General features: G+C 31.4%; 1 protein-coding gene across 1 annotated transcript; it reads right to left on the bottom strand.

Moving 5' to 3' along the window:
* Positions 1-16152: 16152 nt before the first annotated feature.
* Positions 16153-58530, bottom strand: LOC145313303 (LIM/homeobox protein Lhx5-like). Its single transcript, XM_080152634.1, has 13 exons — positions 58194-58530; positions 55794-55840; positions 54951-55031; positions 40705-40818; positions 39079-39176; positions 27789-27896; positions 27160-27294; positions 26671-26824; positions 24244-24289; positions 19569-19767; positions 17323-17385; positions 17010-17168; positions 16153-16890 (listed from the first exon to the last, which is right to left on the bottom strand). The coding sequence occupies exons 1-13, from the start codon at positions 58236-58238 to the stop codon at positions 16838-16840; spliced, it is 1302 nt and encodes a 433-aa protein (XP_080008760.1). The 5' UTR covers positions 58239-58530; the 3' UTR covers positions 16153-16837.
* Positions 58531-72089: the final 13559 nt, after the last annotated feature.

Genomic DNA, 72089 nt, shown 5'->3' on the forward strand with positions numbered 1-72089 from the left:
AGACTGATTATGACGTAACAAAAAAAATTAGCCAATGAGAGGCCATTATTGACCAATGGTAAAATTTATAGCGGCCTCTCATTGGCTAATTTTTTTTGTTACGTCATAATCAGTCCGACACTTTTACTGTGTTCTGGTGAGACAGTTTTTTTGTACAAACCAATTAATATATTCCCTCCCGTAGATTTGTCCAGTTAACGAATGGCTGAACGAGTTTTTAATATACAATTCCTAGTCCCTTCCTTCCCTGGGTTTTAAGGCTTAACTGTCGTCTCTTCAATAACCCTCATGAATTGGAATTATAAAATAAATGAATAGAGAATAAAACTAAAACAAAAGTAAGCTTTATCGATAACTTTTCTTTTTAGATAGTGACTTTTTCCATACCAGTAAGATTTATGCCCTCATAAGAGTGTTTGGGGGGAAAAACCCTATCTCAATCAAAATAAGATTCTTTTTGGGTCATATTTTCTCAGGTTGGGTTGGGTTTTATTTAATTTGTATTTGATTCATTGAAACAATCTCTCCCTTTTTCTTTTATCCATTACAATACCACACACATTTAAAAACAAATAACTGATTTTACCCCCTCTAGCACGCCCCCCCCCCCACCACCCCAGCAAGTGTGTTAATCAAGGGTTAATTTCCACTTTTGGTTAATATGTTTTCCTGTGCTTAACCATACTTGTGTGACAAATTCTTAACCCGAGCTGGGTGGGGGGACAAAATCATAAGTGTTTCTTCAAAGCAGTCAAGATTAAATTTGTTACTTTTCTTATTTTTTCCATCAAATTTAAAAATATAGTGTCGACTTGCAATTGAATGGTTTTTGTTCACTCTGTTATTTTACATTTATCAACATTTCATTAAGATGTATCGTTCGCCAATATTTTTTTTTCAATTTAGGCGCCACAAGTATTTTTATTAGAATCATAGGTATATCTTTCACATAACGCAATTATAATAATGACATTATGTATGTAGTCAAATTTGGCTAAAGAAATTGACATAAATGGCGGCGAGACATAAAAACGAGGCAACTTTCATATTGGCTATTATTATTTTAGCTAGTTTGAATGAGAACTGCAGCAGTCTGGCGTGACAATACCTTAACCCTAGGTTGATTCCATGTGTATGAAACCATATGTGTGATACTTGTCGCCAATGGATTTAACCATAGAGGTTTCCTTCAAGAAACATTTTCCAAAGTCTTTCAAATCACGGAATTTGTTAAATCCTAATATAAAAGTAACAGGATGTCTATCTGTGGCTTAAGATCTTGATAACCACTGGACCGATATGGTTCTACTTTATAGTGTATAGGTATATCCCCCCCCCCCCCCCCAAAAAAAAAGGGACAAAAATTCTTTGAAACTAAATTGAAAATGGATAGTCGAGTTACCAGCTACTGATTTTATAGTCTTTGTGACTGGTTAAAAGCTTTATTTTATTAAAAATGGAAGGTTAAAACTGAAGTAAACAAACGACTGCCGAGCCCTGATTAAAACACTTTACTTAATACCACCCTAACAATTAAGATTTATAATGTTCCTTAAAAGAATATAATTTACTAATGACATTTTGAAAAAAGTAATTAATCTTGTTGGTACAATATTAATCTTGGTTTATGTGCACTATTTTAGTTTAAAAGGTTGAAATCGTAATTTTTTTTCTTAGAAAAAATCTATTAAAATATAAAAGAGAAGGTCAGCAAATGAGACAAAGGAACACACGAGCATGCCCATGATATTATGCCTCATTTTCGTGAAAATTTATATTTTGTCAAAGAAATTTTGATAAAAAGTATAAAATTAAATGGTACGATTTAACATTCCTAAACTTATAATCAGATAATCATACGAAAACATCAGGTATAGCATCGAAATACAGACAATTTTCTACAAATTTCAAAATAGAAATCATAAATTTAATACTAGTTTCATTTTCCTGGGCACCTCGGGGCTAACAAAACTGGTTTTCATCTTGTAATTTTTCATTTTAATGTCCAAGGAAGCTGTCTATAATACTTTGCGATAAATAAAGATTAACAAAAATGGAAGCTTTACAAAGTGTCTCAAAAATCAGCTATGTGACGTCATAAGAATGAGGGATGAGAGGAGAAGTGGGAAAGAAAAACCCTAAAACAGAGATAAACCATCATTTTTAAGACGTCACATGGCTGATTATTTTAGTCACATTGTAAAGCTGAAAACAGTAAAAGTGTCTGACTATGACGTCAGAAAAAATTAACAATTAACCAATGAGAGGCCGCTATATATTTTACCATTGTGAATACTGGCTTCTCATTGGTTAATTGTTAATTTTTTCTGACGTCATAGTCAGACACTTTTACTGTTTTCTGTAAAGCTTCACAAAAATGTGTTACAAATGCAAACAAAAAAATCATATTCGCTACTTTTAAAAATGTTCATTTACCTTTGTAAACGTTTTCTCATTATTTTTTATTAGCTTTGTAGCTTAATTTATCTTGGCTGTGGCAAAATTTTCATCTCCGCCTTCCTCACAATAAATCTGAAAATGCCACTTTCTGTGGGACCCCAACAAAACACCATAAAAGGCAAATTTTATACTATATTTTCTTGAAAATAAGTAATAAAACATTATAATTATTCTTTAATAACAAGTAGAAAGGTGTTTTCCGTATTTAAAGATCTCATATTCTAGGTACAAATTGGATGCATTTTTCAGGAAATCTTTTTTAATATCTTGGGATGTTTTTGACAATTTTGCAAATTTATTCCGACCTCCACTTAAGGCTAGGGGCAAATCAATTAGTAAGAGCAAAAAAGTTATGGGTTTATATCCAAGCATTTTCTAAAATGAAAGGTAGTAAACAAACATTATTTAAACTTTTGGTTTAAGAATTGCAATTATTAAAGCTCATTACAGTCCTTTATTGTAATATGACGTCATTCGGGACACTTCGGCCAAAGTTTTTAAAGTTATTCATTTTTTACAGGCACTTTAAATAGCTTAGCAATTATTTTTAATATTGTTCGGTGTATTAAATTTTTAAAAACCTATTAGAATATAAATTTTACTTTACATTGCTTTTTATGATCCTTGTAAACAAAATTGATATATTACATGGTATATTGTTATGTCGCTATTGAATAGTGCTGACCTTGTCACAACCTCTCTCACATTCAATTTACTTCAGGTAAAAGTGTTTCTACAAGTTAGCAAATTCTCTATTGAAGTAAAAGAATAGATAGGGCATGGGCTATATGTAGCTCTGTCCACAGTGCGGGGACCTTGTACCAATTTTGTATTGGGTCTTTAAAATCAGATAATATAGACACAGCTGAATCTGTACAAAAGAACAGAAACAATTTGTGAGCAGATCAAAAAGGTCTCCACCAATTAGGCCAGGTAGATGTCTAGATTATACATCTACTACATAAAATTATATAATTATACATTTATTGTTTAAAATTACATCTAAGTTAAAATTTCATCTTCATAAGCAAATCTACTAAATATATTGGTTTGTAATTGCCAGTCTTTCTATATTCTATAACATAATATCTAATGACATTATCGATCTTGTTACGCTGATAGAAAAAAAAATAATTTTTTTGTGACATTTTAATATATTTACTCCATTGAAGGAACACTAAAGGGTTACTGCTGTGTACTTGTTACTTCAAGTATATTAATAGGACACCCTATTTTCAAATGTAAAAAAAATAAAGAGAAAAAATATCAGATCATTTATATTTTTAATTTTTAAGAAGTAGCCTCGCGACTATTCAAGAAACCACATCAAATTGATAATGCTTCTTTTAAAATAAACATCTTATCAGATAAAAAATAATAGCCTAAAACCACCCAAAGATTAAAATCTAAAAACAAATTTCCCAAAACAGGAAAACTCAAACGTTTCAGAAGTCAAAAATCTTACTTTTTATCTGAAAGGATACCATATGTATAAAAAAATATCGGGACTGTCCTTTCCAAAGACATAATTGTGCATGGTTTCAAGGTAATTTTAAAGACATTTTTCTAAAAAACATGATCCCGACATAATATCTTTATTCTTGGTTTATACGTCTACATGATGTCATTTCTATTAAAATTAAGTCATTTAACAGCAGAGCAACTTTCAGTTTTGCACTATTTTATATGAAATACAAAATAAGTATTAAAAGAAGTTCATTAAATTGAAAAAAAATAAGGAATATTATGATTATATAAATTGAATTTAAAGTGGTTAATCGTATAAATGTATTCAGCAAAGACAGCTCTCTTGTCTTTGACTTGTAGTTTAATTTTGTAACATACCACGGTAAGTTCTAAGATAATTTTCCTCTAATCAAAAATCATTTTTGTTATGAAAAAAGGTTAAAATTATCCTAAATAAAGGAAATCTAGTCTAAACTTAACTTATAATATTTGTGTTTTTTTCTCTTTAAGTAAAATACTTTAAAATACATGTCATACATTTTGTATGACAAATATTCCAACTTCATTCAAGTGAGATTTTCTTGTTGATTTCAGATTTCTTGCAAGATTTGAATATTGTTGAGAAATGTGTGAGTGTCACGGGTTGACAGTTACCGCTGTTTCTATGCCTTTATTTAGTGTCCAAAAGTGTGACAAAGTCACCAAAAAGAGTAATATATTCACGGGCGCTGCATACTGCGACAGTGCCAGAAAAAAAAAACAGTACAAAAATGAACATTGTTTAATTTTGTGTTCTATTTTATTCTGTACAAGCGGCTATTGTACCACCATTTCCTCCCCACCATTTTCAATATGAGTTTTAAAATTCTTGAGGTGAATTTTCTTCGTGGGGTGGTAGCACCCTCCCCCAAAATAGTTATAAATCTTCCTAGGACCAATGACAAATTAAAATGCAGAGAAGAAGCATTTCTATCCAGCGGTTAGCAAGATCCTTTGGTACAGACAGGCACACAGAGAGATATCCTGTTGCTTTTATATAAGGATTCAACAAGTATGTTTATGTGGGCTATGCACTTGAAGTTCCCGATTTTGAAAATGATTTTTAAGAATCGGCTCAGCTGCGAAAAGGTTTAACAAATTTCAAGTATCTGCGTTTAAATTTTGTCTTTCAAATGTTTGGCATATGAAGCTGTCAAAAAAAAAGCGCAGCTTAGCTGTATCTACTGGTTGCATTGTTGATTATCCGAAATTAAATCGCATATGGCCGCGGCATGCTTAACGATGCATGCTGACGATGAGCCTTGGATGGAAAAACAAATAAAGACCTGTCCATTTACATGATAGGTCAAGACAATTTTCAAATGTCTGATAAGTAGTACAAAACTAAATTGTAATTGTATGTAATTTTAAAACAAATGACAATATATCGATTAGATGAGAAATGTCAAAGGGTTACTGTTGTCTCCTACTTTAAATTAGATTTATTCTAAAAAAGATCAGAAATTCTAAAAGGTAATAGATTCTCTTTTTAAATTTATTATAACAAAAAAATCACTCTTTTTTCTGTAAAATATATGTACAAGCCGATGTTTGATAAGCTTGTACTTACTCTAAGAAGATTTACATGCTAGATAAAGAAAAACTGTGTCCTCTCTATAATAGAGTTAACAGTAGATTTTACTCAAATTTTATTTCTTAGCAATTTTAGTAGCTGGGCGTTTGTGTGTTACCTTAACTCTAGGTCAAAAATCATCCATAGGCCTTTGCAACTGTATAGTAATAATTAAGCCCTCATCAACATTTATTTCCTAAATGAGTAGTTAATCTTATGCAACTAATTCAAAGTTTAGTTTAAATGATAGAGACGTTTAGAAATTTCTTATTAGTAAGATTTTGAGGCATTAAAGTAAATCATCAATAAATCTAAAAAATCAGGTTTTTGATGCTTCTAAAACTATTTTCCATAGCTCTAGTATCATACTAAATGTAATTTTAAAGAAAGAGTTGTCTAATGTTATTGTCCATGGATTTAACTTTATGTACCAAAAACAAATTTTACTTATACCAACTTTAAACATCTTTTTTATTGCTTTTAAATGTCAAAAATCAACAAATGCTAAAATATTCTTTTACCATTTTTCTTAAACTAGTATTTCTCAATTAAATTAAGTTATAGTTCACAGCTTTTATTTACAGATTTAGCCTTGCAAACCTTATCTAAATCTTAGCATTATTTAAAGAAGCATCAAAATGGCGTACAGGGCATTTCAAATTTTTTTTTACTTACTCTACTTATTGGTTCAAAATATGGGTAAAAAAATCCTGTAATTGCTGCACCGTTACTTTTCCAATTAATAAAACAAGAACGATTTAGTAATAATTAGCAACGCTTAACAAAACCAATCAACCAACTGACAAAAAAAACTTGCAGAACATGCAGCTTAGCTATTAAAAAACAAGACCGAAAATGGTCATAGATTCGTAGATTTATATATGACTTATATGATTTAACATAGCAAAAATACCATAACTAATTAGAAAGAAATATTGTCACTGCCATAATAGGAAATACTAAAAATTGGGACAATTAAAAAGATAAAGTTGTCATCTAAAATATACACTAGTATACTCTAATAGCTTTGACTCTAATGACACCTTAGTAGCATATACTCTAACTAGCGGCTTCGTCCTTATTCTCTAGGGGCTTGCCCCAAGAGGTGATAAAAAAAATTTTTGGCGAAATTCGTATAAGGACCAAGGAAATCTTCAGCAAAAAAATATAAAAAAAGGACCAAGGAAATCTTCTGCAAAAAAAAACAAAAATTGGGGGGATTTTTTTGTTTTTGGGAAGGTTGGGGGTGCCCCACTCTCCAAGAAAATAGCCTAAAATCACCACAAGACCAGTAGGTATATTCCCTGAAGAGTAGAATCCGATCGGTTCAGTGGTTACCGAGATCTTAAGGGACGGACAGACAGACGTACAGACAGACGGACGGACAGACATCATTCTACTTTGTATTATAGATAGTGGCATACATTCTGTTAGAATGAGTCAATGATGGAAATGGATACCTATAGAGATGCGACACATCTAAAAACACTTGACTCTTCTTTCATTAGAAAAGGATACCTAAATCCTGTTCCCATCCCATATCATTATGTTTTTACATACTGGCATAAAAATATTTTTCAATTGTAGCCATGGAATCTATCCTGAGTAAGAAGTATTGCCTTCACATAAAATGTAACTTTTTAAATCACGGTGATCTTATCCTTCAGTGGCATTGGCAATTTACAAAACCCGTATAGATAGAAATAAAGCTTACCTGGTGCTTTAGAGATCTAAATTAACAAACAAACAGACAATAACATGAGCATCAAGAAAACTACCATAGATATTAGCTTAAATTGTGAACATTGTCATAGCTAAAGACTTTAAAAATGTTTCAAAAAACAAGCGTTTCCATAACAATGCTCTGTTAAGACTTTAAAACAAAGGTCGTGAGTTGGTTGTCTGTTAAGCATATGAAATTTATTAATTCCAATAATATACATTAATTATGAATAAGATATAATAACATAGTTACATTTAGGTTGTCTGTAAAGTATGTTGATTAACTTACCAAGTCACCCTATTCTTACAGTATTGCATGGACATTTTATAATCTTTGTAAACAACACCTTTAGGAAGGAAGAATGATCGTGCTGAAATTTTCAAACAATGCCTTCAATTCACTCCCATACTGAAAATTCTTATTTTTGGCTTCAATTAGTTTAATCAAGGGTGTGATAAACTGGGGGGGGGGGGGTGGTTAAAGATACTCCCGGAATCAAGAAAAGGGGAGTATCAGCCTTTGCCGTTTCTACATCCCCCTAGAAAATATCTAAGCACGAATCTAATTTTGATTTAATTTGAAAGATTTCCTTGTAAAAAAAATTATGTCGTTATTATTTCATCTTAAGTATGTAGTAATAATGTCATTAGACGTTATTATGTCAGCCTTATAGCCGATATAAACCCTTGAAATTGCATATAACGATAGAATTTTTTAAAAATTGCAGAATTCTATTTATTTCCTTAGAATATTTATTTATAATGACTAAAATTTTAGTAAGTTTTGTATTTAGGAAAAATATAAAAAAGTGCTATTTTTATCTAGAGACTCTTTGCCTTAAAAAAATAGAATAAAAAGTGTTCTAAAAACTTTTTCCAATGATATTGTCGACATAAACCATGAAAAACTATGCCAACTCCATGCTTCTATGTCTAACAGGGACGTATGTGTGCATTTGACATTCAAACATTGAACAGCTAATCTTATTGTTTTATTTAATTGGTTGAAATTCCTTTTTACTTGGATAGCTTTCATTATTTTACATATAAATACACATCCTTATAGAACAAGGATGACAATATACATAAAAGCAAAGCTCTGAAATGGAGGGACAAACGAACATTAACACTTGTAGAATGTCAGAACTGAATAAATTGAATATTAATGCATATGTATATACAAAATTGTAAGTAAATATTTTTGTAAAACTAATTAAATACAATTTGCTGTTTAAGGACATACTGCACTTTTAAGGACTTAATTATAGAGATGCTTCGCTTATAACACTATACGTTGCTGTAATAGGAATCAGTATTCAAAAATCAGATGAAAAGGATAATTTTTAACATCAAAAAATTTGTTGTTAAAAAAGTAAAAAATCTGCTTGTTTTAAATGGATGTACGGACTTTCTGGTAATGATTATAGAGTTGCTGCGCTTTCTAAGTTTTACCTTTAACTGTTATAGGAATCAGCATGCAAAGTTTAAAATCATCGATAGGACAATTCAAACCTGTTAAAATTAACGAAAAGAGCTAACTGTAACGGACGGACGTACGGACCAACCCTAATTATAGAAAAGCTTCGCTTTTAAAGAAGGAGGATGTCTATCTGTATGTTTGTTTTTACTGAAAGAGCTATCTAACCACTACACTAAAATAGTTTTCATTCGTATAGGAATCTAATATGATGACAAAATGATAAAAGATTTACATACTGTCAAACACATAAAGAAAATTCAAAAATACATGTAATTATATTCAAATTCTTGATTAATTTTAAAGATTACATGAAATACCCAACATTAAAATTTCTTATATGGCAATGAAAGATAAAAAATGTTTATGAATAAAGGTTTTAGGTTATTAGGCTCTAATTTATATTTAACTTGTAATATTTTTGTTTATTACTTAATTTGTTTAAATTTTCACAAATGAAGAAAATTTCAAAGGAAGTATAGGTAGGTGTAGGGAATTTAAATCTTTTCAAATGTTTAAAAATATTTTCCCCCTCGTTTTATTCTTGATGAGCATGTGATATGAGTTTCAATGTGTGATGGTGTCCAAACATTTTAGCAAATTTGTGCATACTATTTCTTTTGCAAAATAAAACAATTATCATCATTTACAAACAAGAACAACTTTTTTTTCATATGAATGAAGGTCACCATTATTGAAAAATTAGAATTTTTAAAGATAACAAAGCCTTACTAAAACTTTTACTTTTGTGATAACCTTTTTACAGCTACAAAAAGAGAGTTATTGGCGGTAATGACTGGACACTCGTGTGATACAGCTCTGGATGTAAGGATGGATACCACTGATTTTAATTCAGATAATGTCATGTATCCTAGGTGAGCTAGGAGGGGATGCTTTTACATAATTGAGCTAGAAATAGAGTAATATAACAGACTATGAGAAAAAAAAAGAGTTAGAGTGCACAAGGACAGCACTTTGTAGGTTTTTTTGATTTACGACATTTCATTCCATCTTAAGTTTATTTACACGTCAAGCTAAAATCTCCTTTAAGACATTAGGGAAAAATACCCATTGAAAATAAAAAAAAATGTAAGAAAAAGATAAGGATAAATTAAGGACAAAAAAGAAAAAAAATGGTTTGGAATGATAAAAAATGAAAATTTCTTTACTGAATATAGGAAGTGTGCGATCAAGACTAGAGAGATGATTGTTGATCATATCAATACAGATCAAAATAGTTTCACACAATTTAAATTCTTTTACACCAATTCCATAAGCTTTAGCAGTTATATGTGTGTGTGTGTGTTTGTGGTGTGTAAGATCTTTTAAACGGTAGGAGCTATTATTGCAGGAAATCATAGTATTGGTCCAGAGCAGGTTTTAGCCTTTTAAAAATATTCCTGAGGAAAGGAAAGAAAATAAATTATGGGATTTAAAATATACTTGTGTATATGCCCCCAGCATCTAGGGGCCTTATTTTCGAATATTTTCAAAATAGCCTAAAACCACCCCAAGACTTAAATCATAAAATAAAAAATTGCCTAAGACCACTCTGGGGCCTATGTAAAGCTTCCTTAATATGGAGAACTCTATCGGTTTATTAGTGATGATCTTATCATCGTAAGCTTCAAACAAAATCCTTACAAAATGAAAATCAAATAGTATTCTTGAGATTTTTACAACAAATACGTTTTCTTTCTCCTCAAATAAAATAAGTGAAGGAAATTATAGAGAGGGGATACAAATAGACACATGCAAACATTCCATGTTTTAAATATAAATATTTTGAATCTTCAACCATGTTAATATATCTACCTTGACAAACCATTGAATAAATGTTTATGACATAGTGATACCCTTTTAGAACATGCTTTTATACGATCAATATTTTGACTAATAATACCTTTAAGTTATCAAATAGCTTGGTTTTTAAAATAATATACAGAACCTTTTCATTTCATGACAACCAGGGATCTAAAGGGATAAGACAATGACTATGCACAAAATTACCCCTTGGATTACAATTAGTGGTTGAAACGTTTGAATAGTCAACTTAATGAACCAACCAATTAGATTCAATAAAAGTCCAAAAAATGGTTGCCAACCAATAAAATAACGTTTTTATATTAAATTTTGGGGACTAGTGTAAAAAACAGCCCATTGTCTCCTTCCTTCCCGAGGAAATTACCCCTCTATTTCAAAACCTACAAGGTCCACACCCCTTCTACACGCCACTGTTGGGTATTGATAATATTTTGAACAAAAAAAAAAGTATATTTTGTTTAAAAACTGATAATAAAGCTGACAATATAATTATTCGTATTTATAGCTATTTTCCAGTTTTTAAATTTAATTTTTCCTTTTATTTTAAAAATAAAATATAAATATCATGTCAAATAACAGGATGCCTGTACGTCTGTGTGTTTGAACCTAAAGATCTCGCTAACCTCTGGACCGAAATGGCTACTCATTGGTTCTGAAAAGGTTTTTTACTTACTCTTGAAGAGGTTTACTTGGTTCCAGGACAAACGCAGGAGTCCCAAACGTCGGAGTGGACAAACGCAAGAGTGTTAAAATATTAAATTTATTAAGTATTTCTCTACAGATTAGGTTAGGTTAAAATATGAATGAGCAAATAAGCCCCTAGCAGTGGTCAGGCATTTAAAAACCTAAAAGATGGTCTAAAATTGGTTAGGTTAGGTTAAAAGTCCACTCCGACGTTTGGGACTCCTGCGTTTGTCGTGGGACCGTTTACTTCACCTTCTCAAGAGAAATAATTCTTTCCTTCACTTACCCCTACCCTCTGCGACCATATGACCATTTTCTTAACATGATTTTCTTGTTTGTTGATCTATATTAAAAAATTGAGTGCACAAATTAAAGAAGATGATTAAAGTCCCTCAACAGATTATGACGTCATACAATCAAATAACCAATGAGAGGCCAGCATAAATTTTACTATTTGTCAATTACAGTGTATACTGGCCTCTCATTGGCTATTCTATCGTATGACGTTATAATCTGTTGAGGGACTTTGATTATCTTCCAAATTAAACAAAAAAAACTTTGAAATATAACGAAAATTTCATGGATACTTAAAAAAATAGTTTCATTTGCATTTGAAAAAAGACAGTAATAAAAAAGATAAATATTTTAAAAGCTGATATTGCATCAATGCATAGTTTATGAAATAAGTATAAGCATAAAGTCCGGATATGTCAATCAAATCCATCAAACACCTTACTATCAAACAGTGTACGCGCTTATTTTGTACGTCTTTGTTAAAATTTGTGATGTTATTGTATAAACATAAGAATTAACCCTATCAATCATTAGAATAATCTTATCTAATTCGTTATCTTATTCGTTGGATCAAAACTTTTGTTACTTAAACTTTGTTCTGATTGGTTGGTCCAAAACTAGTGGGTCCAAACTTTTAAACCAATATCATGATCTACAGAAGGGATCTACTTTTGTTTATCATCATTGTTGATGTATGTTAATTTATCGTCCATTGTCTTATCCCTGGAAATCTCAATTTTTTATTTTATATAGTCAAAAATTTATATTACAAAGAAGAATAATGTCTGTCTGTCCATTAAGATCTCGGTAACCACTGAACCGATCGGATTCTACTCTTCTACAGAGAACATACCTACTGGTCCTGTGGTGTTTTAGGCTATTTTCTTGGGGGGTGGGACAATTCCAACCCCCCCAAAAAAATTTGAAAAATCAACCACCACCCCACATTTTAAAAAATTATTTGAAATTATTGGTGGCAGCTCCAGAGGTACTTAATTTTTTTTTTAAAATACTTCTTGGAGCAAAGCCCCTAGAAGCTAGGGGGCGAAGCCGCTAGTAATACATATATCATTATAATAACATCAAATTGAAATTATCTCATTCATGACCATTTCATTTGATGCCGTGAAGTATCATTGTCTTAGACCTATTAGGGTATAATTTTGCTTTAGTTTAAAAATATTAAAAGAAAGTTTAGGAACTTATACCATACATCAAAGATAGGAAGGGGAAGGGTAAAGAAAGGGAAATATATGCACTCCTGATAAAAGTAACATTACAGACATGCAGAAGGACAGACAGACACAATAACTTATGGAGTAGCTCCATTACTACAAAAAGGGTAGCATCTAAAAAGTTTATTGATTAACCTTTCTTTAAACGTGTTTAAGATATTGTTTCTCAGCATTCGTTTAGAATTACGAAAATTAATCTTTTACACCTTGTAACACAATATTTTATTAATGCATAAATTAAATATTTTTAACCTACTGGTTTGATTGTTTATTAAAAGGGCTTTAAGAAAGAGTTAAAATACGCATTCTATCAAAAAATATTTTAAAGTTCTCAACAGGGATAATAACATCCATAAGTATTGAAGTTTAAAAACAGATAAGTTTAGAATTTTTGACAGACGGTTAAAATTTGTTGTAGAGCTGATTCTCTATACTCATCTTAAGAGGCATAGCATATAAGCAAAGAATATCACTACACCCTCCGTTATTGGATGAACGGACGGACGGACATACATACAAAGTGAGTTACACAGCCAAGATAAAAATTGCATTTAATCCATTTAAGCCAGATAAACAGAAAGACAAACGTCCATAAGAGTGGAATCCTAAAAATATTTTGCCCTATATTTTTACAAATAAAAGTTTTTTACTAGTTAAGGATCTCTAATCTTTAACCCTTACAGCTCGGGCCCCTATTCCCACCCTAATAGATCGGGGGGGGGGCTCAAAGAGCCCCCCCCTCTATCTCGGCTCCTGGTACAGATAAAGACGTAAAATTTTTTTCTGGTGGTTCATGTGTATTTTTAGAGAAAATTCCTTTTACTAGTCATAGCAGTCAGACCGCTCCTTGGCCGCTTTTTAGCGGCCAGCCGCTAAATTTTAAAACAGCTGTAGAGCGGCCAATTTTGCAGCTAGGATGACCAAATTTTAGGACAAACTTTTATTTTTCATAACAAAAAAATTACTTTTTCTGATCATCGCCGAAAAACGGCAAATAACGGAAACCGCCATTTTCGGCGGTTACGGCGGTAAAACGGCGGTTGGCGGCGCAAATTAATATTTTTATCTGTTTATTATTGCTCAAGGATTTACCAAAAAAAATTATAGGTCTCTAGCTGTGATAGAAGCTACGCTATTAATGATTTATATCTGTAGTAAAAGCCGGACAAAAATCGGTCATAAAGTCGGTCAGGGAGCGGTCAAACGGTCATAACACCACTTTTCTCAGAAGGTCATTGATATCTAAGTATTCACCAAAAAAAATTTAGGTTTCTACCTTATACACAAAAGTCATAATGTAGAAATTAAGATTTATATAGAATTTTTTCTAATTTTTTTTGCTACCCAACCGACTTTGACCGGACACCACGACCGACACAGACCAGATATCCTAATAAAATCAACTCTTGCCGACGTATAATTACTAAACTTAAAAAGTCATGAAGTTACAGCTCTCCATCTTACCTACAAAAAAAATGAGATTGAAAAAACTAGAGGGGGGGGCTCTTTGAGCCCCCCCCCCCCGATCTGTAAGGGTTAAAACAATAACCCTAGTTAATAATCAAAACATGGAAAGTGCAGATTAAATTAGTTTTAGAATAGCTGCCTAATTCATAGTTTACTTTGTACTCCAGTCCAGTGCATATGCCGTTGCTTTAATCAAAACAATACACAGTTGAGTTTTTTTTTAGAAAGGCCAAATTTGACAATTTCGTGTCGTGATTTGGAAATTAGTTTGTTTGTAATATTGATTATTTACTTTTCAGCACTGCAGCTAATCTATAAGAAGTGTATGTTACTTTATCAGACTTTTGAATTCCTTCAATTAAATTCAAATTTCAAACACACGACGCGCTTAAAATAACACATATGCAGTCAGTTATTTAATCTAAAAGCTTTGCATATAAATAAGTATAGTTAAAACATAATATTTACTGAATACAGGATCAACGTTTATATACTTTTGCTGTATAATAGTTTACTGTTTTCGTTAAAATAAAATAATTATTACTTCCTATTACAGTGCTTCTTATGGACATAAATATCTTTATTTTTTTAATGCATACAGCTATCAAATCTTAAATTTTTTGGTCTATCAGTATGACAGTATGCCTCAGGACTCTATGAGACTATAGCTTTTATATAAACTACACTGGCGAAACTGATGGCATTCTCAAAATGTTAAATTTCAATGGTTTATGTCGACTACTTAATATTGATTAAAAGTGGTCTCGACTGATAACTTATCGATATATTTTTTAATTGAATCATTCATAGATTGTCTACATGTTATTAAAAAAGGTCAGGGCTGACATATTATTGACAAAACAATGTTCTGATGACACTATGACTACATAACGACATTTTGACAGAGTGTTTTGTTCTTAATCTGTTTTCTAGGGTATAAATCAACTGACCAAGCAACTTAAAGCAACAAAAGTAAATTGATATAAAAATTCAATTAATATTTTGCGCCATTTGTGCGGACAATACCCGGTACAATAATGGATTTTAATACACAGCGGAAATGAACTATTTTACTCTGGAACCTCTGCCCCCCCCCCCTGTTCCACCTTGGTGTTGATACAAATAAGCTAAAAAAAATTAATAACACTGATCTTAAAGCTTCCCTAAATTTAGAATTAACTACAGTTTAGCAAGTTCATAGTACAGACAGACAAACAGACAATTCAACTTTTTCTATTAGTATTGTAAGCGTAGTAACTGTTAAAAAGCATAAAATATTAAAGTAAAAGAATAGAGGGGGCAAGGTTTAAATAACTATAAGTTCAAGGTGTGGGGTCCATTTGCCGACTTCTAATTGGGTCTTTGAATATCAGCCAATAGCGTTCAAAATATTAACACAATCAAGTCGCTACAAAAAACAGCCAGTAATTTGCAAGCAGACAAAAAAGGTCACCACTAATGGAACCAGGTTCTTCTCTCAGTTATACATTATCATTAATAAAATATATAATGAAAATGTATTATTTATATAAATAAAAACCATTTACGCTTCATTGCAAGAACATATCAGGCTATCTCTCATTTACTGGCACCGTGTCCCAGACACAAAATTAATTATTGTTAAACTTATTGCTTTCAGCTTAGAGATTTGTCACAATCATGAAAAAATTAAAAGTAGATTTGTATTGTTTGTTTTTCATATATCTTTTTATGGCCAGCGGTTTCAACAAATTTTTAGGACGCTGTAGTTCATATTGTTTGCAAAAATATGTTTAAAAAATACTGAAGAAGACTTTTGCGCAAAAAGCAACAGACAGTTAAAAGTAGTATTTTATACTGCATGACAGAACAACCAAGTAGGAAAGGCAAAGCTTTGCAGAACACACTATGTATGTTAAAAACAACAAAAATGATACTAAAGGTTGTATATTTCCAGCTAAAAGTTACAAATAATTTTAATTCATTTCGTTGTGAGTATTTTTAATAATATAGCACATTGGATACAAATTTAATAGGACACTCTAAAACTTCATATTCTAATTTTAAAAGTTGCTTTTTAGAGTGTCTTTTTTATGTAAAACACTACTATAATAATAAATACAAAGGACCTTATTCTAATGTCTAAAAAAAAAATTTAATTTAATGAATAAGGCCGCTGTAAGTTGACTATTCAGGATAATGTGCACTAATATTTAAAAGTGTAAAAAGAGGAATAACGATCACAATGTTCGGACTAAGATCTATAACGTTGCTCAAAAATTAATAGTTACAAAAGAAAATGGCAAATTTCAAGCAACGTTGGCTAATTTCGATTTTAAGGTTTCAGAACTTTGAAAATGTCGACGGTGCCTTTAAAGCTGCTCTAAAATAAGTTTACATTAAGATTGTCATATAATAATTTTATTACAGTTTTAATTATAAAAGTTGTGCTTTTAAGCAATAAATAATTTATAGGTTAAGAGTTACTATTTCTCTTCTTGGTTATTACAGTCTTGGGTTAAACTATTAAGCACCGACGACATTTGTGTTGACAATATTTGGTTTGGAATGCCTTCTGTAGATTGAGATGAAAAACCGGTTTTGTCGGAGAGAATGTTACCAAACAGCTGATTCTTCAAGGTTTGGGCCTGAGACAGGCGGACAAGCTTCTAAAAAGGAAAATATGTTTATTCTAAAAGTTCTAAAGTTTTAAACAAATAAACTCAGAGACTTGCTCTTGTAAAATAAAAGAATTTTTAACAACTTATCAATTATTTCCTTCTATTACCTGTTATACTGGTGGAAGTTGAAGGTGACTCTGGTGTTGGTGGTCTTGGCGGGCCCCCTCCTGGCATATCCATGTCTCCACCTGGTCCTCCTCCAGGCGGGAAAGGAAGCAAAGGTCCAGGATAGATACTGCTGGCACCAGAGTGAGGTGGTATCATACCTGAATATAAAACAATTATCATATTTCTGTAAAGATTATTTGTAACTACATGTTGGTCAATTTTAGAGATTTAAAGATATTTTAGCATGGGTGGGGTAGGTTAGATTTTCATCTATTTTTTTTATTAAATTAGTTGTCATTTAACAAAAAATACCTTGAGGGAATTCGCCAACCATCGGTGGTAAACTCATGGGTACTGGCTGTTCAATGGGACCACCTTAAAAAAAACATTTTTTACTGTTGTATTATTTCTAAAGCTTATTTTCTCATTTTAATAAACAAATTTGAATTTGAAATTTAATAATTGTTAATATTCCCCTCCTGGTTGTGCAGCAGATCTGTTTGTCTAAGCAATCATGTCAGTCTTGTCACAATTCCAAGTAATGTTTTCTAGTTATCCAATAATCAAATTTCTGGAGGTTCTGCCCTGACCTGTCTTTATATCCCCTCGGAGTATTTTCTTTTTCCAACTATGTTTATGATTACTACTGTCATTAGTAGTTAATGTTATGCTAAGGTCAAACCGCTGGTTGTATTTAGTTTTTAGTTTGGTATCGCAGTAGAAATACAATTTGTGCCTGTCCTTGTTTATTGGCAAAATATAAAAGAATGGATTTTATTTTTATTTTCTACTCTTTTTTCATTGTTTTTTTTTGCTGCGCTACTTAAAGATTAAATTATACTTGTAAAGTTTCAAGAATATTGTCTTTAAATCTCAATTTTTTACTTATTTCTTTGTATTTTTATGACTTTTTTATACAGCCTAATTTTTGTGTACAAACATCCTGATATTAAAATACCAAGTTCAATTTTCAACAAGGACGGATTGTCAATTTGTAGCAAAGCTTTTAGAGAACTTTAAGGATTAACTTTTCAAAGAATTTAAGTTAATAAAATTTTATATGATAGGACCTTGCATGTTACCTTAAATTTTTTCCGAATATTCCATTTAAAGTATGTATGAGTATGTGTGGATAAATTTTGGATGACAGATCGACAGATTAAAGATTTTTAGAGTAGCTGTGTTACTAAAAACTCAAATTGAAGAGAAATTCACACACAAAACTATGGAGAGTGAAAAAAAATCCGTGAACCCGTAGTTTTGTTCTTTTTATCCTCAGGGATAAGGGACAGTCTACTTGCATTGAAAAATATTCTTAATTGGAAATTAAATAAACTAAGACAATTTTGTTAAAACATAGCCATATAAAGCATTCAAAGAAAAGTTTAAACATTGTAGTGTTGAAAAACAATGATATAAAAAATCTTCAGACAAATCTAGAAAATGTAATTTTGCTTTGTTAGCTTGTAAGTAAGTGAGCCATGATTTCTTGCTTGTAAAGGGCGAAATACCTTAGCAAAGAAAAAGCTGCTTAAAAAAATGGTAATCCATATGTTGTACAGAAACTCTCAAACGATTAGAATTGAGAAGGCTTGAATAAAGCAAAATATATGTTCTACTAAGAAGTGTGTTCTTATTGTGTAGTACAGCTCTAGCCGCGCGTTTTTGAGACATGTGTTTTAAGGTTATTGGTAATGCATCCCTTGCAGCCCTGCTTTCTAGTACACAAGCTTTCATTACAAAGAATTTTTACTATGTGATTACAACTTTATATTTAACATGCCACTTTATTAGATAATATCTCTATTATAATAAGAGGAGTAGAATAAATGAAACCAGGATGTCACATGCCTTGTTCAAAGGTCGCCAAGTAGAATTTGATTTCTCAGTAACAGGTATTATTCACTAAAGGTTAGGAAAATAACAAATAATAATAAAGATGATCAATTTGGTAATTGGATCAATAAGAACACAGTATGGAAGAATCTGACCACATCATTGGTTAGAAATCATACACATTTTGATTCGAAAGGGATTTTTAAATTCATTTATAAGTCAGCATTCATCAATAAAAAATTTATTTCTTTGGATAAAGCTTTGTTTGTTGACATTTTCAAATCCACCTATTATCAGTTATTTTTTAACTATTTAGACATTGTTCTTGAATCATAAAATTGTAAACACAACATTTTCAACATTTAAAAATGTTGCACCATTGTTATTCTAAAATTTATCTTTTTTTTGTCTGTTTAAGATTAACTTCTCTTTATATCATTACATGTAAATGTTCTTATGTTAAAATACTTAATAAAGGTTACTTAGCTTTTGTGCTTTAAATAAACTTACATGAAAATAGATAAAGCGATTGCTAATGGGCGGAAATACCATGCTTGGCATATTACACAGCTTTTATGCTCTTTAATATGACACAGCCAAGGAGATCATTAAAAACAACAAACAAAATGTATTTTAAAGACTAGGACAATTATTTCAATGTCAGCGTAGCTTTGGAGTAATTGAAAGTTTTAAGGTATATATCTTAGAACTGTTTTACTCACCAAAACCCATGGGCGGGCCTCCAGGAAAGAAGCCAGAAGGGGGCAGTCCCATCGGGCCGTCATAGAAGAAGCCATCATCCATCCCACTACCAGGCGGCCCGAACCCGCGCAACCGTTTCCCGCCAAAAAAGAAGCCAGCTGATCTGTTGCACATCTGTTTCATGCGTCGCTCTTTGCTTCGTTTGTTCTGGAACCATACCTTAATTTTTAATCAATTAAAAAAAATCATACCTAATCATTTTTTCTTACTTTTCGCCAAAAACTGCAGTTTTGAAATCTAAATAAAGTCATTTACAGTCAGTGGCGTGCGAACCGAAGGGGGCATTTGGGGCAATTGCCCCCCCCCCCTAGCGACCAAAACGCCCCCCCCCCCTGCCCCCCCCTAGCCACCGCTCCCCCTGCCCCCCCCTAAATGTTGAAAAATGCCCCATTTTGCCCCCCCCTGGTCAACAAAATTGCCCCTTTTTGCCCCCTACCCTACAAAAAGCAAAACTATCCCAGTTTCCAAAAAAAAAAGATCAAGAAATACTCAAAAAAAAAATTTTTTGCGCTTCGCGCCAATAAGACAGTTACTATTCATTTAACCTTACCAAATTTTTTAATTAGTGTAGAAATTAGGTTATAATCTTTTTAAAAGCGAAGCTTTTCTATAATTAGGGTCGGTCTGTCCGTACGTCCGTCCGTCCGTCACGGATAGCTTTTTTCGTTAATTTAGACATGTTAGAATTGTCCTATCGATTTCAAATTTTGCATGGTGATTCCTTTAGTAGTTATGTACGATTTAGAAAGCGTAGCAACTCTATAATCATTACCAAAATGTCCGTACGTCCATTTTAAACATGTTGATTTTTTTACTTTTTAAATAGCTTTTTTCGTTAATTTAGGCATGTTAGAATTGTCCTATCGATTTCAAATTTTGCATGGTGATTCCTGTAATAGTTAGGTACGAGTTAGAAAGCGTAGCAACTCTATAATCATTACCAGAATGTCCATACGTCCATTTTAAACATGTTGATTTTTTTTACATTTTTAACAACAAATTTGTATGTGAACTAATTATCCGATGGTCTGATTTTTGGTATACTGATTCCTGGGGACAACAAAGTACAATATTATAAGCGAAGCAACTCTATAATCAAGTCCTAAAAATGTAAGTATGTCCATAATCATTATTATTTTCAACAAATTTACTTACAATTTTGCTTTGACTCTTATACATTCGCATTCTGATTATTCAGTTCTTACATTATACAAGTGTTAATGTCCGCCGTTTGTCCTAGCGTTTCAGAGCTTCGCTTTTATGGATGTTGTCATCCTTGTTTCACTGAACATAACAAACCAGGTAATAGGAAGCATTTTATTTTGTATAATATAAACTTTTTACCAAAGAAATTTTGTTCATCCCCAATGATGATACACAAAATTACCCCTATATAGATAACAATTAGTGGATGAAATGTATGGAAACTCGACTTAATTAACTAACCAATCAAAATTCCATTAAAGTCCCCAAAGTTGTTGAGCCAACGAATAAGAAAATTTTATATGAAATATTGGGGACTAGTGTAATAAATAACCCAAAACCCCTCCCTCCCTGCATATTTGAAGAAAAAAATTTGCGCTTCGCACCCTTCCAAATGGTTTTTGCTTTTTATCACATTGTATATTTTGTTTTTATTTCTATAAAAACATGTGTAAACAACAAATATTTAATCAAAAAGTTATTTTATATAAAAAAGAAACAGCATTGATATTTATCTAAGCCTTTTTCTCAACACTGTATGTCTGTCTAAATGAATAACTATATATGATGTCATATTATTTTCAGGATAAGTTTATCATTTTTTTTGTGTTTATACCCTTACAAAAAGACATATTTTTTTATGGCAATTTTCATTAAAAACCCTTAAAACTAACTACACTCTATATTCCTAACTTGATAAAATACGCCACTCTTGTTGTCTTTAATTGATTTTAGTTCAAAGGGGGAGTAAATATTTTTAGGTGCGCTTCACGCACCGCCCTTATAAATCATTGGAAACACCACTTAATCAAAAATTAACAGAGTTTTAAAGTGCCATTTAAAGAGGGTAGGATATGTTGATATAACTTTTTAGCTTCTCTATAATTCTCTATGGCTGTCAGTACGTAATGCTAAGGAGGAAATGTGATTTTTTCAACTGCAATTAAAGATAGAAGGCTAAAACTTAATGTTAACATTCCCATCATTATGGAGTATAATAAACTATTAAAAATTCATGGAGGTCAGACTGCTTTTTAGGACGTTTTTGGCTATTTTTGTATCTTTTAAATTTCGGGTATAGTCCCTTTTGTGACATTGCATTTCGTCGTATTTTCACAGTAGCTTTTCACCTATTTATAGCTCCTGCGGGGCCAATTGCCTAACCCTGCGGGGAAATCACCTGACCTAACTTAACCTAGAATAACCTATTAAAAGCTACTATGAAAATACGACGAAATGCCCTTTAAGAGGCGTTGCCACAAAAGAGACTATACCCCAAAGTTTTCCATATTTCTAAGAGATTTTTATATCTGTAGATGTAAGGACAAGTAATTTTTTTTATTTTTTAAATAGTTCTTTATATCTTTGGTTTTTATGGTACGATAAATTTTTTTGTGGATTATAAGATTTAAAAAAATTAAATTTCTCGCTGTTTCGAGCATCCAGTATGTAATTTACTTTGACTGTCATCACACAACATACAGGAAAAAGGATTTGTGACTTTTTCTATCTAAAATATATATTTATTTCAACAGATGCTCTTTAAATCTACTTGTCTGTATTCTTATTAATGATTTTTTGTACTTTGCTACTTAAAGATGTTATCATCCTTGTTGTCATACAATAAAGAAATATTTAAAATCAGTTTTACATATAAGGTTAATTTTTGGTAAATTATTTCCAAAATGAGTGTTTTTATCTCCCCCCCCAAAAAATTTTTTTTAATGGGGTTATTCATCCTTCCTGCTGAGATTTTTTAACATCCCCTTCCACCCATAAAAATTTTTTGTGGTGGGGGGGGGGGAAGGTTAAATTATCTGCTGTACTTTTTTTTCGAAGGGTCATTGCTGGGTGGGGAGAAGGGATGGGGGAGAAGAGATGGGAGGGGGGAAGAGATGGGGGATATAAATGGGAAATAGGGATGTGGGAAGGGATGGGGAAGAAGGGATAAGGACTAGAAGGCCCATAATCAAATAATCCCACCCCTTAAAACGCCCTTATTTAAAATTAGTATATATAATCAAAATGCCCCCCCCTAAAGCAAAGTGCCCCCCCGGGGCACTTTGATTTAGGTGGGGGGCAAAATTTTACAAAATCTTCAAAATGCCCCCCCCTAGACAAAGTGCTTCGCACGCCACTGTTTACAGTCATAAGTTCATACAATATATTACATTTTTAATTGATTAAAACATATGGAAAAGGTCATGTTTTCTTAAATACAAGGTTTAAATTTTTAATGCATATAATGTAATATATAAAATACAATGAAAATGTTTTCTTCAAGTACGATTTAAAAGGCGTTTTCAACCAATTTCATTAGAATAAATCACTATTTTTGTTACAATAAATCTTGAATTAATCGTACAAAAATCCATATTTTGAATAGATACCATCTTCTGTATCTACTCTCAAAATTATGCAAAATAAGGATTTGAAGATTCATCTTTAGGTAGGATATTTAGATTTGTGTGGGTTTTACGGGATTACGTTCAAACCATTTTGGGGACAGGGCTAAATATTTCAATGAGATATATTCAAAAATACAAAAAATTTATTTTGGTAGATTTTTATTTTTTAGATTTCGAAGATTTTTTAACAATCAAATTGGAGGATTTTCTGTATTATTTTAATAATTGTTAATATTTTACCCTGAAGAAATGTAGAGTAACAGATGGTAATTCATTATATCGTAATTTTAGCACAAATAATAAGGATTTAACCAAATGATATGGATAAGTAAACTCTCATAATAGGTTATATTTATGGTTGGTTCATAAAACTACAGATATAAATTTATTTCTAAAAAGAAAATGTCTTAAGCTATATATTTATGTCCGTATGTCCGTCTGTCTTTCACATTACAAAAAGTCTAAACACTAGATTTTTTTTTGCTTTTATTCACCAATTTATTCTTGAATATTCCCTTGCCATTTTTTAAAAGGCTCTTTAAATAGGTTGATCCGACAGTGTTATTCTTAGCTTGAAATTTACGTTTGAATGAAAAAAATATATGAATAATATTTTTTGCATCTTTGTATAAACAAAAATAGGTTATGTATATTGTACAAAGGTCTTATAAGCTAATGGTATTCTTTTCTTAGAAAATTTGTAATTGCTTTTTTTCATAGGGAATATTATAACAAAATATTATACACAATAAATTTACATAGTTATGATCAACATAAAAAATTATTTATTTTGTACAGTAACAAGAACGATAACAACAAAAATTAATGAAGCTATGAAATTTAAATCAATAGTTTAAATAGAAAAGGATAATTAAAGGTTTTTTATCATGAAAAAAAAGGTATGGGCCCATTAAACATGACCTCGTATGCGTTTGCTTTAAAAACCTAGATTGTGCTTTACAAGTTTTTGTGCCTAAACTTATCCACTATTAATTTCAGAAGGGGTAGTACTTTTGTTTCTTACCTGGATAACTCTCATAGGAAGACCTGTATCTTTGGCAAGTTGTTCTCTGGAAAAAAAAAAGATTGAAATTATGAACCAGCTAAATAATTTACTTCAATATTTTTCAATTCATTTCTAGAATTCAACATTAGGTTGTTAAGGAAGATAAAAACTGTTTAAAAATGTACTTCAAATCAATATAATATCAATTTTTTTTCTTAACTATTTTGGTTTCAATGTTTGTTTTGGCAATGATGTTAAAAAAAAGGAATATTAAATGATCAAAGAAGAAAAATGAATTGTATTTAAATTTGGCAGCTAGCCAATTATTTTTCAAGATATTTAACCTTTACATTAGAGTTAACAAAGAATAATTGACTTAGTGATTCCAGAAAAAATGCAGATAGTTCTTATTTATATTTCCAAATGAATATTTTTAAACTGTTTCAAAGCCGATTTTTATTATTAGATATATTTACTTAATAAACTTTATAATTTATAATGGAGATTTCTATTAAAAGAAGGTGTATCAACTTTTTTTTTTATAGCTAGCCGGTTCTTTTAGTAAGTAGTAGATGTAAAATTTTTCATAGAATTCAGATATGCAATCGGTTTTTTTGTAGACCTCTTATTTTTTAAGTAATTTAAGTTTTTTTTTTTAAATTAAGTCGATTTTAAGGTACTAAAATGCAACAAAAAAAAGAAAGAAAATAGCCATTATGAACAAAAATAGTAAGATCTTTAATTTGACACCTTACTTTTTCAATTCTGTCAGGTAATTATTGAAAAAATCGATTTTTTTAAACCCACGAGAATAAAAACTTTGAACTTGATTTTATTATTTCACAGGTAAAAAAATATGGGTTCATATATACCTTTAGAATCAGAAAAATATTACGAATTCATTGTAAGCAAAATTGAAAAAAAAAGTTTACAATATAGTATATAAACTACAATAAAAGGAATTATATGAAAATATCATATTATATTGTACAGGCAATGTCTTAATTCTTGAATTGAGTATAAAAATGGGAAGGGGGTAAAGAGGGGGTAAAAAAGGGAAGACGATAGTGTTGCCTGAACAATAAATACAATTGGCCATTTGTTTAATTTTTTATTTTTTTACTTTTTTTCAATTTTGCTTACAATGGATTTGTAATATTTTTCTGATTCTAAAGGTATATATGAACCCATGTTTTTTATGTCTGTTTGAGAAAATATTTAGGTCTAAAGTTTTTATTAAACCGAGGTTAAAAAAATAGATTTTTTCAATAATTACTCAACAGAATTTTAAAAGTAAGGTGTCAAATTAAAGATCTTACTATTTTTGTTCTTACTGGCCATTTTCTTCTTTTATTTTGTTGCGTTTTAGTACCTTAAAACCGGCTTAATTATTTTTTTAAAAAACTTAAATTACTTAAAAAATAAGAGGTCTACAAAAAAAAAACCGATTGCATATCTGAATTCTATGAAAAATTTTACATCTACTACTTACTAAAAGAACCGGCTAGCTATAAAAAAAAAAGTTGATACACCTTCTTTTGAAACTATCTCTAAGATCTAGTCATAAAATAAAAGAACGTCTATAGCAATAAGGCAACTAATTTATATAAAAAATTGGTTTAGACCTTTCAAATTTTCGATTAATATTAACATTAAAAGTTCTGACATAACTATGTCTACTATTTTGCACTTTTTCCTATATTAACCATCCACCCCTCTAAAAAAGTGCACAAAAAACGCGCAATCATTCAATATAAGACAATCTATTTTCATTAAAATATGATAATAATATGTATGTGAGTAAGAAAATTGTAGGTTTTGGTAACCAATTGTAATAATGTATTTGCTATGGTTTTTCCCGCACCAATTAAATTGTGATCAATCATGGTTTTACAATGTTGTGAAAATAAGTTACCATACAATAACAACTAATAAATTTATTTAGCAAATTTTACACAGAAAAATTTTACTTTTATTTTACAAATTGTAAGGTTTTGTTGACAATGAAGATCTCCCTAACGTTTTAACAGTAAGCTTTTAGGAAAGCTTTATATTGGTCATGCAGGTAGGTTTTGATTATATGGTAATGAAAGGCAGCTTTGAATATGTCTTGAAGTGATGTGAATTTAGGCCATAAAAAACGAAATGAAATGTATTCTCACATTCAAATTGATTTTAATAGTCAAGTGTTGTCTGAAGAAGAGGAGGTAAATTAAAATTGTGGTAGAAAAAACACAACACACACACGCTCGACTCGTTATTTTTGCTGATTTGAAATTTCCGCTATAATAAATGAACACTGTTGATTTGTATGAGTGAAATAATAACACGTTTTTTATGCTTGACAAATTAGAATGGACTAAAGTCCAAAACCAACAAGAAATTTTACAGGTTTTTTTATTCAAATCAAAAATTAGAATGTGCAAAAAATTCAATTTATTATACCTTATGTGACGAGTTGGCTTTGGTGTGTTGTTAAAGGCTGTTTTCAGTACTTCCAGCTGTTTGGCTTTGATAGTTGTTCGTGGGCCCCGCCGCTTTGAACCACCGGACCCATCATCCTTGTATTTATCATCATCGCCATCTCCATTTAGGGAACCTAAGCAAAAATGTTTTGTTAAATATGAAATCTATTCCGTATTTTTGAAATATTTATCCAAACTATACCTATAGTCATTGGATATCGATGGATTTACTAAATCCTTAACTGAACTTCACAGTTATAATGAAAACATTTAATTGAGGAAATTAATTTTTCTTCTACTTAACCACTTGATAAACATAATTATTGATAAATAAACTTTATTTTCAATATCTTATAAAAACAATAGCATTGTTTAATTTAATTCATGGAAGAAATTATACAATATGAAGAAAATGAAGAATATGGGAAAAAATTCTTTGAGGCTTTCCTTTTTCAATATATACTTTTACCTTCTGAGTCATTCATGAGATCTCGTTCACTGCCCTCCGTTGATGGCATCGGAGACTTGTTGTTGTTGTAGAGGGAAGCCTCGGATGGGTCCAGCTTGCTGTACATACCAGAGTCAGAGGGATCCATGGTGAATCCTAAATCAAATACTAAGGGTCATTGATGAATTTTTTTATGACTCTACTTTCTTTTCAATTGAATCGTGCCAGCTGAATTAATCTTCAACTCTTAAACCCCTGGATTTACTTGCGGCCACACCCCTAGAGGCCTCAAGGTAAGGGGAGAGACGCCCTCCCTTTCTATTTCCAAATCCAATTGTAGTTTTAAAAAGAGAAAATTTGTTCCTGGACGATTTCTTCTTGGAGGGTGTTGGTGCCCTCCACACCTCCACAAAAATAGTTATGAACCTTCCCAGGACATATAAGCCGTTGTATTGTAAAAGAGAACGATATCTGATCAGCGATTAGCGAGATCCTTCAGTACAGACAGACACCCCACAAACACATCCTGTTACTTTAGGGATAATTTAGCCTTAATTTTTTTTGGGGGGGGGGCGGGGGAAGATAATTTTTTGATTCACAGGGCCTACATAAGCACATGAAATTACAATCAACAAATTGAATTAGTTTACCTGGAGAGCTGGAGCTGATAGAGGTTGTGGAAGGTTCCAGTTTAATGGATGGAGGTGGCTCAACATACCCTTCATCTGAGTCTTCAAGGTCATCATCCTCGTAAGAATCTAAACATAACATTGAATAAGATAATAACCTAAAATCAGGTTTAGAAGGCTAGTGGACAATAAAAGAAACTTCTCTTAGAGACTTTTTTGTGTAGATGGACTTTTTTGTTTTATCATTTTCTTTCAGAAACTAATTTTTGACCATCAGAATTAAACTCGTAAAGGAAAACCATGTATGCTGTGGTTATCAAATTGTCCAAAGAAACTATATGAATGAACTATCTTAATCACTTCATTAATAAGCAGGTTTAAGAATTTATTAAACACCTTACTTTTCATTTGAGTGAATGAGGATAATTTTCTTCAAAACTAATATACATATTTTGATTTAATAAATTTTAAAATATTCAAAGAAAATTCATAAAAATAAAATTGAGGTAACTGTAAATTTCTAAATAATTCAAAGAAAACAGTGAGTTTTGATTACTATAAATATTATTCTATCATAAAAATACACGGAAATTGATTCCTAAAATTTAACAAGGAAAATTTTGTTCATAAATAGTGCACCAACAAAGACCTAATTATATTTTGTATAATCAAAAAACGATTTTGAGCTAATTTATTTTATGATTTGAGTCTTAGGATGGTGTTATGCTATTTTTATCCGTTCCCTTCCCCTTCGACTTCAAACATATAGTCTCTATATGGTAAGGGTTCAGCCGCTAGCTTTGGAATTCCTAATTACAAAAGCATATATTGTTTTTTTAAGCTGCTATCGTGTTTGCGGTTGTATTTTTGCTTAATAATTGTGAAGTGAGTTGAAATAGAAAGCTCCACATAGAAGATGCAGAAATGCCCTAATTGTACAGTAGTTGCGCTGCTAAAAAGCCTATTCAAGTAATTTCCTCCGTTATATCCCACCTAAAGTATATTTAAACTCAGATTTAAGGTTAAAACAAGACAATTGCATCGTAAACCTTTGAACCCATCGATACAATATCGCCATTCCCAGTTAACCTAACGCTAATACACGTTACGGCGATGCTGGTTATTGGTGGCAGGATAAAAGAAAATTGCGCATAATTTGTTGAATTTATCTGGCGCGCAAATTTATGCTAAATGGATCCATAGTTTTAACATAGTTTTACCACCCCACCCTTCACATATGGATGGGGAACCATATCTAATAATTTAAAGATCTGTAATGTTTTTTTTTGTAAAAATCTTTAGAATATTAGATTTTTCAAGATTAAATAGTTTTTATTTTATTTAGATCAATATTAAGGTTGAATAATAGTTATTTATTGCATCATATTATAGACAGCTTTCCGCGGATGGCAAATTTATTAATTCCAGTTTTGTTAGACCCGAGAGGCAAAACCGGCTCTAATTCAGCGGATATTCGTCGGTTTCGAAGCCATACTGTAAAAACGGTTATCCTGCGAATTGTTGTAAAAACGCCAGCCAGCTGCAGTTAACAATCTTGAAAAGGGGGCGGCTTAGCTATGAATAGGAATTTTAAAATCACCAAAAATTAACGGCTGCGGTTGAATGAAAATCTTGAATTGTGTGAGTCTGTAATATAATTCAAATCAAGTAAAATAAGAGAAAATGTGTCCCCTATCCTTACCTTAACGTTAATCTATGGTCTTTACATTCAGTAAAAATAGTAAATTGTCTAAACGAGAGTAATTATACATTAGACAGTTCTATATCAGACTAATCATACCCATATCTAAATATATGTACTTAAGACCCATAAACTGTATTGAGTCATAAGGCTCTAGGCAAGTTTATGGGAGAATCAACAATTCTCCCATCAGGGCTAACAAAACTGGAAATAATCATAAGATTTTTATTTTAATATTTCTGTATACGATGATATAATTGATTTTTCAGCATGGACGAGAGCCGATTCTAATCCAGCGGTAATTAATCAGTTTCTTAGCCATACTGGAAATAAAAATTACAGACTTTCCCTGTGATTCTTAATCTGTGTTTAAGCTCAAGCAAGAAATGTACATTTGAATTAGATAAGAATTATTCTACATAGAAAATAGAAAGGGTTTGTGACTCTAGTTAACTCTGTATTAATTATCCAATATCGCTGGCCAGAACATAAAAAGGGGGAGGGCAAGTTATTTTCAATCCAATAAACGATATATCTTTTTTTCTCTCAATTTTACACTTTTTCTATATTTTTGGCCCTTTCTCTCTTTTATGCTTTTGCGAGTTAGTGTAAGTTTTGAAAGTAATATATTATACTTCTCAAAAGTTTTTCTCACCTTTTCGCTTTTTACCTTCTTTTAAGGTACAAGACTTAAAAAATAAGTTCATTTTGTTTTCCTCCCTTTTGAACTCTTAGTTTTTAGTCATGTCAAATTTTTCCATTTTGAAATTTGAATATGAAAAAGCAAAAAAGTATTGTGCATTAAAGAAAAAATTAAAATTTTGATTTGCTAATTAAATCTTTTTGATGAAATTTAAATTGAATAACAATCATTATACGTATACATACGAACATACCAGTCATAAGTGGTAAATAAATTTTGAAAATGCTTTGAATTTAAATGGAATTTAAACAAAGATTGCAGGGGCGTCCAAGCCTTTTTTTTGTGGGGCCCACAGTGAGCCCAGGAATCCAACTTTGTGGAAAAAATTATTTATGCCCAAAATCGAACTTTAGAAAATCAATTATTTTAAAAGTCCATTTTAAAATTCAACATATTAGAGGAGGTTTGCCATTTTAAATTAATGAAAAATTTAAAAAATTAAAGTTTTTATGGCCTTCTGAAGTTGTTACCCTGGAATTCACGAAATTTAGATACAAAAATCTCCCAAAAAAAATATTTTTAAATTTTTTTTTGTTTTACTTGCCATTTAATCAAATATTAACTTAGGACGTAATGTAATAACATTTTAGAAACGTCGTGCAATTATCTAATGCTGGATAACAAGAAACAAAATAGTTTTGTATAAAAAAACCTCTTGAATCCATATTAAAGAAAGTTGGTGAAAATGCAAAAAAAAGCACGTTGAATATTTTTTTAAGCTCTGATTCAAATACCTTGATCTTTTTAGCAACGAGGTGAAAATTTTTAGGATGAAGTTCTAGCATTAATTAGGCAATATATAAGAGGATCCCATTGGTCTTATCAACTTTCACTTAGTTGCTTAACCTCTATAGATATTTTTGTAAAGGTCGTTTTAAGCTATTTTTAGTGTATAATCCTTATATAATTTGTTGCCGAATTTCATTATAGAGAAAAATCCTTTTACAGGGTAAAAATCTGGCAAAATGCCTTTCCGAAAAATCATGGCATAAAATTTTCCCACCAGTGGTGGAAAAGTTAGAGCACCTCAAAATAAAATTTTACTATGCCCTTGTGTATTGGACCCTGAGGGCCTCCTGGAGTGGCTACCAGAAATCTAAAGGTATCTTTAGAACCACAATGGCCGGCTCAAATGCAACAGAAGAAGTCAGAGATAATTGCCGGCCGCCTTCCGTCCTTTAATTGGCGGCAAAGTTAGCACACCAAAAAAATGACAATTTTTTGTTGTGTTTTTTGCACACAGGGCGGCGTGTGTTTGTGGCGCAGCCACGTGTATTATTACTTTTTTGTAGGTCATTCCAAGCTGGATTGGCGGGTGTGCGGCTGGAGGTGGTCTGACCGGCCGTTTGGCCGACAGCCGCAGTTAAAGGTCGCAAAAATTGTCAAAAATTGAAGTTTTTGAGGATTTTTGGCATGCCAGTGCGGCCAGACTGCTTGGCTGACAGGCCTGGGACACATGTCACCTGACACACTGGGCCATTGCCCATCTTTGCTATTTTGCACAATTTTTTTCCCATCACTTCCCTGGCCGTGATGGCCATTCAAAGTGGCCTGGGTCAAAATCGACCAAATACCAATTTTTGGGGGTGATATTTTGACCCCCCAATCATCTAGAGAGGGAGGAAGGGGTAATCTTGTTAACTCTGTAAAAGGTACTATAAAAACCTTTTAATTAAAAAAAAAATTGGTTGATTTGGTTGAAAAATAAGGAAGTTATTAATTTTTTCCACAAAATTGGATTCCTGGGCTTACTGTGTGGGGGGGTAAAAATTTTGTAAGGGGGGGATAAAATGGCGCGCGAAGCGCGCCGCAATTTTTTTTTACCCCCCCCCCCCCCAAAATTTTTACCCCGGGGGTAAAATTTGATTGGGGGGGGGTTATTACCCCCCCTGAAATCTGTTGGCAGGGGTAAATTAAGTTTACCCCCCCCCAAAATTTACCCCCGGGGTAAAATTTTTGGGGGGGGGTAATTTAAATTTTATTAAATATATAGTATTAAAAATGCACGCGAAGCGCGCAAAAATTTTTTTTATTAGAGATTTTTAATTTTTTGGGGGGGGGGGTATTTACCCCCCCAAAATCGTTTGGGGGGGGGTAATCGCCACATTACCCCCCCCCCCTCCCCCCTTGGACGCCTATGAAAGATTACACCTTTAAAAGTATGCCAGCTACTTTTCTTGCACTAATTTGTAAAGGTGTTTTAGAATATTTGGATAAGTTAGATGGTTATCTATTAATGAGTCTTGGCATACTTGTACCAAATCGTTAAGTGTTTCTATAAACCAACGATATTTAGGACATAATAGCAATGCGCAATATTTCCTTTGATTGTCTGTCTATATAGTGTTAATATGATCATAACTAACCCCTCTCGGGCTTTTTTTCCACTTAAAAAAATAATTATCAATAATATTCGCTATAAATTTCGTTAGTGTTGTTTTGTAAGAACAATTAAAATTGAATAGTTAAGCACAAGCTATTCTTTTGCCACCCATCCTTTAGAAACTGCCAGCGATACAGGGATGGTTTATTGCAGGATAAAGTTTAATATTTTGTCTACCATTTAAAACACCCAATACAATGGTCTAACCCTGTCATTTCCTAAAATTGGGAACCAGTGAAATATTTTATAAAGTTATGTAAATACTAAATATGTATCGTATAAAGCTTAGCTTCTCTCAATCATTAGATGTATAAAACTGCATATACATAATTCTTCTTAAGTTTTTCGGTTTCAATTCTATTATACAAAATCGAATATGCCCTCAACAGATAATAAAAACTTTATGAACCAGAGATTCTTCAAAATCCATTGAGATTTATAAAGATTAGTATACCACCCTGACTTTATATATAACTCCGCCCCTAGTTATTCAGAATAGGTGTTCTCTATTGAATATTTCTTGCTACTGGCTATACACATTAGCTGAAGTTAAAAATCAAGTCGAAATTTTAACCTTAACTTTTAGCATTAATACTTTCAGAGATAATATTCAAAATTAGCTTTACTTTTTGAATTCTTATAAACAAAACTTTTTATAAATATTATGAAAACTCGATCAAAACCCATATTTACGAAATTTCTTCTGTATGTAAAACTTGCTGCTTCGCCCCTAGCCTCTAGGGGCTATGCCCCAAGAGGTAATTAAAAAAATATAGAGGTGCGCCCACTTCGATTTCGAAATTTTCGGGAAAAAAATTGGGGGGGTCTTTTTTGTTTTTTTGGGGTTGTGAGTTTCCCACCCCTCCAAGAAAATAGCCTAAAACCACCACAGGGCCAGTAGGTATTTTCCCTGAAAAGTAGAATCCAATCAGTTCAGTGGTTACCGAGATCTTAAAGGACAGACAGACGGGCTCCTTAATAAAAATCCCATCAAAAACCTCAGTCATTTAAATTTGACTTGTGCTATCTTATGCTGGTACTCAATACTTAGACATTGTATTATATATAGACCATCATTTTCTCTCTTATCTGATCTTATACAAGTAGGGTTAAAATAGACTACCTCATCTATTGTTAGGAACTCAAATTTTTTTCTCATTATAAAACAACTTAGAATGAGCAGAGAGTGTGTGGACAATGGAAAGAAAATATATTATAAACTCATTCTACCATTGGTTTGTTTAAAGGGAACGGGAGCAATTGATGCATAGTATTTTTTGTTAGTGAATAAACTATGTTTATGTTTGATATTTGGTTTATCAACTAAAACGTTGGGTTTTACCATTGTTATATATGTATAAAAAAAAATACTGTAAATTGCAAAAGTACTTTAATTAAACTGTTTACAATATTACAAGTTACCATTAAATAATATACTTTTGTGTCAAAGCTTTTAAAAAACAAGTTGAACTCATCAAAACATTTGATGATATTGCACCAAAAAATGCTCTACTTTTCAAAGTTTTTTTATATAAAACCATGGTGAAACCTAACTTTTTAGTCGATAAACCAAATATTAAAACTAAACCTAGTATATTCACTACAAAAATACTATGGATCAATGCTGGAAGGTGCTTAGCATCACTTACTCTCGTTCGTGGATAGTTTCCTTTGGTAGGAATGGTTGGATCAGAATCTAACATAATATTATTTTCATAATTCGGAGGGGGGTGATTTATTTATCGTTCATTTCATATCTATGAATCCATGAAAATAAGTTTTTTTTAAACGTAACTCTAGATGTTATATTTTAATGCAAATAAATGATTTATAAATACAAAATTAAGTAAAAGAAGTTGTTTTAGGAAAACTAATAGAGATAAGGAACCAATTGAAGAGATGCTTCACCCCAAAGCCTTCAGCCACCCAAAATTACTCCCATATGCAGATATTTGCATTTTTGGTGCTATTTTATTGTTTGAGTGCATGTTTGTGTATTTCTCTGCGTTTGGCGCATTTTTTGTGTGTGTATGTGTGTGAAAGACTAAAATAATGAGTTCTACTAAGTATATATTTATAGGAAGGCTAGACCCAAATGTTTAATAACCCATGTTGGGGGCGCCCCCGGCAAATTGTTAGAAACCAAAACACAAGCAAAAAGAAATTACATGAAGGGTGTCTCTGTAAGAAATTCTGCCTAATTTTTATCCCCCCACACACACACACACACATACAAACACACACACATTCACCCTTTACAGTTGGGTGGTGGAGAAAATATCTATTTTCTTTTTTTTAAAAGGGGTGTATATACAACGCTGGCAAAATTTAAGGGGTGTGCGTCAATTTACCAGTTAAAGGATGCCTTTTAGACTTTTTAGTGTGACGATGAAGTATAGGCTGGACTTTAGTGGGTTGTTTCCAATCCCCCCCCCCCCCCCCAACGTCAATAAAACAGTACCCCACTTAAGTGCATATAACAAAAGAGGCAATTGTTGAATATAAATACCAAAATCCATTAAAAACTTTGTAGTGAATATCTTTAGGTTATGAGAAATATTATGAACCATCCAACTGCTTTTCCTACTACCCCACTGTTCAACCTTTTCTCATAATTTCTTTTTCCATCATCCCTTTTACCGACAGAATCTATGCTGCTATGCTATGCATGGTGGTTTAAATGAGAAAGGCCACCAAGAAGCCTACAAAAACTTTATGAGATTGGATAGAAACCCCTAAAGAAAAATCCCTAAAGGACAAATTCTGAAATAAAAGTACAGCAAATGTTTAAATTTAAGTCAAAATCTCACAAACTAAAAACCGTTTTAAAATAATTAATTCTAAGGCAGTGAGGAAGGGGACTGCAAGTTAAGCAGATTTACAACCCTTATCTCCCCAAAAATTTGCCAAAGTAAGAATTTATGAAAAAATACTTTAGGGGAAAGATCCTTTATAGTCCAATGTCCTTACTTTTGAAACTTAATTAAATGTCTAATTTTAACAAAAAAAACTTTATAATATAATTCTATTGAGAAACTTTTTAGCGGGAATCTTTACCCCACAGCCGAAATTGTGTATCTAAGGTTGGTAGTGAAAAAGCGTGTTTTCAACACGGGATTTAATACGACAGTGTCCACACAAAAAAACACAGTAATTTTGAAATCATTTTTCTCCGAGGTCCATATATAAGGACATAAAAAAAATGTTGCTTTCTTTGTGGGTATATGAAATAGGATTCTGATTTATCAGTCTTTGGATTTCCTTGATTCAGAACAATCTACTAAATAAAAAAATCTTTCCGTGGATAATTTTTATGTGGTTTTTTTGTACTGTTTTGTACGACAACCTAATATGCTTCTTGCTGACACGAATTTTCAATGAAATTTCTGAGAGATTAATGGCTAGTTTATTAATCATAATCATTCTTATCAAACTATAAAACCTCCAAATCTAATACCTTTTGTTAAAGAGATCAAGGGTGAGCAATGTACACATCAAAAAATGGCGCAAATCTTTATCAGGGGAAAGGAAAAATATAATCTTCAAAAATAAGGAAATGATTTAGAATCAAAATTTAATTTCATAGTATAACTTCTTCTATTTTGAGAATAATATCTAAATTAAAGGATCATTGATTTTTATGCATAGTTTTTCTTTTTGGGGGCTATATCAAAAGGAAGGATGTTGCAACCTTTCCCTCCAAAAAATAGCTTGAAACCTGCCCTGAGTCAAAATTAAACTTCCTTGATAATTATTGAAAGTTGGGCAGCCGTTTGCGATGTCTTATACTCTTTAGAATTCATGAAACTTATTTGGAATTCAAGGCAAAAAAAAATTCATATCAGCCTACTGAACCCAGCCCCTATAATTATCCAAGAAGTGAAGGCTGCCTAAACATTTCTTTGTGCCTCAAATATCATAATATGCATACACACAGAATAAGTCATTTTATAGATATAATATACGTGGATATTATGACAAGGAAATTTTTCGTCAATTTTGGTTGCTAAAATAGTCATAAATTATTGGTCAGTACGTTCCTACAGTGGAAAGGAAGAAGTGGGCCTAAAAGGGGTAGATGGGGGGTATCGTTATATTAGTCAGCTGGAAGTACCAATTTATTAGAGCAGACGAAAATCTGATACAATGTCCAAGTAATTATATATCGTTTATTATATAAGTAATCATAATGTCGACTTTATTTCAGTTAAAAGGCCCTTGAAATAAGCCTCTAAGAATTTTTTGACATTTCATTTTTGAATTCAGAAACATTTGTTGAAATCTTTTTATGGTTTATTTCTCTAGGTAACAATTTAACAAAATTAAAATCACAATATGAATTTACAACCATTTTTCGATATTTTTCTTTTTTATTTTGTGTTTTTTTAGACAACATGATTTATTTTTTTAATATTGTATTTTCCTCTTTCTAAATGAGAAGGGAATGACCTAGAACAATTTGGTCCTAATGTCAAGAACAGCCACCAAAACTAAATAAATTCATTTTCCCTGTCCAACTTTTAGATGGTCGGGAAGATGAAAAAAATCTTGTTTACTTAAACCTTTTTATATCAGAGAGGTTAGAAAAATATTGATTTAGTTTGTTTATAAATTTTCCCCCTTAAAATATTATACCTATTCAAGGTAGAATTTCGTAGCTAAGATATTTCACTGTCATTTCCCAAAATTCATGTATTAAACTCTTTTAATGAAGTTTACCATGATCATATGAGAAAATGGTACTTTTTAAAGTCGAAGCTTTTCTATAATTAGGGTAGGTCCGTCCGTCCGATCGGAACGGATAGCTTTTTTCGTTAATTTGGGCATGTTAGAATTGTCCTATCGATTTCAAACTTTGCATGGTGATTCCTGTAGTAGTTAGTTAGAAAACGTAGAAACTCTATAATCGTTATCAGAATGTCCGTAGGTTCATTATAAACATGACGATTTTTAACTTCTTTTAACAAAAAGGTTTTACATGATATAATTATCCGATTGATCTGATTTTTGGAATAATGATTCCTAGGAAAACAAAGTACAATGTTATATGCGAAGCATCTCTATAATAAAGTCTTAAAAATGTAAGTATGTCCTTAAACATTATCCTGTATTTATTAAGTTTTTGAACAAATTTACTTACAATTTTGTTCGACTTTTATTTTTATGTTCTGATGATTTAGTTCTTACTTTCTTCAAGTGTTAATGTTCGTTGGTCCCACCGTTTCAGAGCATTGCTTTTATGGATGTTGTCATCCTTGCTCATTTTCAACCTCAAAAGAAATATTCAGACAAAAAAGATACACACACTCACAAACATACAAATCTAGTTTAACCTAAATCCCAAGTTTTACTCCGTGCAATGTTACTCTTATAGGGTAGGTCACACAGTTTTTACATAAAAGAGATTAAAGAAACTTTCTTAAAAATTTATTAAATGCATTCTAGGAAAGGTTAAAATAAATGGCCCTTAAAAAGGTTATTCTAGGTTAAAAATTTGCATTTATTTAGCTTTAGAAGAAAGATAATATGCGAAATATAAAACAATCAAAAGGAAATTTGATGAAATAATATTTGTACGTTGTGTTATTAGTGACACAGACAAACAGACGGACTTATAGACAGTTCTTTGCTATAATGCAGAAGTGCAAAAAATAAAAGACTATAAAAAATGTATCAAATTGTGGAATACTTGATTTATTTGCTTTATTTGTATGTATGAAGCATAATTCCCCTTACAACTATTGTCTTTAGACATGCACTGTTAAAAATTCAACATTTACTTCATAAAATTTTGGGAAAATTATGATTATAATTAAATTTTGAATAACCTTAATCAATCTTGATAACTTTTGACCCCTCATTCTAACACCCATATGCAGGGAAAAGGGAATGTGATTCTGACAAACAATTCTAAAGGAAAATTTCCGCACAACCCCCTTCTCTTTTTTCTCCGCCTTCTTACCCACTCCCCTTCAGTTACGTAGAAAAAAAAACAAGTTTTACTTCAACTTTACTCCAATAAAATATTAAATTTTGCGGCATTTTCAATTGGAATTAATTGGCTGAATAGCAGCCCCTGCCCATATGGTATTAAGATATGTTAAAATAAAACAATATCCATAAATGTGAAAGAACCTTTGTCTGGAAGTCATAACTCAACATTGTAATTGGTAGTTCCTTTTTTTATTAGGCGATACCTTTTTTCATGACGACATAAGTCCCCAAAAGTATTCATCACAATAAAATTTGGAAGATTTTTTATAGTGCTTGCTTGTTGAATTATTACAGTTACTATAGAAAACAATTACGCTGACTTGAGGCCGCCATATATTACATAGATATGAAATTTCATTAAGATACTTACAGTAGATAAAGAAGGCGGGTTCATTAAGCACAAACAAAATAAGGGGTTTCTACTTTATTTTTAGAATATCAATACTAGCTTTAGATTTAAAATGTCATAGAGTTTTGAAGACTACAAATTTGTGTAAAATTGTCCCAGGAATCGCCAAAATAGTTTTACCTGAATGTATATTTTTACATGTGTCCAGATAATCTCGTTTACAAACAAATTTATCTTCGTCCACGACGTAAAGCTCTTCGCCAGTCAGCAGTTGCTTCCTACAACAATTTTTGTTCTTGTTAGACATTTTAAATTACAGTATTTTATGTTTCTAATAGAAAATTAACAGTAAGGAAGGGGCTGTTTATTATGATAGTCCCCAAATTTTTATAATAAAGTTTTCTTATTCGTTAGCCTAATCTATAGTGGCAAAATTTTGTGTATCAATATTGGGGATGTACATCAACCTATCGGCCATTGTCTTATTCCTTTACATTCCTAGAAAATTAGTGTAAAACAGCTTTAAAAGCACAACTTCAAATAATGCAGCTTTTTTTAGATCAACATTAAAATATATAAAAGTGTAAATCTAACAAAATATAAAAAGGCATAAATTAGTGATAAAAATGTTAATCTTATTCCTAACAATTTATTCAGTTAAGTTATAGATGTTTAGTACTTTGTTTGATTGAGCCGTATTTTATATATTTCATTCCCAAGTCAAGTCACTCTTTGTTTAATTATCAATTAATACAGCCGTGGAAGCAAAACTTGACGGTTGCCGAGCCCTGCGTAAAACATCCTGTAAAGTAATGCAAGCATGCAAATGTGCTAATATTATTTGCTTAGTGCACATATCTTTCAATTGTGAGCAAAATTGTTGAAGTTTTGTTGATATGCTGCTGCCCCCCTCTCTAATTGATTATCTTGTTTCCCGAGTAAATTTGTTCATTTGCTAGGACAGGGACAGTTATACTGCAATTGTAGGGTAGCTACTCTTAAACAAATTTATGTCCTAACGTTTGTCTGTGAGTTACAGATACAAGATTATTGTGACTGAAACTGTCTTTGCTTTTTTTTCAAATCTAAAAACATAACAATTGCCTACTTTTATAAGTCATAATTAGTGATTAATTGGCAAAATTTGCATAAAAATAAGATAGTGGCAACAAAAGAAACGTCTATAAAAACTTAAACTATATGCAAACATTTTATGATTAAATTCATTGAAAATCTACCACTTTTATGTGGAGCTATGAAGAGAGTTTACTTGTCCTACTCTAGCTGGCACTTTAACAGGAAACAAAATATTTCAAAATAATTATTGCACTCGAATGTCAGATATTTTTCTTGTCAATTATAATCATGGATTTTTGTTGTTCAATAGTTTTTATTTCAAATTTTTATGTATTTTTACATTGACTTTTTACATATACAGTGACACGTTCTTGACGATAGCTAAGATTGAATAACAATGAAATACAAACCAATTTTAAAACGAAATATATCGTAAGAAAATAAACGGATTGGCATGAAACGACATAAAAAGAAGAGAAATTTAAGGAACAGAACTTCGAAATGAACACAGAGCTGAAAGAAAAGACTAAGAGAAAGGTAGAAACGACCTAAAAAGACAAATAGACAAAACGACGGACCGTAAAGAACCCAAAGTGACAAAACAAAATGGGTTTCCTGTTTTCAAAGGCCTTTCTACTTTTTTTTCCCTCCCGCTAAAACATATACCTCTCTGATAAAAGTCTGATTATTTTTCATTTTTCTCAAATATTAACTTTAAAGAATTATTACCTGCATATATGACAAGTGAAACATTTGAGATGAAAGACTCTTTCCTTGGCTTTTCTGATCATATCCTGGGGGCTCAAACCCTCCCCACATCCAGAACATTTGGGCCCAAACTTCCTGAATAACAATAAAATCATAAATTGGAAATTTCTTTATCCCCATAAAGATATGAAAACATATAAATTTCATAGCTTTGGATAAACTTAAAACATTTTTTTAGTAGAGAACATTCTTTTAACTTCTTTTGCATTAGTGATTCAAAAATTAATCTATATATATTTTCTAATTCTTTTAGACGAAAAGAATGAAAAGTATATGAAAATGGCCAAGATAAGCAAAATTTACACAGACAAACCATATCCTACTGTGCATACAAGAAGGACAGGTAATTATTTTCATTTACTTAAAGCCAAAAGAATAGAAAATCCAAAGATATTTGTTAAGATTTGTCCAATAAGCTGGGCACAAAACAGAAGCAGAGCAATTTAAGAAGAATGCGACACACACACAAACTTTTTGGAGACCACTGTTTTAGAGGTCCAAACAAATAACATTAAAAACTTTTTTTTTTAATTAGGGGATGAGTGAAAACTATATTATGCCTTTTTGAAAAAAAACCTTTAAACGATGGTTTACTTGTATTTAATGTGTCTTAAGACACGGCCATTAACAAGTATTTGTGGGGTGTATATACACTTTCGTATATTATCTCATTTGCATAGTGCTGCATATTCGCAAAAAAAAGACACCTTAGTTATTACATTAGTCCCAAAAGTTTTACAATAACAATTTTCTTTTTTGTTGGCTCAACCACTTTGGGGACAGTTTTTGAATTTTAATTAATTGGTTCATTGAGTTGAGTGTCCAAACGTTCGACTAATAATTGTAATCTACAGGAGGGATAATTTTGTGTTTTAATAAAGAGGATGTACATAAATTTATCGTCCAGTGTCTTAACCCTTTCCAAATAAATAAAAGGTTGTGCCAAAAGACTAAAGGCACCCCAAAGAGAAAGTGACAGTTTGTGCTATAGTAAAAATATTCGGTTCTGATTATTTGATTATGTGGAAACCTTTGGGGAAAGTGATGCACACCCATTAATGGTCATATTAAATTTTGCATTATTTATAGCCATGGTTTTATATTTGACCACATGTGTGTCTATTCATGTCGCGATGCATTGTGAGTGATTGATTGATAACTGCTTTAGGTTTGAACTATCTTGGGTATTTAAAATCAATTTTTATATTTTTTCCTAGTGGCTTTGCCCTAGACTCTAGGGACTTTATCATTGATATGACAGACGCATAAAATAGCATAAATCCACAAAAGCATAACAAAATCGACCTTCCCATTTACTAGAACTTTTGCTTGAAACAAAAATATTAATTTTTATTGTAATTATTATAGATATGATTATTTTGTGTTTAACATTTTATTTTATTAATTAAGCTAATATTTTAAAAAGTGAACAAAAAAGACGAACTATCTAAAGTTTTTTTTTTACTTTTGCAAATTTGAAAGTCATTAAGCTGAAAATATTTCTACTTTCTTTTACCTAACCTTGTCAGACGGACTGACATCACATAAAGAGACACTTTCGCTGTTCACACATTTCAACAAATAATTTAGGCTCTAAATACAGCAAAAAAATTAATACCATGGCTACTCTACAACTGGAGTATTATTGCTAGTCTTGCCGTTAGGAACGTCACTTAAAGATAGTTAATAATATAATACAGCATATTTAGACTCTACAGTATCCACACAGGTTATATCTTACAGTTTGTTGCTGCGCTATTTGTGAAAAAATGACCTACTAGACATCTCTTATATCACCAATATCAACAGCTTTCCGCGGATATAAAATGTAAAATTATAAGATTAAAACCAGTTTCTTTGCCCCTAGATGCAAAAGGAACGGCCTAAAAACTGGTTTTAATCTTACGACTGTACATTTTAAATTCGTAGAAAACTGGATATAATACGATGTTAGACATAATTTTTTCGTAAGGATGAGAACCGGTTCTAATTTTTTAGAATCGGTTTCGAATGAATACGAGAATAGTTATTTCTCGCATCGTATTATAAACATCTTTCCGCGGATATGGAATATTCGTAGAAAGCAGGATATAATACGATGCTAGACATAGTTTTTTTGTATGGATAAGAACCGGTTCCATCCACCGGATTCGAATGAATACGAGAAAAAGATTTACACTTTATGTTGTAATTTAAAAATCTACCTTTGACAAATTCCTTTTTTTAAGAAAAACTAGTATTTCATATTTTGGACATTTTGCGGCCTGACAAAGCCAAAATTACCCCTTTTATTTTCAACTTTGCAGAGATATAATACAAACAGAGATCTAAAGGGATAAGACAATGGCTGATAAATTGATGTACATAACCAATGATATTAAAAAAAAAAAAAATTTCGCATTTTTACCTGGACATATTGCAGCCTGACAAAGCCAAAATTACCCCACTTGATTAGGAAGCAATACTTTTCAACTTTGCAGAGATATAATATTAACAGGAATCTAAAGGGATAAGGCATTTGCTTGTAAATTGATGTACATCCACATTCCACAATGATGATACAAAAATTACCTCTTCCATAAATTACAATTAGAGGTTGAACCGTTTGGACACTTAAGTTAATGAACCAACCAATCAAAATTCAATTGGTTGAGTCAGCGAATAAGAAAAAGTTATTATAAAACTTATTATAAAAAAACAGCCCAATGTCCCCTGCCTCCCTGAATACTGAGGACTATTACAGTGTGGACGGGCAAACTTTTGCAAAGTATTTGAAACTATATTAACCATAATTATTCCTAATAGCTCCTCTCAATAGTTGACTCTGTACTTATATTAGTTATAGAATAATCATTATTATTTGTATTATTTTATATGGAAATTCTCTTTTAATGGACAAGTTTTAAGTTTTTTTTTGTTGTTTACGCAAATTTGCTTCTTTGTTGTTTTGGTATGCTAGTTTAACAAAACTCTAAAAGAGTTGTTTTTTGCACAGTTTTCCGTATTTCTTCAAATTTTGAATGAATATCAATACTTAAAGAATGAATGATCCTTCTATATTACCTCTAATGTTACTACTGGTTGAATGGTTGGTTGACTAAACTGTCAAAAGTAAAACTTTGCTGCTATATAATAGAGGTTTAAAGGGTTACTACAGAGCCTTACAAGGGAATATCTGTTTAAAAACTTTTAAACGTTGCTAAAGGATTCTACTGTAAAAAAACGAATTTGGGAATAAATATCGATGGTGTTGTATTACAGACAATTGTCCACGAATAGGAAAATCTTTAAGTAAAGGATAAATTATTGGGCCTGAAGACCTTTAGTTCCTCACGGCTAACAAGAAATGGATCAATCCTATGATTTATTTTCAATTGAGTAAAACTTTTACAAAACTATATGATACATGTGTTTTAAGCATGGTATAAATTCAGCAGAAACGATTCATATGAGAACCGTTTTGGAATTCTTTGTATTATCAGCCGCTTTTTAAAAATCTTTAGGCAAGATTCGTAGTTTGTTAGGAGATATCGTCACATATATCTTTTTACCCCCTCAAATACAGAGTCTCTAGGGGCAAGGGGAGAAGCTACTAGTAATACATCTCTTTCATGGCAAAATATTTATCTTGACGATGCAATATAAATACTAAAGGGCCAAATAAAGAATTAACTTCAACAATAACAAAAATATCTTTCTAAATTAAATCAAATTGTACAAAAAGTATAAAGTTTATGATTTAGGCTGTTCATGAAAAAAATAATTTATTAAGATTAACTTGATGTCAAAAAGTTTGAAAACTGTGAGTGAAAATTGCAAGCTGGAACATTTCATATTCTAAATTAGTTCAAAACAAAATTAAAATGCTAATTTAATAAAAACAAGGTTAGAAGTATTTTTAAATTTTATATTTTTTCCCATAGGGCTTCGTAACCGATTAATATCCACTGGATTAGAACCGGTCCTTAGCTATTCAGAAAAATTATGTATAGCATCGTATTACAGACAATTTTCCACGAATATTGAAATAAAAAATCATAAAATTAATACCCCTCGGTGCTACCAAAACTGGTTAAAAAAGTTTTTTTGTTTCTAATTTAAGATTTCGATAATTACTGAACCGATTGAGTTCTCTATTTTAGGGAAGCTTCATATAGACCTAGGGGAGGTTTCATGCTATTCTATTTTGGATTAAAATTTTGGGATGATTTTTAGCTATTTTTCCGCTGTTCCCTAACCCTTTGAATACAGAGCCCCTAGATCTTAGGGATTCAAGGGCAAGTGTAAATTTTAAAAGACATCGGACAAAAAATAACAAGAAAAAAAAGAATCAAGGATTAATTTAAACAGCTGCACCTTTCATAACAAAGTTTTAATTTCCTAATCAAATGCACAAATAGAGACATTCTTGCATAAATAAAATAAAATAATAATAATCTTATTATGAAATAGAATAAGAATGCAGGGAACTAAAGGGATAAGACAATGACCGATAAATAAATGTACATCCCCAATGATGATACACAAATTTACCCATTCTTTAGATTATGATTAGTGTTTGAAACGTTTGGATACTCAGTTTAATGAACCAACAAAAATCCAAAAAAGTACCCAAGATTAATAATTCAACGAATAAGATAATTTTATATAAAACTTTGAGGACATAAACATACAGATATCCCCTCCCTCCCTGATAAGAATGCATATGAAAACATTCCCCTACTCCGTCTATAGTGGTAAATATTTTGAGAAATATTCTTAACACTATCATTTTATAATCCTTTGTTAATCCAACCTCACAGCGAATAGAGAGAAGGAATACACAGAGTTCACAAAATTCTTACTTTCTTAACCTTTTATTTTGAGATTTAATTTAACAATAGGAATATTCGGGTATAGTCCCATTCGTGGCAACGCCTCTTAAGGAGCGTTTCGTCTTATTTTCACAGTAGCTTTTCCCCTATTTCTAGCACCTGCGTGGAGCTCTATCCCTGCGGGGGCAATTGCCTAACCCTGAGGGTCAATCTCCTAACCCAACTAACCTAACCTATCCTAAAATAACCTATCAAAAGCTTCTTTGAAAATACGATGAAACGCCTCTTAAGAGGCGTTGCCATGAAAATGACTATACCCGAATGCATAGCACCCAGAAAAAAACCGCAATATTTTTTAGAGGTTAATCAGGAAGCTACTAGCAAATGTAATATAGCAGTTCTTTAAACTCTAATTGTCTCATGTCAATAAATCTCTCATTGGCATAAAACTAGTTTATATATTATTTTTAGTGTATTATACTTTTAAAGAAACATGTCTTCCTTGTTTTCTATCCAAATGCGATATTTTCTAACCAAAATATTTGCCCTCTGCTACTGACCCTACACTTGTATATCATGATTACCAATTTTTTCTTTGTATTTTTTATAAAAAAAATGTTATCATGCACTATAGCATGACCAAGGGACAAACTTGGCTTAGCTCAGGGGAGCTCTGGTTCTAGTAGATCTAAATTAGAGTGATATACGATGGCCTTAGAATAATTCAAACGATAGACAATTAGACTATTAAACAATTTATATTTTGAGTTATATTTGAAAGGCTTATATGAATTTTATCTTTTTACATTTTTAAAGAATTCTATTAACAAATTGGTGTCATTGAAAAAGCAATTAAGACATCTTTAGCAGCACACAAAAACTATAACATATGAATTTATTAATTTTAAAAGCTTAGATAAATAAAATATCATATAGGGTCTAATCTTCCTCTAATGTAATAATCAATACTTGCAAGGGCAGTGAAGGGAAGTGTAAAGAGGGGTGACACAGAGACGCAAGGGTAACTGGAATTTTGGTTTCCGCTTTGGTTTACACAATATTGATCAAATGGTTCAATCTGTCAATTTGTAAAATATTCATAATATTTTACAAAAAATTTAGGATATTTTATTGATTTTTTTATATTTTTGACCACTACATTTTTTAACATTTTTTAAGCGCAGCTACTATACAACTAGAGAATGTCTGTATATACGAATATTCTTCTGGCTATTACGAAAAATTAAATGGTTGCATTTATGACAAAGCAAACTAACATAAAAGTCAAATCATATTTTTTACTTATACGATATTTACCTTTTATTTTTCGATAGTATTAAAGAAAACATTTATAAACGCCTTTTTCAATGTCTCTTAAAAATACGTTATTTCAATCATTATGCTTTTAACTTTTACTTGTTATTGCTGCGCTAAGTATTTGTATAATACTCTTGTTTTCATGATAATTGCACTGCCAGCCTTAACCACTTTCAACAAAAATATATATTTTACTTGAATTCTATTAATTCTAACAACTGCATATAAGTAACATGATCCAAAAAGTTTTGTAAATTAACCAAACTCAAAATATGAAACAAAAAGCATGTCTACAAATATTAGGAAAAAAACAAGTACGACAACATCCTAAAAGAGAAAAAGAAAAAACAGCAACAATCTAAAATAATGAAGGGTAGAAAAGTGGATATAGTAAAGGGGAGGGTGAAGAAATAATAGACTAATCAGACCGACCTACCAGAACAATCAGACTGTCATGTAGAGTAGATTTGCTACCTGCTTGTCTGCTGTGTTCAATGTTTTTGTTGAAAACTTTGAAGTTTTCGTCGATTTTTTACAGGAAGAAAGAGTTTTGTTTGTGACTCATTACAAAACAGCTAATTAAAACATTTTAAAATGGCATATTAATCAAAATATTGTCCTGACAAATGAGAGCTCACAAACCCGCACTTACTGGTCTAGCTATACCCTTCCGATTAAAAAATGTCATTTTTGCCGCAGAGCAGAAACTTATTAATCTGCTAAAGCAGCCGTAGGTTATCTACAGCTATAGACAAGTGACACTATTTTAGAATTCTTAATATTTCAGATTTTCACAGACAAACAGCCGCATATGTTTCAACAATCCATAGCAAATATTCTTAATTCTAAATTTGCAGCAATGCAAGAACACTGTTTGTATGTTGACTAGTAGGAATTTGCATGTTTAGGGGTTCACATTTTTTGCATTTTTTTACTTTCAAAGATCACATCATCGATATTACAATTTTTTTTTGGCTAATTTTATTTTTCCACAAAAATACGTTTTAGATAACATGTTTTTTAATTTGAACCTTTTCTGTAATATGTGGTCTAAAAATCGTTAAAAAAATCTTTAAGACACAAAACTTGATAATTGTTTAAAACCCAACCCTAAATTTCTCAGGCCCTCTGACCCTAATTTTGACCTTTTTTACTTTAATAAATGTATACTTTTTACATTAGAACAGTAAAAGTAAATCATTAATTTATCATTTAAATGATATTGAAGTCTTAAAACATATTAGATAGATATTAAAATTTGCATTTACTTTTTGCAAACAAGTTGATGATGTATAATTAAAAGGCACTAAATGCCATTTATGAAAAAAGGGTTAAGACATTTGTAACTTATGAACATTGAGACTTCCTTTTTAACATCCAACACCACGATTATTAAGTCGTAAAAAATGTCTAAATTACCCTGAGAAGGGATGTAAAGGGCCCTTAAGGGCCTAATCCTTAAAAAGTTATAAAAAAAAATATTTTTGATAAACATAGATTTTTTATTTGTTTGCTTTACATTTGAGAACTTTTTTTTGTTGAGAATAAAGCCTTTTTTATTTGATAATATTGTTATTAATAAAGCACAACAATATTTAAATGTTTCCTTTTTTTAATGATCGAACTCAGAGGTCAAATGTTTAGATGTGAAGGTGAAAATTATATTTATGTGTCAATAAGAGGTTACACATATATACAACAATATACATCCTTACTTCCTGTCAGGGAAAATGATCTAACATTATACTTTTTGACTTTTTTGTTGATTTTTTTTACAGAAATAGTGTACATTATGTTATATGAGCGGCTTTGTATTTAAAGGGGTAAGTAATCAGAGGGAAGAAAAGTATCCTAAAACCATCCCAATTTATAAATGAAATGGCCTAAAACCATCCAACGACCTATGTAAACCTTTCATAATAAGGAAAACTAAATTCTGCTTAGAAACCTTACCATACTATAGAATGAATCTGTTAAATCCTTTTTAACTTTTTAAAAAGTTTTAGTTTGTCCCTCATCCATGAGTTGACGTCAAACGTGGTTAAGCAATGAGTATTATGTTATTTGAGCTTCCTTACAAAAAGGGCTTTTTTAACCTTTTCCCAAAATAATACAAAACTGTAAATATTTACTTTTAAAAAATAAATTCTGTTTTTTTTTCTTTTAAATAAATAAGTTTTAAAGAAATCTAATATACACCAGATTTTTAAAAATTAATTTTTCATATCTAACACTTTGGGTTCCCTTTGAGAATCAATTGCCATTAATGTAGTAATGCCAATATTTTAAGGTTTATTTAAAGCAAATTAACTGCCATTAGACTTATTAGTTTAGACGAATCAAACTAAAAAAAGGATTTGCTTAAATTTTATCTCCCCAAAAAATATATTTTTTGTCAAATAAAAAATTCAGAAAAAATGAGTTATCTAAAAAAGTGGCTACGTTATAAAAAGAGAACTCTACAAAATTGTGTGAAAAATGCTTGGCAGTATAAAATTTCATAATATTAACATCTGTTGTTCATAATAATAACATGGAAAATATTTTAAGGTGTTTTTTAATTGGTTCACGTACACTTTTGGCCACCTCTTTTTATTTGAAACTGAAAGTTTGGTTACCAAAACTACTTGTATGTAGTTTTTGCTCAGGCCAAGTTCAAACCATCCCTTTCCTTTTAAAAATAAACAAGGATAATAAGTGGCAATAACAAACAAGCAACATTTTGGCCAAGAAGTAATAGTGAATTTATATATGTAGTGTAGATATTGGCAATAAAAATTGAATCCATCTTCTTTTCTGGCATATTAAGGGGTTTCCTTTCCCACTTCTCCTCTTATCCCTCATTTTTAGACGTATTTCTATGACGTCACACATGACACTTTCCAGTGCAGCGCTTTCAAAAAAAATAAGTCAAAGTCATTTTAAAAAATAAATCGGTTATTTGATTTTAGAAAGAACTTTTTATTATTGAAGTTTTAAAGAATTAGGATAAAGCAATAATTTTATTGTTAATTATCATATGCTTTATTTCTTAGGATAAAATGACCAAAGCGTGCCCATGAAATCTTAATTACAGAATATTTTTTATGTAAAAAATATAAAATTCTCAACATGTATAGAATTTTTTTGAATGAAAGCTTGAGAAGGAAAGTGTAGAAATTATGAGAACTAGGCATAGAGATGTGGTTTATTAACATGGAATATATTTTTATAGAATAACACTCTGGTAGAGATGTGGTTTATTAACATGGAATATATTTTTATAGAATAACACTCTGGTAGAGATGTGGTTTATTAACATGGAATATATTTTTATAGAATAACACTCTGGTAGAGATGTGGTTTATTAACATGGAATATATTTTTATAGAATAACAATCTGGTAGATTTCTGTCTGTAGTAACATGGAGTAAATAAAAGTACAAATGTGTTGATTTACAAAGAAAATTTACAAAATAAGGATGACAACATCCATAAAAGCGAAGCACTAAAACGGTAGGACAAACGGACATTAACACTTGTATCGTGTCTAAACTGAATAATTAGAATATAAAAGTATAAGAGTCGAAGCAAAATTGTAAGTAAATTTGTTGAAAAACTGCTTGATACAGGATTGTGTTTATGGACATACTTACATTTTTAGGACTTGATTATAGAGTTGCTTTGCTTATAATATTGTTCTTTGTTATTCCAGGAATCAATATACCAAAAATCAGATCAAACGTATAATTAGATCACATAAAAATTCGTTGTTAAAAAAGTAGAAAAATCAATATGTTTCAAATGGACATACGGACATTCTGGTAATGATTATAGAGTTGCTACGCTTTCTAAATCGTACCTAACTACTACAGGAATCATCATGCAAAGTTTGAAATCGATAGGACAATTCTAACATGCCTAAATTAACGAATAAAAGCTATCTATCTCGGACGGACGGACGGACGGACCGACCCTAATTATAGAAAAGCTTCGCTTTTAAAAAGAAACTCTTTATTTCTTTCGAAATGCCTCATATTATCTTTCCTTAATAAGTATCCTATAACTCTAAAAATTGTAAAGCCTTAAAATATTAAAAATCCATGGTTTGTATGTTCTAACTAAATTATTCTAAGATGCTTACCAATATAATTTTATGTATAAGTGCAGCCGTGTCTTAGTATGTCAATAGGAGGCAATTATAAACTCATCACGTGATTAAACAGCTTATTCATGCATAAACACAGATATAATATTGCAGGGCTCGGCAGCCGCGGCTGACCGCTTATTAATTTTTTTTTTTTTGATAATCCGCAGCCAGAATCTCTGATAAACGGAAATTTTGTTGGCTGCAGTGACTATTAACAATTTGCTGCAGCCGAAAAATGAAATGTATCAACCATTTCCATTTACTTGTCGTTTGATATTCGTTAGTTTTATATTTATAAGCCAAAGCAGTTTTAATTTTTTTAGACAGTAAGTCAATATAGAATTATAATAGATCTAATTTATTCAATCTGTACCCATCCGCATTAAAAATCTGCGGCTGATAAACCCTGTAAAATTGTCTAACACTATAGAGCTTAACGCCGTGCCAATCAACTTTATTGCAAAGTCAATCATGGATCACTTTACATGCTGAGCAATTATGGATAAAAAGCTTCTCAAAAACCTATTTTTGTCCATCTGAATGCCATATGCTTTTTTAGAACCAAACGGAACCTAAACATTTACCCACACTAAAAAGAGAAACTAATATTTTTTTGAGGAGGGGTTGAATAACTTTTCTCGTATTCATTCGAATCCGGTGGATAGGAACCGGTTCTCATCCATACGAAAAAACTATGTCTAGCATCGTATTATACCCAGTTTTCTACGAATATAGAAATGTACAATCATAAGATTAAAAACAGTTTTTTTAGCCCGTGACTTCGGCATCTCGGGGCTAAAAAAACTAGTTTTAATCTTATAATTGTACATTCTATATCCGCGGAAAGCCGTTTATAATACGATGCGAGAAATAACTATTCCATCTACTCGGAAGGGGAGGTTCCCCCTGTTAAATAACCTATAACTAGAAATACAGACAAACATCTTATTGCTTTAGTTTATAGAAAAACTCCACTGCTTTGAATATTTATCTATTCTCGCTCTCCAGTAATCCTCATTATTTTTACATTAGGATAATATGTAATTTTAATACAAAATTATTCAAAATAATTTATGCTTATTTTAGATAATTTCATGCTTAGATTACTAGTATTATATCAAACACTAGCGGCTTCGCCCCTAGCCTCTAGGGGCTTTGCTTTATATAGTTATGGGAAGTCAACCCTCCTTAATAGAAATATTCAAAAAAATATTCTTTGTTTAATTACTCTGTGGTAATATTAAACCCAGGTTGTGCGCTTTATGCACAAAAATTTTAATTTGTACAAATTAAACCCAGATTGTTTGCCGTATACACAAAAATTTCAATTCGTAAAAATTAAACCTAGGTTGTTTGCATACACAAAAAATAAAATTGAAAAAAAAATATTTTTTTTTTTTTTTGTCGGGGGGGGGGTGGATTCATGGGGGCTTCACCCCATGTTGCAGTGGGGTTCCCCCATCCCAATTACTGGTTTTTGTTTACAAAACTTTTAAAAAATAAAAAATTTTGGAGGTGGGGATTTTTCCTATTTTTGGGGGGGTTGGGGTGTCCCACCCCCCAAGAAAATAGCTTGAAACCACCAAAGGACCAGTAGGTATATTCCCAGAAGGGTAGAGCCCAATTTGATCAGCAGTTACTGAGATTTTACAAAAAATGTAAAAAAAAAATTTTGGGGGGTTGGATTTTTTTTATTTTTTGGGGGGTTAGGGGTGTCCCACCCCCCAAGAAAATAGCCTAAAACCACCACAGGACCAGTAGGTATATTCCCTGAAGAGTAGAATCCAATCGGTTCAGTGGTTACCGAGATCTTAAGGGACAGACAGACAGACGGACAGACAGACGGACAGACGGTCAGACGGACAGACATCAAGCTACTTTGTATTATAGATTGTGTTATAATTATAAAAATAATATTTTGTCTTAAATAAGATACGAATATATAATGCCAAACAAGTATATTAAAATGACAATCATCCAACTCTTTATTTTCTTATCCACTTTATAATTAGAGTAAGTCCGTCCGTCTGCCACTTCGTTACTCTGTCTCTTACTTCGTTGAAATTGTAAAGTTTTTAACATCGTCACTGTATTATATTTTACTATTCTTTTAAATCTCAAATAAAATAAGCTTGTACATTGTAGTTTACATAGTCATTCCTGTAAACCATAGAAATATTTGTATTATGCAATATTTTATCAACATATAAACAAAAGGCCAGGAATTGAAATACAAGTAAGCTAAAGAGTAGCTTTGCCGCTGAAATATAATCTTGGATGTTTGGAAGGACAAAGGGAGTTGTCTGCTCAAGTAAATTGGTTCACAGCACATACTCAAACATAAAAACATTTTAAATTTGAAACAACAATGCATTCTACCCCCAACATGTATCTATCTTTTTTTGTATTTAAAATGACAAAAAATGTGTTTCTAGATTGAAAAATAAAGTAAAAAGAATTAAATCTTTGTATTCTAAAATATGTAATTCCAAAAGATTATATTAAAAAAAGTCAAACCATAAATTTTTTCAATTCTAGTTACTATGAATTAATTTCAAAAAAAATTTCTATGTTTGTTTTATATGTGATGTACCATTTTGATTTTTAAGCTAGGCTATTGTTTACTAAATTAATCTTAATAAAATATAAAACATGGAAATTACACAATTTCTTAGTTACGGAAGGACAAACTTGCGTTCAAGTCATTATTATACAGTAGCTCTGCAACTGAAAATATTTTTATGTATAAAAGTTAAAAATAGTTTTCCCCCTGTGGTAGTCATAAATTGTGTGATAACAGAAATATTTTTCTTATCAGTTACTGCATGTTATAGCATATTACAGTTTTTATGTTCATACAAAACAATTAGATTTGGATAGATTTGGATAGATTTGACTAAATTATATGTCTCTATTCATGCAATGTAAGGAACCAGTTTGAATCCATTAGAAAAAAAACTGGATTAGGAGAAATAACACCAAGTCCCTTGCCTTTTCAGTGAAGATGATTAAGGTCCCTCAACAGATTATGACGTCATACGATAAAATAACCAATAAGAAGCCAAATAATTTTTACTATTGGTCAATTACAGTGTATAATGGCCTCTCATTGGCTATTCTATCGCATGACGTCATAATCTGTTGAGGGACTTTAATCATCTTCCTTATCAGTGATCTCAATAAAATATTTTGTTCTTTCGAATACAATTATTGACCAGTTTAAGGAAACACCAGTATATACTATCCATCTTGTATTGGACATATTGATGATATTTGAAAAATTCTCAAGATTAAGGTTATCCGTATTAATTATTTAACAAATTTTATTTTGAAAGCAAAGTATTTCAGAAATTGTTACCAAAATATTTGACAAGTTTGATTTAAGATTATTATTGGAAAAGTCTGTAATGTTTTGGCTGTTTGATTTATGCTTTTCAAGAAGCTTTGTCATTGAAATGGTGTGGTTTTATGTACCTAGCCCTTAGAGGTTGTGGACGCTGCCACTAGCATAATAAAAACTGCCCATGAACTACATATTTTTATATTTGTCGAATTGTCCGACGAAGACCAAACTGCATAACTTTTGCACCACTTTTGACGTTATATTCTCCATCTCTTTTTTAAGGGGTTTTATTTCACACTTCTCCTCACATCTTCCTCATTATATGACGTCACATTAATCAAAAATGACACAAAAGTTAAGCAGTTTGGTCTTGGTCGAATTGTCCGAAATATTCTAGTGACATTTTGTTCTTTGCATGGATATTTAAATGTACATTTATATCATGTACGTACAATTCATTTAATATTAATGGGATATATTCAGTAAATTTTGTTTATATTTTTACTTGTTATTTTAACCAGGATACATAAAATTTTATATAAAATCAACTTGTTTACATCCACGTATCTTCGACCGTCTGCGATTTTGTAAAGAAACAGCCTACCTGTAAAAATCGTCTCTACAGTAAAGTTTGCCTTCCCTGGAGAAACATTTCTCGTTTAGATCACAGCCACAGTTGACACATCTGAAAATATTCATCTATAGAGTAGCTGCACTACTTAAAATAAACAATATATTCCCGGACTTGATAACAGGGACGTCCAAGCTTTTTTATTGGGGTAAAATGAGGGGTTTCATAGGTTAAGGGGGTAATGTATATTTTTTTAAAATTTTGACGGGGGTAAAATGAAGGGATTCAAAGTTTAAGGGTAGCAACGCCCCTCTACCACACCCCCCCCCCCTCTTTGGACGTATTTCCCAAAAAGAATTGACATTTATGAATAAAATAAAGTAAGATATATGTATATATTTGGTATTGCAAATATAACATTAATATTTTATTGACTTAGTAATATGTATTGATATCTTTTTATTGTCTTTTATCAACTAGATATTTGTATCATACACAAGTCTAATATACCTTGATAATTTTTAATAGATAAGCTACTCTATAACTAAATTATTCGGTCCGTTTGTCTATCCCAAAGGGGAAATGTAGACAATTATGGTACAATTGAGCATCTACTTTATAACTTGAGATAATTGTCAAACATTTCTCGGATTTATTTCTATTTCAAATTTGCATGATTTCTACACCTCACTCCGTCTAATAATATGGCATGATTAAAATATGTACATATAATTATATCAACTTAAAAAAACCTCTGATATACCGGTCAGTTGAACATCTAATCAGTGATTTTTTTTGGCTATCAAAACAATAACGAGCTTCCTTACTTATGGATTTTGCCATCCTTGTTGATATTTTAAGCAAAAAAAACTATACCTTAAACAACTTCGATGCCAAGGTTTCTCCAATACTGTCAGGACATACTGAAATAAAAATCATATTTACAAGTGCTGCTACTTTAGATCTAGGGAATGTCTGAAGGCCCTGAAACCAGGGATCTAAAGGGTTAAGACAATTGGCGATAAATTGATGTACATCCCCAATAACGTAAATCAAAATCTGTGGATGAAAATTATTAATGTTTAAACACTGATAGATATATGAACCAAGCAATTAAAATTCAATAAAAGTACCCAAACTTTTTTATCCAACAAATAAGATAAAGTGATTTAAAAACTTTGGGTACTAGTGTAATTTATCGTCCAATGTCCCCTTCTTCCTTGAAAAAAACACCAAATACCATGAACTAGTCATATACAGTGATTTTTTGACATTATATATATCAATGTTCAATGTGGACTGATCCATTATATAAATAAGATGAAAATAATTGTCATAATATAAAATACTTTATTTTTGTGATAAAAAAAATTCTTTCTGTTTCTGCATGAAATGATTTATCAAGGCACTTTTTGTGAGCCCTGGACTATTTTTCAATTTCATCCCGTGTTATAGTCTCCATTTAAAGTTAACTAACCGCTATCATGTAATCACGTATTACACTGGCTGTCCTACAACCAACAAAAAATGCCATAAGAAATTCCTTAGAAGCCATAAGGTGCACATAATAAATCTGTGCCCTGCCTAGTACCCTACCCCCCTCCCACAAACCTTTTTTTATATGTCGTACATGTATTAATATTAGACCCATGATTTTTTTTTAAGTTTGGGAAATTCTCTAAGAAAATTTACCCAAGTAGTTATGGTTTAAACACCCCCTGATTCTACTATCTAAAGTCTCACTCCCCCCTGTCAATTTCTGTGCACATTTCAATTCTGGTTAAAGCTATATTTTTAAGTAAACAAAACCAGTTCTTTACAAATTGTAGAGTAGTTTAAGTTTGACACAAGATCTCATTTATATAAAAAAAAAGGCTTATTTGAACATTCTATATTTCTTCTATTATTTCCATAATAATAAAATGTGCTCAGAAAATTTATTTATGATGGGTAGTCCTAAAGCCTACGTGCCATGTTATATACTCTCTAATACTTTATAAATCATATTTTATGCTACATTTATTTTACTGCATTTTAAGCAATTTTTGTCTAGTAAAAAGAATAGTATTTTTTTCTTATATTGAATAATATGTCTTTTTCTTTAAAATGTCTGAATCACAGATTTTTACAAAAAAAAAAGAAGAAAAATTTTCCAACCTTCAATCCTATATTCTAAAGTAACACAATGTGGGTCTTTCTGTCTGTATTCCCATAAAGATCACAACTTATATAGACTTGAAATGTTTTATGCTATTTATAGGGGACACTGGTATGGCCCCAAAAATTAAATCAACCTCCCCTCCTTGAAAATTTGCATCTATTAAGCCACTAGTGATAAAAAATATTTTCCTTTTTTGTGAACAAAAATTAAAATTTCACTTAAAACCAAAAATTAATTTTTGCACCTAAATTGTAATGTATAAAAATGAAGAACAAGTAATTAAGAAACAATTAGAAGATAATAATAAATATAATAAATGCATGTCTATAATTGTTAAGTGTTTATTACACCTCGAGAATTTTCCATTCAAATTTATTTTGGCTCATTTTTCACCCTACTAAAATAAGGCTTACGAAACAAAACATTTTTTGGAAGCGCAGCTATTAAATAACTAAGGTATTATATGGCCGTTCGTCCGCAAGAACAATAATTGTATCTTTCTATTCTATTTCAAATTGCTTTAATTTAAATTAACTATCTAAATGTAATAAGATTTTTTTCATTTTAAAGTTTTTTTTAATTAAAAAAGGTGGTTCAATTGAATTAATAAGTATACTGCCATCCATCATTATTTGAGTTACTTTAGCATTATGATTGCTATAATTTTCATTAAAAAAATGCTCCAAAACAAATTATTAGAGCGCAATTCCAATTCAAGTTGCAATTGCCAAGGATATTTATAAAAAAAACATGATTTTAAATTTATAAAAAAAATTTATGTATTCTATTAAAATACTAATTGATTCACCCCTAACCTAAAGGGGAGGGCGTTTGAAGTAAGGAAAATATCCTAAAACCACACAAAAACATTTATAAATCTTCCTTGAAAAGAATAAAATTTTTAGCTTCAGAAAAAAAACTTCTTTTTAGGGGGATTTTTGTTTAAAGTAAATCTTGATATTAAGTTTCTAATTGTATAAAGATATCTCACAAATCATTTATTTCATAGGTATAGAATTAGATAGGTATAAATAATTTTATTGCAACTATTTTATTGGCAAACGTTTTGAAAACGTCACATTTTTATACTTTTGGATATAATAAAAGTTTGTTACCTTGTCCAGTATTGGTTTATTACAGTGTGTACACACCAGCAACATTGGTGCGCGCCTTTGTAACAGCCCCACCTTGATTCAATAACCTTGCAGCCTATATTAAATAACTTTACAGCCCTTTTTCATAAAAAAAACTTAAGTCTTTTTGTTTACTGTTTAAACATTTAATTGAGAGTATATAAAATGTGTACAAAAATCAGCTGATTTTGGTTAATTTCACTGTGTATAAGTACGCGTATGAGCAATCATGTTGTCACATATAATATAATGAGTACTCTGGTAATTGGTTAGCCCACCTAGACACCACTAGACCAAACTGAAATTACCCTCCTCTCTCACACAGCTGTGCGTGCGTGTGTGTGTGTGTGTTTGACTGTGGGTGCCGCCAGAAAGCCCTGGTCACGTGACACAACGTCAAATATTTGGCGGCAAAATCTTGTACTAGAAGAATGTAAAAGTAAGAGAGAGAGTGAGAGGAGACAAAAAGCGAAGGGAGAGAGAGACAAAGTGAAGTTTTAGAGCTATGTTCTAAACACACACACACACACACACAAACGAATACACAATCTAAAATACATTCACATATATGTAATGTGAAGTCACCAAAAAAGACGTAGATTGGGTTTTTGTTGGATGTATAAAATGCACTTTTTTATACTTTTAATTCAAAACTTGTTTTTCGTTAGGTTTCAGGTAAATAATCCTATCGTATTATCTGACAAAATAAAATAATTTTTAGAATGACATTTCTTTATAAAATACAAAGTTGTCAGTTAGTTTGTCTGCTATTCAGAATTGGACTTGCTTTTCAAGGATTGTTACCTCTGGTCATTCTTAGGATATGCTATTTTCTAGGCGGATTTTACATACCTCTGTTGTAAAAATTAACACACAGATCATCCACCCCCCACAAAAAAAGCTTTCAGATAATAAATAAGCCAAATATAATATCTTTTAAATGTAAAAAAGTTTTGTCTTTACAAGAGTATAACTTTTATTGGCAAATGATTGCTGCGCTCTTAGCTTCAGCAAATTTGGGATTTAGGGGTTAAAAAATTACAAAATAATGAAGCCTTGTTGAAAAAATAAACATCTTGTTTGAAGTCAGGTTATCAAGATCTTATTAGACACTAGCGCCTGCGCCCCTAGCATCTATGGGCTCTACATTCGAAGGTATTTGGAAGTGCAAAAAACTCTATTAAGAATTATTTATGACTAAAAAAGTCTAAAACCATCTCAGGACCTATAAGAAGCTACACTGTACAGGAGAACCATTTCGGTTAAGTGGTTAGCGAGATCCTTCGCTACAGACAAAAAAAGCTTATTTAATAGGATAGACAACACATGTAACTACTTCTACATATAGAATTAGAATGAATAATTAATATTAAAAGTGTACCAAAAAAATTTTAACCATATATTAAAAAGTTTTTGATTTTGAATAAAAAATGCACCTTCAGTTAAAACTCAGCCCAGACAACTTTTAAGTCACACAATCTTACACAAACAAACACACACACACAAACACACCCACACACACACACACACACACATTCACTCATACACATAAACACATGCATAATCTTTTACACATACACAAAAACTTTTAAAAACGCACAAATACACATTTTTAAAGCGAAGCTTGTATACAATTAGGGCTTGTCCGGCCATCTATACGTCTGTAACAAATAGTCAGAGTTTTCAAACCTTGCATGAAGATTCTTGTAACGAAAAAGTATAACCTTGAAAGCTCTGCGACTCCATAAACATTACAGAAAGTCCTTGTGTTCATTTTTTAAAAAATTTTATCAGATATTTTCGTAAAGAAATTTTACAGTTTTAATCATTCTTTTAATTTTATTTTTAAATAGGGTTATTCCTTTGAGGATGAGGCATTGCTTAGATTATGTTTAAAGTAAAAAGTTGTTGATCTTCGCTATCATAGATGTTTCATCCTTGTTATAGGGGGAAACTAAAGAAAGTTTAAAATCTGCTATAATATCATTTTTGTGGGGAAATTAACCGGAGAAGTGGGGGAAAATCCCCCCACTCAATTTCCCCTTGTGGTCAATCAAGGTGTTGGGGGAGGGGGAATATTGATGGGGAAATTGTGGAGTTGGTTTTCTTTGTTAAAGGGGGAGGGGTCAATGTATTAAATGGTATTTCTATAATTAAGTTAAACAAATCTGTAAAAAAAAACACTTTATTTATAATTTTCGAATAATGTCTCAATGCTCTATTGGATCTTAAACTTTTCTTATCCTAACCTTAAAAGAATCACCAAAAAATATTAAATTAAAATTTTAGTATGTGACACACTTTTTAGTAAATTGAAATCTCCTTTTTATCATTGATTTTAAGGGATAAGACAATGGATGATAAATTAGTGAATATAAACATTGATTGAAAAGTTTAGACACTGCTAGTTTGAACCAACCAATTATGATTTGATTAAGGATGCCAAAGTTTTTATACCAACTAATAAGAGAATGTGGTTAAGAATCTTTGGGTATCAATATAATATAAGGTACAATTTTCCCATCCTCTTTTATGGAAAATACTTAATCCTAAGGGCATCATCCACTTGTAATTGTAAGCAATAATTTTAGGATATTAAGTTAAGTAGCATCCAGACATTGCAGCAGTAGGCACCATTTTACCCGTCCTTTTGGTGTAGTTCAGATTCGAACCCGACACTCCCCTACAGCAGACATGCAATCATTTAGGCTAATGCTGCCAGTTGATGGCTATTACTTACTTCTGCTGTAATGAAGGATAACCCAAATAATTTTGTTGTCCAGAAGATTAAACTTGACCTAACAGCTAAGTAAAGATATCACAAACAGACAATCTCATACACTCTAAAATTTACTCTATTGGACTTTTGACTTTTAAAAATTTTTAAGTTTTGATAAGTAATGGACATTAATATTCTTCTTAGTATGGAAGAAATAACAAAGCAAAACACATTTTTTTTAAAAGTGAAATTAATATGTTTTTAGCTAATTTAATTATAACAAATTTAAGACTTTTAGTTTTAATTTCAATTTTACCAAAAAAATCTAGCCTATTTTAAATTGTTGTCGGACAGTCGTACGGCATAAAATATGGTCATTCACTACTTAGTCTTACATAGTAGCTGCGCTCTCCTGAATTTTTTTTGAAGTGATTTTATTTGTCGAGAAATATTATTATTAATCAGATTCAAGAAAAAATATGTAATAGGATAAGACCTTTGCAAGGGGGGAAATTATTGAATTATTCCAACAGTTTAGAACTATTTATTTGGGCTTTGAATGTATGGTTAATGAGTCTTATCACAGAGACACTAAACTAATAACAGCATGCCTTATCAGTCTAAGAATCCTCATTTTTAGACAGACAGCTGATCCCAAAATTTAGAATAGCTTAACTTTTAAGAGGATTTAGTTCGTCCAAGATGATTTTTATTTTAGGTAAGATTCTAGTTCTAAATCCTAGGTCTAAACTACGTAATTTTGAAATATGTCCAAACTTTTATCTGTGGTTAAGAATAGTTATTTCTCGCATCGTATTATAAACGGCTTTCCGCGGATATAGAATGTACAATTATAAGATTCTTATGATTGTACATTTTTATATTTGTAGAAAGCTGGATATAATACGATGCTAGACATAGTTTTTTCGTATGGATGAGAACCAGTTCCTATCCACCGGATTCGAATGAATACGAGAAAACTTATTATTGATTGAAATCTTGGATATGATGTATGGGTGAACATTAGTCTCGTGTAATTGTATTCATAACATCACTGGGCGCACTTCAAGGGACAGTCATATTCTTGGCTTTACCTGAATCCTAATACTGCAACAGAACGATCACTCTGTCTGTCAGTCCTGGTGTCTGTCTAACTGTCCGTCTGTCTGTCTTTCTGTCCAGACGACGCTTGAGATTTTGCGAACTAAATCGTGGTTTAAAAATACCTACTGGTCATACCATGGTTTTAAGCAATTTTTGTCGACAATAACTGTAGAAATAGTATAATACTAAAGATACTATATCCGTAACCATCGAATATTAAAAGTATGAACATAGACCATTAGACGGAAAAATAGATTCTTACATTAGCTAAATATCAATACATTTATACATACATTTAAAATCAAAGACAAAAGTGTCCCTTCATAGACAACTGAATGTTAAACAATTAATCATAAACTAAAGCATAAAAAATGTTTTAAATTCTTGTCTTGACTCGACAAAACTATGTCTTGTAAATTTATTTTAAAATAATAATGTTTTTCAACCCTTTTTAAATAAAAATAAAGTATTCTAAGAAAGGAAGATATATTTCAATTTTAGCAATAATTTTCAATTCATTTTGTATCTTGTAGAAGTTAATAAGGCAATATTAGCTTTATTAGAAACTTTGAGTATAGTCCCTTTCGTGGCAACTCCTCTTAAGGGGCGTTTTATTGTATTTTCACAGTAACTTTTCCCCTATATCTAGCCCCTGCGGAGGGCTCTATCCCAGAGGGACCAATTGCCTAACTTAACCTAAAGTAAATAACCTATCAAAGGCCACTATTAAAATACGATGAAACGCCCCTTAAGAGACGTTGCCACGAAAGGGACTAAACCCGAAACTTTTAACTTTTAACAAGAATTAATTATGATTATAGAATCCTCAATATGTTGTCAGACATGCTGAATCAAAATAAATAGACACTCATATATTTGAATGAAGTACATTGATAACATTTTAAACACTATTCTAATAAAATATCCTTTACAATAAAAATACTCCATAATAAGGTCATAATCCCAATAGGTAAAATCATGTAATAGGTGTTCCCATCAAGCAAATGAATATTAATATATTTACTCTTATTTCAATTTAGTTTGGTGAGGTTTTTGACTGAAGTGTAGAATAAGTAACGAATCTAAATTTTAGATATAAGTTTAATGAAACCAATAAGTAATTGAACCAATTCTCTAGGAGCAGCACATTTGAATGGTTTATTTTCTGAAAAATAGCCTAAAATCATCCCATGTGCTATGTAAAGCTTCCTTAAAACCATAAATGAAAAGGTCAATATAATGATTTTTTTGTTTTATTTATTTATATTTTTACTTTTTGATATTTATATTTTTTCTTTTTGATACTTTTGTAAGAAATTTTTAACTCTAAAAAAGAATGGGATATAGGCGTGAACATGATTTGATCTAAATATGCACACACACCTACACACACACACACAAACACACACACACACACACACACACACACACACACACACAAAGGTTGAAACCAGCTGTGCGTGCACACATATAAAATTTATAAATTCAGGGGTGTCAAGATAAGTATGCTTCGCTCATTTGCATACAAAATAAATTCATAGAATCTTGTTTTAGATTTTGAATCTATCGCCTCATAATAACTTTTTCACAAAGTTCTATTGCTGCTTACAGTGAAATCTTCAGCTGCAGTTCAAACTTTGAACATTCAGCAAGCATCCATAGTCATAATTTACAGTTACCATCCAACGAATGCTGTATATCATGAATATTTTCTCAGCCGCGAAACAGCAAATAGTGTCCAATAAAAAAATGACGTCATACAATACAAAAGACCAATGATAGGCCAGTAAACATTGTAATTGACCAATATGGTAAATTGTATACAGGCCTGGCCTTGGTCATTTGTATTGTATGACGTTATTTTTTATTGGACACTATACGCTGTTTCCTCAATAACAGACAAGGCCAGTAATGAAAAAATTCAAAGCTGTAGTCTAAAGCAATCAGCAGATACACGGCTAAGCACTTTTTAAATATATTCTATTATTATATCATTTGAGTAGGAATATAAACAATACTTTTTTATTATGTTTTATGCTTAGAAAATATTTAAATTTTTTATTTCAATAAATGTTGAAACCCCTGACAACCAATACACACGAGAAATTTGGCCTAAATTTCGCACCCCATGGGTTGTTTCCATTTATTTTCCAAGGCGGGGAGTCGCATGAATTTAAATTCGATCCCCCCCTCACAAATTTGCCCATGGAAATGGTAAAGGGGGGCATTTATCAGCCTAGGGGGGGTGTTTATATGGTTTTACGGTGAAATTAAATAGGTGTGTAGATATTACATTATTATTTTTTCATGGGAATCTTTGGGAAGGATTGATTCTCAATATTTGAAAATCTATTTTAGTCAACAAAGACTTGGTTGTCTGCAATTAATACGCGTATTAAACCGTTTGATAGGTTTTTTTTATTTAATAAAATTTTTATAAGCACAGCTTCTTCAAAAGTCGGTCTGTCGTTCTGTGTATAATGAAATGTGCTGTTTTTGGTCTTACTCTTTTTTGCAATATTAATTTTCTCCTTTGGCTTCTATAAGAAGCTTTAATTTGATATCCTTATACTAAAGTAACAGGATGTTTGTTTGTGTCTGTCTGTACCGAAGGATCTCGCTAACCGCTGAACCGATCGGGTTCTCCTTAACAGGGTAGCTTCTCATAGGTCCCGGGAAAGTTTATAACTATTTTCTTGGGTGGTGGGACACCCCTAACCCCCCCCCCAAAAAAAGGGGCGTAGCCGCTAGTATTTATATATTTTAACTAGACTATTGGATATAACCGTCCTTGTTTATTAAGAAGTACACTGGTTAACTTTTTCATTTCTAACTATAACAGTTTTACACAAAATAAAGATAAAAACATCCATAAAAGCGAAGCTCTAAAATCAGAAGGAATACCTAACATACAATTACTCTTGTAGAGTGTCATAACTTAATAAACAGAACATTAATTTCTAAGTCTAAACGAAATTGTACATAGATTTGTTGCAAAATTTCGTAAATACAGGATACAGTAAATGGGCTTACTTTTTTGGGATTTGATTCTAGAGATTCCTGGCTTATAATACTATACCTGTCTTAAGAATCATTATTCCAAAAATCAGATGAATAGGATAATTATATCATACAAAAAATGTTGTCAAAAAAAGTTAAAAATCATGATGTTTAAAATGGACGTATTCTGGTAACAACGCTTTCTAATTCGTACCTTACTCGTACCTATAGGAATTATCATGAGAAGTCTGAAATCGACAGGATAATACTAACATGTATGAGCTAACTGCTACTGATGACCGACACTGATTATAAAAAGGCTTCGCTTTTAAAAATACGACAAAGATTATTTACTATTTTAGATTTTCTAAAAATATTTCACTTTCCCTACCTATGGTTTTAGAATTGATCACTTACACCCCCAACAATTTAATTTATATAAAACCGTGGCATAACAAATGTCTTGACTACTTTTTAGGAATTCTACATTAGATAATTAGTTCTAGACTAATCACTATAAAAAATTGTATTAGAATACGAATTAGCATCAATATTAGACGAATTAAACCATCAGTAACAACAAAACGAAGTTTTTGCAATCTAAAGGTTGGTTGTCTAATGTTTAAATGGTTTTGTGGCCTTTTCGCGCTATGAGGGGAAATCGCCGTCATTTGAAATAACCATCTTTCTTATTATTCATATAGGTCAAATGAATTAATTTACAAAAAGACACATTTTTAAATTACACTAATAAAAGAGTAATCTTAGACCATGAATGAGCAGTCTAATTTGCCTCTATATTGTTGTCACACTGCGTCAATGACACGCTTCTAGGGATGTCTCTGTGCGCGTACAGGCAGCAGCACACACCAGGAACTTTGGAATTTATTCGGTGAAATCAAATTTTGTCTGGTTGTAGCTTCTGCTGCATATTTAATTGGACTGGTTTACTTTATATTCGGTTATTTTAAATAGTAACTGGGTCAAGTAATTTGTTAATACCGTGGGTTGCAACTTTCCATGACTTTTGAGGGTGGCTAAGAGTGGCTGCTGCTACGCGTAACTGATCCAAGATTCTGACTGCGTAAAAGCCGTTTAGATGAGTGTATTGCTTAGGCTGGTGGAGGCTAAGGGTGGCGGTATCTGAGTTTAGCTTCATGTTGAAATTGTGCTGATATTTGCTGAGGCTTAAGGTGGCTTATATTCTAATAATACTCTGAGAATTATTGTATATGCAAGCTGCGCAGCTGAATTCGGATTTAGATACAGCTGAGGCTGACAAGCCCTGCTTATTTCTTAATAACATAAACACGTATTCTATTTTTATTGTATGATTTATCATAAATATGCGTAATGTAAATAAAAACCGTTTTATTGTACACAGTAGATTATCAAACTTACTAATATGACTGCAGCTGGTTGTCTTCATAATAAAGATTTATCATTGAATATCAAACTAAGATTTAAGAATACTTAGAATAAAAACATCTTAGATAAATTTTTTGTTGCAAGCAAATTTTTTTTTTTGGCTAAAATTGCTATTTTAATGTATTCATTAATCAAAAAGCGTCTTTATAATACTCTGTCTTTTTGTCCGTCCAGAATGTTATTAGGAATTGGAGTTTCTATACAGAAATGTGACTTACTTATGTGCTACATAAGAATAGTTATTTCTCGCATCGTATTATAAACAGCTTTCCGCGGATATAGAATGTACAATTGTACAATTGTACATTTTTATATTCGTAGAAAGCTGGATATAATTCGATGCTAGACATAGTTTTTTCGTATGGATGAGAACCGGTTCCTATCCACAGGATTCGAATGTATACGAGAAAGACTTTTTTAGGACCAGAGATGGTCTACTCTATTACTCACTTTTTTCAGCCGGCTTGTAGTAGAACTTGCCAGCAAGACGTCAGTGATATTCAACCTATATAGTATAAGAATATATTCATTATTAAACATTCGGGAATAGTCCCTTTTGTGGCAACGCCCCTTAAAGGGCGATTCGTCGTATTTTTAAACTGGCTTTTTATAGGTTAGGTTATATTGGGTTCGGTGATTGCCCCACAGGGTTAGAGCCCCCCTCAGGGGCTAGAAATAGGAGAAAAGCTACTGTGAAAAATACGACAAAATCGCCGCTTAAGGTGCGTTGCCACGAAAGGGACTATACCCTAACATTCTGTAATATTTTAGTGCACCCTAACCTCTGTTATGTATAGATAGTGTAGTCTTTATAGTGTAGATAGTAAGCTTTATATACCAATATCATATAACACAAATAGTCGGAGTCATACATTGTAACAAATTCATTATTCTAGCCAAAACTATATCAAAATTTTATCACATAATAATTTGATGTGAAAAAAGTTTAAAAGCAACATGGACGTACGAACTTTCTGGAAACGATTACAGAGTTGCTTCGCTTCTAACTCGTACCTAACTCCTATAGGAATTATCATGCAAAGTTTAAAATCGATAGGATAATTCTAACTTGCCTAAATTATGAAAAGAGCTATCCATTATGAACTGACGGACGTACTGACCGACTCTAATTATAGAAAAGCTTTGCTTTTAAAAACTAAGAATTACCTATCTACCCGATTTTTAATTACATTAATGTTGATTCTTCCTAAGACAACTGCTTTGTTAAAGTCATTGTGCATTTAATGTAAATGAGAAAGCCTAAAATGTCACGTGTGACGTCATAAAAATCCATCTCTTTTTTGGGATTTCCTTTCCAACTTCTCCTCTCATCCTTCCTTTTGGACGTATTCTTATGACGTAACACGTGACATTTTAGGCTTTTTCTTGTAAATCTAAAAATTATGTTTTGCTTTAGTATTAGCAGTTTTAATGAGGTCGATGATAGGGTTATAGCCTAAAACCATCCCAAACGTTAATTCGAAGATTTATTAGCCTAAAATGGAGAACTCAATCGGAACAGTGGCTAGTACGACCTTAACGGACAAAAACCTCACTAATTTATAATGAACCCAGTAAAAGTGTCGGACTGATTATGACGTAAAAAAAAAATAATTAGCCAATGAGAGGCCACTATAAATTTTACCATTGGTCAATAATTGCCTCTCATTGGCTAATTTTTATTTTTACGTCATAATCAGTCCGACACAATTACTGGGTTCATTTTTCTCCTTTTTTGGCCAATGCTATGCTAAAAATATCAGAATAATTGCTGTAATGAATAGACACTATAAATATAAATCCAACTTTTATGAGGAATGTTTTATAGGAAAATATTCTACGCTTTAATAGTTTTTTCTACCCAGTTTACCTAATCTTATATTTTTTAAGAATCCTTTTTGTAAACTATCTACAGGGTGCGCCACATATCTAGGGACTTTTTTAAAACGGCCATAGCGTCAAAACTACCTGACCAATCAGGACGTTTGACCCCACTATAAAAAGCTTAGGTAATGACCTTTTAGCACAAAAAAATCTTTGGGCGAAGATGGGCTCGTACTCCGAGCTGGCCGCGCTTATGTTCAACAAGGCAGATTCGAAGTGCGCCGGTGGTATAATCTGGATTCTCAACTAGGGCCCACTAAATCGTACCTCAGCCCATCTGTAAATGAGCTAGAGTTATGCAACTTGCTGGGAATACTGTTAGATACATAAATAAGACACTAGAAAAGACCACAGCTCTTTATCTAAAATGGCTTGGCTCCGGCAAAGTAAAACTTGGCAGATTTAGAGATGTCAAAAACGTCAAAAATCGTGAAAATTTCTCGTTTCACGACGTCAGAGACCCGTATGGAACTTATTTTAGACTATGAATGTCGCTGACAACCCTAGATGAATCTTCCTGCCATTTCCAAAAAGGTATAGAACGTCGTTCTAGCTCAACTGTGGTCCAAAAAAGAGCCTCCGTGTCAAAGGGTAGCTTGAAAGTTGGGTGAATTTGGATCCTGCGGTTACTCACATTCCTAAGGAAATGGGGCCTCCCAGCAGCCCGATCTTAATTCAATGGACTTTTGGACCTTGAGCTACTTTGAAGCATGCACCAATAGAAGTACCCATACCATAAAGACCTCCCTCATTGCCACTATCAAGGAGAACTTCGCCAGCTTGGACAGTTACATTCTGACCTTGGCCTGCCGGCGGTTGAGGAGGCGGGTAGAGGCGGTGATTGATGCTGGCGGCGATTTTATTCAATGATCTAATAGTCATATACCTAATTTGCTCCCCAGTTTTTAAAATTTAATAAAATCTTTAAAATTGACGATTTTATGTTCATTTGTTTACAATTTAGAAAAAGTCCCTAGATATGAGGCGCACCCTGTATTGGTTTGGGTTAAGAGGCAAAGCTAATCTGCTATGTGATTTTCTTATTCTTTTTTTCTGTTCTTCATCTTGTCCTGTTCTTTAACTAAACTGTAGGCAACTCCTAATACTTATTTTTTTCTATAAAAAGTGATTTCTCATTCCTTCGCTCTGTATATTTCTCTTACTTTCTCTAGATGTAAGTCCTGTGAGTTTGTTTAAAAAATCTTCGCTACTATTAGATTATCGATCAATTAACTATAGTTTGAATTTTTTTTCAATTTTAAATTCTAAAAAAAGTCAGACGCATGACAACCTTTCAACTATGAATTTTATATAGAAAAAGGACTTAAAAAGTGGTATAAAAACATATATTTCAAATGAATGCTATAAAAGAAAAGAAAAAAGTTATCTAAGATTAAGTACAAGAAATTGAATGTTTTCTTTTGTCTATTTTTGTCTATATAATATGAATATAATGATAGTATAGAAATCTGGTATAGAACATTTTTCTTTATCTTACACAATTCAATACTACTATAGAAAAGGGAGTTTTACCCTTACTAGTACTTTTATAAATGAAACATGCATGTTTTGGGCATCTTTTTCGAAAACGACAAAATTACATTTAGACTTATAAAGTGTTTTAGAGATTTATTTATTGAGGTATTTTTGGATTAAATTTAAGATAGACTTATAGACTTATTTTCTATATATAATATGTAAGTATGTACTACATATCCAGTAAGGACTTGTAAACGGCTAATCTGATGGTTTAATGATTTTTACATTTATCATAGGAAGGTTCTAGGCTATTTTGTGAGTACCTCTCCCCCCCCCCCGTAACAAAAATTCAAGTAGACCCAAATGGAGAACTCGACACAGGTGAATCATATACTTAAATTGACAGAATCTAATAAACATGAAGGTTTATTGTAACAAAATGTTAGAAATGTGGAGTCTATTTTCTATTGTTGAGTGTGTGTGTGTGTGTGTGTGTGTGTAAGTTGAGATAAAACTATTGGAAAAGTAAAACTGGAGAATAAAAGACTCTCTAGGGGCGTACTAAAGTGGGGACTTTAAAATCAGAAAAATGACAATGCTATACATGTTAAGACACTGAATATCAACATTGACTTTGAATGGTCTAAAACTAGACTTGAAAATTAGATTACTTTGAAGAAAGTTACAAGTTAACAATTAGGTTCTAAATAAACAATGCTTTAACTTCTGATAGCTCAATTTTCATTATTCTTTTAATGTAATTATTGTAAACAGACGAACTTGCAAAAAAAAAAGTATAAAAATTCGCATTTTTAAACAGAAAAATAAAATTCTGAGTATGCCCTAGTAAAGAATAGTTTGAAGTAAAACTCTTCAATGTGAACCCCCTAATTTTTCTTGCTCGTTTGAAATTTTCTTTCAGCAGACAAGCCAACTTTTAAGTAAATAGTTGGAATATTATTATCTATAATACAAAGTAGAACGTCTGTCTGTCCGTCTGAAGCTTAAGATCTCAGTAACCGCTGAACCGATTGGGCTCTACTTTTCAGGGATTATACCTACTGGTCCTGTGATGGTTTTAAGCTATTTTCTTGGGGGGTGGGACACCCCCAACCCCCCCAAAAATAAAAAACACCCCCTCCCAAAAAAATAAAAAACTACCCCCCCCCAAAAAAAAAAAAATTTCCCCCCAAAAAAAAAATTTTTTTTAACTTTAATTTTAAATCTAAAATACGAAAAATTGGTTTGATTAAACCTCTTGGGGCAAAGCCCCTAGAGGCTAGGGGGGAAGCCGCTAGTTCCTAATAATATGCTAAGACTGCCAAAAAGAAAAAGGAGTTGAAGCCTCAAATTATCCTATTATATAAAGCAGTCAGCCTTTTTTGTCTGTCAGTAGCGAAGGATTTCCCTAACCGCTGAACCGATATGGTTCTCCTTTACAGCGAATATATTATAGGTCCAAGGAAGAATTTCAAATATTTTGGGGGAGGGTATCGTCACTCCCTCCCTAGAAAAATAGCCACTAGAAAAAATGCCCCAACCCAAAATGAAACATGTTTTCCTTTTTAAAACTAAAATTTAATGTAAAAGTTCAACTTGCAATACCCCCTATTTACCTAAAGTGCCCGTAGAGGCCTCTAGGGGTGTATTTGCGAGTGATCTATAAACAAATTAGCACCTAGTCTAAAATGTGGTGTAAAATCCATTAAAAGTAAACAAGGATAAATAAAACCTAAATAAATCTTTTGAAATTGTTGAAAAATGTTCTTAACATTTATTAAAACGCAAGTTACTTATTGTGAACTTTTTGCATTTTGAGTAGCAGCTGTAGAAATTAATGTTTCTAGATATTCACAAGAATATTCATATTAGAATTCTGATTTATCAATTGGAAAAATTAATGATATTTAAGAAATCAGAAAGATAGACAGGTGAATAAAAGCTTTGCTTTTTATTTTATATAACTTATTATCACTTAATTAGTATAGTTTCTCAATCATAAATCATACAATTATATCACATGTAGAATTAAACATGGTAAAAATATGGCAAATATGATCTAATAAAGTAATTATTCATTTGGCTAATTGAGTCTGTAATAAATTTGCTGTAGTACACCTGCAAAAATTAATATGTTTGGACAATGTAAATTTCATAAAAATAAAAATGTTTTTCTTAACGGCGAAGCTAAACTAGAACTCACTTTGTCCACAATATAACAGTTTATAACACTATGGAAGATGGAAACTTCAATGGGGAGTTAG

The sequence above is a fragment of the Acartia tonsa genome, chromosome 3, assembly GCF_053477335.1.
Source record: "Acartia tonsa isolate MP-2025a chromosome 3, ASM5347733v1, whole genome shotgun sequence".
Taxonomy (NCBI): domain Eukaryota; kingdom Metazoa; phylum Arthropoda; class Copepoda; order Calanoida; family Acartiidae; genus Acartia; species Acartia tonsa.

Coding starts and splice junctions, on each gene's coding strand:
- LOC145313303 (XM_080152634.1), bottom strand. CDS start 58,238: ATGTTGCTGGTGTGTACACACTGTAATAAACCAATACTGGACAAG. Junction 40,819..54,950: donor TGTAGAGACGATTTTTACAG/GTAGGCTGTTTC, acceptor ATTGTTATTCAG/GAAGTTTGGGCCCAAATGTT. Junction 27,295..27,788: donor TATCAGCTCCAGCTCTCCAG/GTAAACTAATTC, acceptor TATTTGATTTAG/GATTCACCATGGATCCCTCT.